Source organism: Anabrus simplex, chromosome 6 (assembly GCF_040414725.1).
Source record: "Anabrus simplex isolate iqAnaSimp1 chromosome 6, ASM4041472v1, whole genome shotgun sequence".
Taxonomy (NCBI): domain Eukaryota; kingdom Metazoa; phylum Arthropoda; class Insecta; order Orthoptera; family Tettigoniidae; genus Anabrus; species Anabrus simplex.
Genome location: NC_090270.1, coordinates 17,077,955 through 17,150,043, shown reverse-complemented (window position 1 = coordinate 17,150,043; position 72,089 = coordinate 17,077,955). Strand labels below are relative to the sequence as shown.

At 41.7% G+C, this 72,089-nt stretch overlaps 1 protein-coding gene across 1 annotated transcript; it reads right to left on the bottom strand.

Annotated features, from left to right (window-relative positions):
• Nucleotides 1-14,188: 14,188 nt before the first annotated feature.
• Nucleotides 14,189-60,836, bottom strand: LOC136875838 (uncharacterized). The gene is made up of 6 exons (XM_067149458.2): nt 60,771-60,836; nt 47,788-48,038; nt 26,965-27,573; nt 24,699-24,911; nt 19,374-19,626; nt 14,189-15,328 (listed from the first exon to the last, which is right to left on the bottom strand). The coding sequence occupies exons 1-6, from the start codon at nt 60,834-60,836 to the stop codon at nt 14,189-14,191; spliced, it is 2,532 nt and encodes an 843-aa protein (XP_067005559.2).
• Between the last annotated feature and the right edge of the window lie 11,253 nt (nt 60,837-72,089).

Here is a 72,089-nt window from a genome sequence, read left to right as displayed (position 1 = left end):
TTGAAGGCATGCACCAAGAAATGCGCAAGAAATGTCTGTTTGATGTGTAGCTGAGACAGATTTACACGTTCGAAATCTGGACACTATTTCTTTGTTAGCGTTGCGAGATTCCATTTCATTGCTAGGAAGTCATTCCTCTTGTAATTTAACGATATTATAATGCCTGTTGGTCACGGTAAAATTTTCCTTCAAATTTATTGTACAATAACTTTATAAAATTTCTGTTCCTCACGGTCAAATTCAAGTTTTATAAAACCTTTGATAAAATGTTTCTTAAAATAGGGCAAGTTCTATTCAGTAAAATTAATTCTGCGAAACGAACCAATTGGCGACGCTGACATGATGATGCTGGCGCTACAACGTGAGAAGATTGTGAAGCTCGTTTGTAAACATAAACAAACTCTTCTAAAAGGGCAGGATCCGCTGTTAGTGTTTGTATGAGGTTACAACGCCAATGTGTCGTAACGGAAATACAAGAAGGGAGGAGAGAACTCAAGTTCGGTTGAACACAAGCCAGGCTGATGTAAACGCAAAGATAACTAAGGTCTTTGTATATTTATTTCAGTTGGCTGCCTTGCTTCCCTACTGCGCTGAGAAGAACGATGTAGGATGTAGTTGCTCCTCCATCCAAGAGGAATATCTAAGTCATGATAATCAGATTTTTGTTTTCACAATTTGTTTTTACATCGCACCGACCCAGATAGGTCTTATGGCGACGATGGGACAGGAAAAGTCTAGGAGTGACAAAGAAGAGGCCGGGGCCTTAATTAATCTGCCTGGTGTGAAAATGGTAAAACCACAGAAAACCATCTACAGAGCTGCCGACAGTGGGGTTTGATCCCACTATCTTCCAGAATCAGTTTTAAAATCCATGAAATGTGATATCTGAATGACTATTTGTGAAGGAGATCGCAACTTTGCTCCAAACTACAATCCTTTCAGCAAAGGAAATGCAAAGACCTTACCGTACATCCTCTGAAGGCAAAGTGCGGTTACTGGTGGATGTATGGAAGATGAAGCTACCACTATCCGTAATCTCCCCATTAAGGGGATGAGGTGCTTAGCGCTTTGGCCCTAGGAATTAACATTTTAATTATTTATGGTTTAGGAGCAAGTGCTCCTGCATAGCCTAAGTGGAAGTATAGTTTCTAAATTTCTGGAGTTTCTATCGAGGAATCTAACACACGTCACTCGGGAAGAAACGAGCACGCCCCACACCAACAAAAATCCTACTTTTACCATGAAAAATGGGTAACGTCGAAATCTCGAATTTCGTTTTATTAAGAAAGCATTGTTGTCTAAATAAAATTGAAGACAGTCATATTTCATAAAACTTGACATTCCACGAGGAATGTTACAGTTTCATATCCAAAAATTAGGTGTTAAAATTTCCCCTTTTTTCTTTTCTGGCTGGGTGGCCATAGAAGCATTCGAGGTAATTAATTTTTCAATTGTGGTCAAATATCTTGGCAATCTGTGCCATCTTCGGTGGTTCACTAAGTGTCACATACAAAATTAACTGCTCAGACTTGCAAACTGACCAGAACATCGACATTGGCAAACAGCCACCACATTAGATCGTCTGCTATTCGGTAATGAAAATATCAGTTACGTAACAGTAAGTTGTAAAGTAGTGTGTAATTTCTTTCTATTTGAATTGCCTCCATATTTTTTCCACCATCTACTAAGGCTATCAACTATCTGATCTTGAATCTAAATGTAATTTAAACGTGAGCCTGGAATTTTTTGCAGAGGTTTAGGATGTGATTGTAAACTTACTTTATCTATATAAATAAAAGTTGTACGGGGTCCGCTGTCTGTAATTTCGTTTGTTTTTCCAATTTTTCAGATATTTATCCGTTTTAGTGTCGTTTTTTAGTTTTAGATTTCGTGTCTGTTTGTCTGTTTGTTCCACCATCACTGCAAAACGGTTGAATAAATCTCGACCAAACATCATATTTAGAGTATACTCATCACGGGGAAGGTTTTGATATGCATATGATTTTAAAATCTTTCAATAGACGGGGATTTATAGGGAAACCAGCACACTTTTCCTCCATTTTCTCTTTTAATATTGATTTTCTGTAAAATCCATGGACTGTATATGAAACGAGGCGGTAAATGCATGCTCGGTTCGCCCGGAAGGACGTGGGTTCGAATCCCCGTCAGGAAGTCGTATTCCACTTCCGGAGGTGCACATGGCCCTGAGGTTCACTTAGCCTACACCAGAAATGAGTACCATGTTAATTCCTGGGGGCAAAGGCGGCCGGGGGTAGAACTAACCACTCAACCCCATCGAATACCGAGGTTAAGGATAGTGAAAGCCTTTACCTTCCACCCCTCTAACGGCCTTCATGGCCTGTACGGAGATGACTTTGCTTTTTGTTTAATTATAAACAATGTTTGTTATGTTCATAATTTAGTTTACTCTTCAAATGACGGAGAAAATTACTATTTTATGCGGGTCTCATGCTCTGCATTGAGTGACCGATAGACCGTCAACCAACGTACAGGTTTCCATGGCAAAGTCTCTGACTGTTTGCCAGCAGGGATGTAACGTATTAGCATTTTCGTCATAATTCCTGTGAATTGTTCCTTGGGTAGAAAGCAAGAGAGACTTCAATCGGCAATTCTGCGCTATATTGGCGGAACATCGTTGGAGGTTAAAACCATCCTGGAATAGCTTAAAAAATAACACCATAAGTCATCTTCCTATCCGTTTACCTAAGAATCTCTGCGCCTAAATTTGTCCTCAGTTACGGCTTTCTTATATCCGTAACTTCATACCTTCGTAATTTATTGAGGGACATTTGATTTTCCAATACATTCACTTGGTATTTACACATTTGTCTTGTCCGGCTGTCCTCAGTTATAATCCTATTTTCTATTAATTCCATCTTTCTTAACTGTATCAATTTCTTCCTTAATTTCTTCGCATGTAGCGAATGCTAATCCCGATACCTGGACAATCTTTTCTTGGAGGAAAAGTTCCAAGTTATTCAAATGTATAACTTTTGGCCCCGGAAAATATCGAAATATGGATGCATTTTAATAACGGTGCAGACCTTCGTTTCGCGATAATTGGTGGCTAAACGGTAAGACGTATTACAAAAGAGCACAATCGCCGTTTTACTGTTGATAAGTTAGATAGCGCTGCATTTCTCCATTATAATCAAATCTTTCGAAATAAATTGTAACTTGCATCAGGAAAAGTGGCCTGCCTTATAATGAAAATTCTCCATGTCTATTGTGAATGGTTGTTGCCAAATGAGCCTGCTGTTATAGTAGAAACTCCCGGACACGATTGTGATTGGCAGTAGGAAACGTGGCCTGCCATTACTTTCAAAACTTCCTCAATGCCTACCTTACATCGGAAACAACGTATTTCGTCCTCGCTGTTTGTTTCCAGGACAGCTCTAAGAGCCACGCAGTCGTACTCACTGCTTTACAATGGTTCACGGAGAAATCCGAAGCATGAGTACATTTGCTAGTATACAATAAGTGAGGAATTTCAACTTCAGTCATATCAAACATATTTGTGGATTGTTCTATTTCTGCTGATAAAGAGAGGAGGGCGAAACTTGCTATACAAAAATCAATTGAAGTGTTCATATACTTTAATTATGGACTATTTGGTACTATTGACATTGACCTGAAGTTGAATTCATAGATTAAATTAAATAGGCATGGAAATAATATACAAACAGATCTTTAAGAATTTGAAATTTTAAGCAAAATGAATTTCTTTGTTAATGATTACAGGTTTCCTTCTCCTTGGGATAAAGTATTTTTATATTATTCGTATACAACAAGAATGTTATGCCATGTCTTGCACGGTATGCCTCAACATTAGTTATTTGTGCAATATGTTGTTAACGCGAAGGCGCTCTAGACATTATGAGAAGTGATAAAGGCGTTGACTAAATGAATTTTACATTAATCTATTATTTTGATGAGAGAATTATCTTCTACAGTAATACAGATGATCAAATTATAACTGGAGAGAACTTTCGGGGAAAAGATATTCAGAGAGATTGATCGGTCGTATGGTATCTTTGGATTTTTCTGACGTGAACTATGAAACGTAAGTATAGTTAAGCAACAACTGGCTTAATTTGTAACTGCGACTGGCTTAATATAATTCATGCTTTTTATATAGTATAAACCTACAATTATTTTGGATATAAATTTTTCTCGTCGAAGAGACTAATGGTTAAATAAAACGAGATATTTGTTACGGTTTTGCATACTTTTGTTAGTAAGATGTTTAAACCTTTCAATCAGTCCATCAGTAAAACTAAATAAGAATGATAAAAAAATGAGTGTATACTCTAGCGAAAACTGTTGAGAAATAAGAATATTGAAGGGAAAATACATCTTTTAGAATACGTATCGTTTATTAAATGTATTCTGCGGGAATCATGACTCATCTTCGAATGCAATGAGATACTGGATGTGGAATTTTTAGTATTGTTGTAGGATCTCCCAACAATAATTTGAGAAAATTTCCATAGCAAATTGCCGATACAACGAAATGCAGATGGGCACACGCCGTACGAACACACACACAACAGTAACTGCTGCCCATCTTCTGCTGAAAACAATTTGTGCAGTAGAGCTGTAAAAAAACTGGATAGTTATTTGATGCTACTTCATAATATTTTGGTTGCTTACAATCTACTGATTAATTATTATCATCATCTTCATCATATTCTCTGTAGTTATTAATAAAACAATATGAAAAATGGTTTACAACAAAGAGAACACTTTCAGTATGTCCAACATTTTTAAAAACTACTTTCTCTCTTGAAGGGAGTGTTCTTAAAGCATCGGTGTACGTGAAAATTCTATTCAGAAAAAACAAGAAAAACCTTTCTATATTTCCGAACTACGCTGTCAATAACTTGCAAATGAAATCCAATGAGATTTTCTCCGTTGTTCACAAGGCCATCACTGACATCACAACACACCACACACCACATCCCAAAAGCAATGTCGAGCTCCTGTAAGCGGAAGGTACAATCAACAGAAGGAATTTGTAACGTGATACAGCCACTCACATCAGCTGTAAAGATGTAATGTTTAGAACTAGAAATGTTTTCCTGAATAATAATAATAATAATAATAATAATAATAATAATAATAATAATAATAATAATAATAATAATAATAATAATAAAAGCAAAGATCTGCAGAAACTGGGAGGAACAGAAATAAACTTAAAAGACCGGACATCTCTCAGGAGGATGATTAGACGAAAGAGGTTCGAGAATCAACAGCAAAGAAGGGAGACGAGCCTCTGGACTGACGAGAGGAAGGAACTACACTGCCAGTGGATGCGCAATTACTGGACAAACATCAAAACCCACCCTTAACGCAATAGCTGAATGTCGTGGTCCTATACGATATAATAATAATAATAATAATAATAATAATAATAATAATAATAATAATAATAATAATAATAATAATAATAATAATAATAATAATAATAATAATAGGCATAAAGAAGATTAATCTGGGGAGGCTGGCTCACAAGACACTGACCCTGCAAGGACAACGAAAAATACAACCGCTTTGGGTAGAAAACGTAGAAAAAGTGGGTGGCGAAGAGGGAGAGGGATGTAGAAAGCATCGTTCTTTCGGAAGCAAATTGAAGGAATGAGGGATGAACGTGGGAAACAACTTGCCAAGTCACGAAACATCTCAGTAGAAGAACGAGATAAGAGAAGTCAAATACTTGAGCACTTTCGGTGGGAGTGCAAAGAAGGAGAAACAAGTCTCGAGGATACAAGGGCAGGCAGATTGTGTGAGCGTGTCCCACAGATGGGCATAACAATTTATAATAATAATAATAATAATAATAATAATAATAATAATAATAATAATAATAATAATAATAATAATAATAATATAATAATAATAATAATAATAATTCCTAAATAAAGGAAACTCTTAAAAGTGCACTGGGAGCGTTAAGACTTCGTACTTTACATTCATTGATTCCCTTTTAAGAAAACTACCTGAGCAGTTCGGAATCAAATATTCACTGGCGGTGAGGTATGTGATGGGCGTTCACAAATGAACATAAATAACGGACGAGGAAATCCTGAGATAGATGAACATTATCTGAAACCTATTAGGTGCAATATAAGGAAGAAAAACTGCACATGAGAGCCATAGAATGAGTAATTACAGTTGGTGATCATTGAAGGAAAAGTTAGGGCAAAAAGAGGCAAAGAACGAGAGAGAATGTCATAGCTAAGAATGGACCTCCTTTTTCACCATCAAAAGATCGACTCGGGATAACTTGGTCACAAACATCCATTAGTGAATACACAGTGGAAAAAGCTTAAATACTGAATTTTGCAGGAATTAAAGCAACATTACAAAAAGATCCATGTCTGTTCAGGGAATGGGAAATGCACTGGCCCAATAACGGACAGCGCTAGACAATTGCACACGAGCGATTTCAAAATGAATAAGAATACCAACGTCATGTGGGAAAAAGAGAGGATGAGAGACTACAAATGGAAACGAAGGGTTGATTCCAACAATACAAGTCCAAAACAGCGCAGCTTGTTGTGTGTCTAACATGACTCACGTGTGTCTGTCCATATGAAGTGTAACATTAAAACTTTTCAGCCTGTCGAAAGCACTATACACACTATGGCACTGTTAGGTTCTACAAGAACATCCTCAGATTGTATCAAATCACCTTAAATCATGTGTTATGCATTGGTGATGTTACGAACAAATGATGATTGTAGCAACATAAACAATATTGTACAAATACGTGCATGATTTAAGGTGATTTGATATGACCTGAGGATGTTTTTGTAGAACGAAACATCTTCTTTTTTGTTTAATATCCTGTATTTCTTACAGGTTTGTTATATTGTTACATGTGTTATCCACAGAGTGAAAAGTCTTTAACAAAGTCGGCACTGAAAATTATGCTTTCCTTCTTATGAAATTATTGATATGTAGAACAGAAACCTGTTTTGAAGCGGTACGAAGTAAATACAACACTTTTTTGTAGGATTAAAGAAATTACCTATTCCTCAAAGGTTTTATTATGAAAATACCTGAAGTAAAGGTAACAGTCTGAAAGTGTAATGTCCTAATCACGGTCATCATAAGAATCAGAATTGTCATCATTCTCCTCTTCCGGTGGATCCTGAGAAGTGGTTGTCAGTCTCCTGACTAGCAACTCATAGTAGGTGATATGTCGGATTTAAGATACTCTATAAGGTTTGTCAAGTCTTTTTTTCTGACAGGATGCAGTCCAGGAGGCTTCTCATAGAGTTTTGACCGCTAATGTCTCCTCGGTAGGTCTTGTTTCTCACAAAACGTCCTTGTCACGTATGTATAGTATGACGTGTTGATTTTTTGAAATAAATATGCATTTTGGCTGGAGGGCATCGGAAGTTTGTGTAACGTGACGTGACAAAATGCATGACGGAAGTGTAAAAACAGCAATCCTGCAGGCTGTGATGTAATGTGTTGATGGATGGCCAGACAATGTTAACTAGGAACCGTGCAGGCTGTGATGTAAGGTATGGATGGTCAGACAATGTTAACTAGGAACCGTGCAGGCTGTGATGTAATGTGTTGATGGATGGTCAGACAATGTTACCTAGCAACCGTGCAGGCTGTGATGTAAGGTATGGATGGTCAGACAATGTTAACTAGGAACCGTGCAGGCTGTGATGTAATGTGTTGATGGATGGTCAGACAATGTTAACTAGCAACCGTGCAGGCTGTGATGTAAGGTATGGATGGCCAGACAATGTTACCTAGCAACCGTACAGCCTGTGATGTAATGTGTTGATGGATGGTCAGACAATGTTACCTAGCAACCGTGCAGGCTGTGATGTAAGGTATGGATGGCCAGACAATGTTACCTAGCAACCGTACAGCCTGTGATGTAATGTGTTGATGGATGGTCAGACAATGTTAACTAGCAACCATGCAGGCTGTGATGTAATATGTGGATGGTCAGACAATGTTACCTAGCAACCATGCAGGCTGTGATGTAAGGTATGGATGGATGGCCAGACAATGTTACCTAGCAACCGTGCAGCCTGTGATGTAATGTGTTGATGGATGGTCAGACAATGTTAACTAGGAACCGTGCAGGCTGTGATGTAATGTGTGGATGGATGGCCAGACAATGTTACCTAGCAACCGTGCAGCCTGTGCTGTAATGTGTGGATGGATGGCCAGACAATGTTACCTAGCAACCGTGCAGGCTGTGATGTAATATGTGGATGGATGGTCAGACAATGTTACCTAGCAACCGTGCAGGCTGTGATGTAAGGTATGGATGGCCAGACAATGTTACCTAGCAACCGTACAGCCTGTGATGTAATGTGTTGATGGATGGTCAGACAATGTTAACTAGCAACCATGCAGGCTGTGATGTAATATGTGGATGGTCAGACAATGTTACCTAGCAACCATGCAGGCTGTGATGTAAGGTATGGATGGATGGCCAGACAATGTTACCTAGCAACCGTGCAGCCTGTGATGTAATGTGTTGATGGATGGTCAGACAATGTTAACTAGGAACCGTGCAGGCTGTGATGTAATGTGTTGATGGATGGCCAGACAATGTTACCTAGCAACCGTGCAGCCTGTGATGTAATGTGTTGATGGATGGTCAGACAATGTTAACTAGCAACCGTGCAGCCTGTGATGTAATGTGTTGATGGATGGCCAGACAATGTTAACTAGCAACCGTGCAGGCTGTGATGTAAGGTATGGATGGATGGCCAGACAATGTTACCTAGCAACCGTGCAGCCTGTGCTGTAATGTGTGGATGGATGGCCAGACAATGTTACCTAGCAACCGTGCAGCCTGTGCTGTAATGTGTGGATGGATGGCCAGACAATGTTAACTAGCAACCGTGCAGGCTGTGATGTAATATGTGGATGGATGGTCAGACAATGTTACCTAGCAACCGTGCAGCCTGTAATGTAAGGTATGGATGGATGGCCAGACAATGTTACCTAGCAACCGTGCAGGCTGTGATGTAAGGTATGGATGGCCAGACAATGTTACCTAGCAACCGTACAGCCTGTGATGTAATGTGTTGATGGATGGTCAGACAATGTTAACTAGCAACCATGCAGGCTGTGATGTAATATGTGGATGGTCAGACAATGTTACCTAGCAACCATGCAGGCTGTGATGTAAGGTATGGATGGATGGCCAGACAATGTTAACTAGCAACCGTGCAGCCTGTAATGTAATGTGTGGATGGATGGTCAGACAATGTTAACTAGCAACCATGCAGGCTGTGATGTAATATGTGGATGGTCAGACAATGTTACCTAGCAACCATGCAGGCTGTGATGTAAGGTATGGATGGATGGTCAGACAATGTTACCTAGCAACCGTGCAGCCTGTAATGTAAGGTATGGATGGATGGCCAGACAATGTTAACTAGCAACCGTGCAGGCTGTGATATAAACTATGGATGGTCAGACAATGTTAACTAGCAACCGTACAGCCTGTGATGTAATGTGTTGATGGATGGTCAGACAATGTTAACTAGCAACCATGCAGGCTGTGATGTAATATGTGGATGGTCAGACAATGTTACCTAGCAACCATGCAGGCTGTGATGTAAGGTATGGATGGATGGTCAGACAATGTTACCTAGCAACCATGCAGGCTGTGATGTAATATGTGGATGGATGGCCAGACAATGTTACCTAGCAACCGTGCAGCCTGTAATGTAATGTGTGGATGGATGACCAGACAATGTTAACTAGCAACCGTGCAGGCTGTGATATAAACTATGGATGGTAAGACAATGTTAACTAGCAACCATGCAGGCTGTGATGTAAGGTATGGATGGATGGTCAGACAATGTTACCTAGCAACCATGCAGGCTGTGATGTAATATGTGGATGGATGGCCAGACAATGTTACCTAGCAACCGTGCAGCCTGTAATGTAATGTGTGGATGGATGGCCAGACAATGTTAACTAGCAACCGTGCAGGCTGTGATATAAACTATGGATGGTAAGACAATGTTAACTAGCAACCATGCAGGCTGTGATATAAACTATGGATGGTCAGACAATGTTAACTAGCAACCGTGCAGGCTGTGATGTAAGGTATGGATGGTCAGACAATGTTAACTAGCAACCGTGCAGGCTGTGATGTAATATGTGGATGGATGGCCAGACAATGTTACCTAGCAACCGTGCAGCCTGTAATGTAATGTGTGGATGGATGGCCAGACAATGTTAACTAGCAACCGTGCAGGCTGTGATATAAACTATGGATGGTAAGACAATGTTAACTAGCAACCGTGCAGGCTGTGATGTAATATGTGGATGGTCAGACAATGTTACCTAGCAACCATGCAGGCTGTGATGTAAGGTATGGATGGATGGCCAGACAATGTTAACTAGCAACCGTGCAGGCTGTGATGTAAGGTATGGATGGATGGCCAGACAATGTTACCTAGCAACCGTGCAGGCTGTGATGTAAGGTATGGATGGCCAGACAATGTTAACTAGCAACCGTGCAGGCTGTGATGTAAGGTATGGATGGATGGCCAGACAATGTTACCTAGCAACCGTGCAGGCTGTGCTGTAAGGTATGGATGGATGGCCAGACAATGTTACCTAGCAACCGTGCAGGCTGTGATGTAAGGTATGGATGGATGGTCAGACAATGTTAACTAGCAACCGTGCAGGCTGTGATGTAATGTGTGGATGGATGGTCAGACAATGTTAACTAGCAACCGTGCAGGCTGTGATATAAACTATGGATGGTAAGACAATGTTAACTAGCAACCGTGCAGGCTATGATGTAAGGTATGGATGGATGGTCAGACAATGTTAACTAGCAACCGTGCAGGCTGTGATGTAATATGTGGATGGTCAGACAATGTTACCTAGCAACCATGCAGGCTGTGATGTAAGGTATGGATGGATGGCCAGACAATGTTAACTAGCAACCGTGCAGGCTGTGATGTAATATGTGGATGGTCAGACAATGTTACCTAGCAACCATGCAGGCTGTGATGTAAGGTATGGATGGATGGCCAGACAATGTTAACTAGCAACCGTGCAGGCTGTGATGTAATATGTGGATGGTCAGACAATGTTACCTAGCAACCATGCAGGCTGTGATGTAAGGTATGGATGGATGGCCAGACAATGTTACCTAGCAATCGTGCAGCCTGTAATGTAATGTGTGGATGGATGGCCAGACAATGTTACCTAGCAACCGTACAGCCTGTGCTGTAATGTGTGGATGGATGGCCAGACAATGTTACCTAGCAACCGTACAGCCTGTGATGTAATGTGTTGATGGATGGTCAGACAATGTTACCTAGCAACCGTGCAGGCTGTGCTGTAATGTGTGGATGGATGGCCAGACAATGTTACCTAGCAACCGTACAGCCTGTGCTGTAATGTGTGGATGGATGGCCAGACAATGTTACCTAGCAACCGTACAGCCTGTGATGTAATGTGTTGATGGATGGTCAGACAATGTTACCTAGCAACCGTGCAGGCTGTGATGTAAGGTATGGATGGCCAGACAATGTTACCTAGCAACCGTACAGCCTGTGCTGTAATGTGTGGATGGATGGCCAGACAATGTTACCTAGCAACCGTACAGCCTGTGATGTAATGTGTTGATGGATGGTCAGACAATGTTACCTAGCAACCGTGCAGGCTGTGATGTAAGGTATGGATGGCCAGACAATGTTACCTAGCAACCGTACAGCCTGTGATGTAATGTGTTGATGGATGGTCAGACAATGTTAACTAGCAACCATGCAGGCTGTGATGTAATATGTGGATGGTCAGACAATGTTACCTAGCAACCATGCAGGCTGTGATGTAAGGTATGGATGGATGGTCAGACAATGTTACCTAGCAACCATGCAGGCTGTGATGTAATATGTGGATGGATGGCCAGACAATGTTACCTAGCAACCGTGCAGCCTGTAATGTAATGTGTGGATGGATGGCCAGACAATGTTAACTAGCAACCGTGCAGGCTGTGATATAAACTATGGATGGTAAGACAATGTTAACTAGCAACCGTGCAGGCTGTGATATAAACTATGGATGGTCAGACAATATTACCTAGCAACCGTGCAGGCTGTGATGTAATATGTGGATGGTCAGACAATGTTACCTAGCAACCGTGCAGGCTGTGATGTAAGGTATGGATGGTCAGACAATGTTAACTAGCAACCGTGCAGGCTGTGATGTAAGGTATGGATGGATGGTAAGACAATGTTACCTAGCAACCGTGCAGGCTGTGATGTAAGGTATGGATGGATGGTAAGACAATGTTACCTAGCAACCGTGCAGGCTGTGATATAAACTATGGATGGTCAGACAATGTTAACTAGCAACCGTGCAGGCTGTGATGTAAGGTATGGATGGTCAGACAATGTTAACTAGCAACCGTGCAGGCTGTGATGTAAGGTATGGATGGTCAGACAATGTTAACTAGCAACCGTGCAGGCTATGTTTTATGGTTGGTTGCCATCTGAAATTAGCAGCCGCTGATGGATGGCCATTTAATTTTCACAAAGGGAAAAGTGGTTTATTTATTAAAAGCAAGCTTTCATTCTGTACCCTGAAGGGGTACGGCGGGCCTCTTAGAGGGTAACGTGCTCTCTCAGACCAAGAAAATTTGTAGAGGTGATTTGTGGTGTGGAGACGGGGAGAGTGTAGCGGTTTTGGCCTATAAAAGGATCTGTCCGCTGTCCCGGTATTTGCCTTAGTGTAAGTGAATGAAAAACCATTCTCAGGACAGCGGACAGTGAGGACATGCCCCTTTCTCCTCCCAATGGTAGAACTAGCCGCGTTTGACACGATCGGTCCGTGTGTTTCTCTTTACTGTGCATCATCATCCATATTTTTTACAGTCTGAGGAGAGGTGAGGTTTTTATGAAAGAAATGTTCAACGGCATTCGCCATGTCGAAGAAATCATCTTCAGGTGAGAAGGGGAAGAATGCTTCCTTGGTTTCTTGTTGTTAATGCAACAGCACACAATTTGTCTTGTTTTTACTGAACGATCCAACTTTGACTGCTATACCTGTCTGTTACTTGAAGTAGCGAGAACGACCACTGTGTGGTGATAGTTAAGGGGTATCTTCTTCTTCTTCTTCTAACGATTTTTCCACATCTGTGGGGTCGCGGGTGCGAAATGTGTCGCACACGTGGACTTGGCCATGTTTTACGACCTGGTTGCCCTAGCTGACGCCAACCCTATGTGGAGGGATGTAAGTACTATTCTTGTGGTGGTTGGTAGTGCAGTGTGTTGTCTGAATATGAGGAGGAAAGTGTTTGGACAAACACAAACACCCAGTGCTCAAGCCAGAAGAATTAATCAGACACAATTATAATCCCAACCCGGCCGGGAATTGAACCCGGGGCCCTCTGGAACGAAGGCTCAATGCTGACCATTCAGCCAAGGAGTCCGACAGATGAGGAGTACCTGCAGGCGCTATAAAAGTTATTCTTTGGAACTGTCGGGGTTTTGGAATCAACCTTTGAAATGGGGATTTGATAAAGGATAATTAACAAATCAGGAATTGATATCTATAAAAACATTAATAATAATAATAATAATAATAATAATAATAATAATAATAATAATAATAATAATAATAATAATAATAATAATAATAATAATAATGTACCTTCCAATAACAGGCTACGTAACAATCGTGGGCTACGTGATATTTATGAGAAATATGGCCCTCACTTCACACATTTCAGATGCTTCCTGCACTTTAGCAATCCACATGAAATTCAATGGTACACATCGAATATTGTTCCAGCGGTAGTCAAGCAGGATCGTTCATCTTCCACATTTGATTGAACATTCACAAAAACTAGGTAATTTCTGATTATTTGATTTCAAAAATTATTTCGCTGTGTTTCAATTGTTCAATATACAACGCCAAACGATACATTTAAACTTGCTTAACCAACATGATATAAAAACACTTGATTCAAAATTTGTGTCCATTTGTTTCAAAATTTATCATCTGCCTGTTTATTGAACCCACACAAATTTTTTACAATATATTCACTTCTATTTTGTTAGAAAGCACGTTTTACAAGGGTGTGTCATGAGGTTCACCAGTTGACTGCCACCTCAGTGGGGCAAGTCTTCTGGTCGGCGTGACATCAGTAAGGTACATCGATGTCATCATCCCCTGCCCGCTTGTGACAACACGCGCGACACAACACAACTAAACAGGACACGGCGAGGACAGCACCACCCGCTGCACCTAGTCCTATCGCCAGCCAATTCACAGCGTCAGTCTCCGTTCGCTCGCACAGTTCCTGAGATTCGTCACTGGCCCCCAGCAGAGCGCCAGGCACGGAGTCAGGAGCGTCTGTACGAGTGGCACTTCCCAACACTGTGCTTACATTGGGACAGTTAATGACACCGTTACACACAAGCCGCGCAGGGATGCACAGTCCTGAGTCTCCAGGGCAAAGAAATTCACATCCTTCAATTCCATCACTGGATGCTCCTGACCCATCAGTAGTTCCTCCTTCTGTTAGACGTGAAGTCATGAGAGTCCCATCAGGATTTCTTGGCAAGTGAAACAACTCCGTCCAGGCGATTTTAAAAGCAGCTCTCGCTGGCGATACTCCACTAGTGAACTGAATTTTGACCGCAGGAAACTCTGACGTTGGCTCCCCAGAACTTGCTACGGCAGCCGAAAGCTCGGCAGCGGAAAGTATAGGCATTTCTTTGAGAGCACTTACATTCTCTCCGCAAACTGATAGGTAAGGTTCTATCTTTCCGGGAAGATACAGTTCCAAAACACCGTCTTCACATGATCTTGAGGGAAATTTAATTTTGTCAAAATGAAGCCATAAATCTCTGTCCCGATTCACACGCAACTCCCAGATGCAGCGGATGGATTTTGGAGGCTCCACGTAGCCCAGAGCTTCATAATAAGGGAAGTGTAGCTCGCCGTCCGTTGTGGGGTGGATGAGAGGTGGACCACACAGGGGCCCGTGAACGAACTCGTAGCGGGCCTCGAACAGAGGTGTGGGATGCTTGAAGTAGCTTGAAGCAGCGTGGGCAGCATCTACAAGGAGCTGCATGTTGAGTTTCTCGCCTTTAGAGATGACAGTGATGGGCTTCGACAGGCGACTCACCGCTGGTCCAGCCGTCGCGTCCTTGCACAAGCAGACGCCACGCGACGTGACAGTGACATTGGCCCCTGGCGGCTGAGGTTCCCATATCAGTAGTTTGTCCACCCGGTCCTCCCAGCAGTCGCTGCAGGGCACAGTGTTGTAGGGGTGATCCTGAAACATGCAGAAACAGCACTCGTGGTTAAAATACGAACGACGGCTTAAAGAAAAAGGACAAAACAGTACATGATAAAACAAGTGGACATATTCATTAAGTTATTAATTGATTTCTTTGAAAATACATAGGCTATAGGTTCGATACGATTGCTTCTTAATGACACCATGCTGAAATCTATATTTTCTGTAATTGTAGTTTTATTTACACCAAATTTTAGAAGTGAATTGTTCTTCATGGCCTCGTTCTAAAATTGCTGGAGTCTGCTCATGTTAATGGATTTGGCTCAGTTTTACGGCCCTTCCTGACGCGACCCAATGTACAGGGATGCATTCACTAATGCGCGTTTCTGTGGTAATTTGTGTAAAAGAGAAAAGTGTTTTAAGACGAACACAACCACCTCGTCCCTGAGCTAAAGGAATTATCAATACACAATTAAACCTTCGTCCCGACCAGGAATCGAACCCGAAGGTCTCTGAACCGAAAACCAATACGCTGAACATTTAGCGAAGGAGCCGGACAAATTTTAGAAGTTAATTAAATGGTTTTTATTATGAAAACATAAAACATTATCTGAATAGAGTAAATGTTTATAGAATTATGTCATTTCTTTATTTTCATGTTCCATTTTCAAAACGAAGCAGGTTCAACAGTTTTTGGCTTATTACTTAGAAAATTATTTACCGAACGGAGTGGCCGTGCATGTTAATGTCCTACGGCAGTAGAGCCAAGCTCAGCATTCAGGAGACACGTGGGTTCGATCCCTACCGTCGGCTATTTTCACTTCCAGGCAAATGCCGGGACGGTTCCTATTCACAGGCTACAGTCGAGTCGATTCCATCCACCTCCTTACCCATCTGTAATTTCGTCTTCAGAAGCTCCTCAACTGAGGTTGACTTCAGGAAGGGCATCCGGACAAGTGACTTCATCTCACCTCATTTCCGACCGTGTATCAAGAAACGGGACTAAGGAGTAGATATGACGTACATTAGTAAGATAATTTAAAGGAATAGATTTACATTCTTTTAGCATCTATGTAATAGTTTTACTTTTAACAGCATTTGAACAATATAAGATATTGCGTTATTAAAATGACTAATTAACAAAAAACAAATTTCTTTAAGTTACTTACGACTATTAAAATGAATACTATGAATTATGAACACAATTTGAGTGCACATGCATGTAAGATTAGAAGGTAATCAGGTTCAAAGCGTTGCAAATAAATCATTTTGAATTCTAGACAAAAGATGCTTTCGAGAAATTTTCTCACTAATTCTAGTAGGGTCCATGTACAAAGTGAGCGTAGACATTAATGGTAATTTCGGCCGAAATATTTGCCGCCAGTGTCAATATAGGCATAACAAAGGAGACATGAGATGTTCAAATTCCCTCTTCAGCGAAATGAGCGAACCCCGGTCAAATGACATTTAAGTGTGATATAAGCGTCTCCACGAAAACTTCAAAAATAAGTTCGCATGAAAAACAAAGGTATCAGCACCTGTAGTAAGGTTTGGAGTATCTTCTAGCATCAAAACCTCAAGTTCATTTTTAGGACATTTCTACGTCAATATTCCACGCAGATACTTACAGTATATAAACTTGAAAAAAGAGACAAGGAAAAACAGAAACAAAGTAACTTTTTAGAAAACATACTTTGTAAATAAAGATATGGTATAAATTTATCTCATAAGTTATTTTGTTTTAAAAATCTTGGATAGTTATGTTAATGTCAATAGTAGATTGAGTTTAATGTTTGTCAGTTTATTATCTTGTTTTTTCATGGCACTACAGCCCTTGAAGAACCTTGGCCTATCAAGCGACCGCTGCTCAGCCCGAAGGCCTGCAGATGGCGAGGTGTCGTGTGGTCAGTACGACGAATTCTCTCGACCGTTATTTTTGGCTTTCTAGACCGGGGCCGCTATCTCACCGTCAGATCTACTCAATTCTAATCACGTAGGCTGAGTGGACCTCAAACCAGCCGTCAGGTCCGGGTAAAAATTCCTGACCTTGCCGGTAATCGAACCCGGGGCCTCCAGGTAAGAGGCAGAAACGCTACCCCTACACCACGGGGCCGGCACGCTTGTTTGTTCAGGGATAGCCGGGATGTAGCAATATAAAGGGGGCCTAAAGATGAAATGTCAATGCTCTATCGGCAAACTGTACTTAATAACATTTGTGGGCAATGTAATGTTCGATATTTTATGTATTGTGTGAATTAACCGTTCGAGGAAATTTCAGGGAGAAGTCTAGGATTATTACCTTTTTGCAAACTTTCTAGTTTACCGGTTGATGATGATCAACACAGGTGTTGTTAGTTGAGATGTTCTCTGTCCGATCTGCTGCAACTCTCTTCCACTAGATGCTGAAGGGGTGATAAGGATACGTTTTCTGCCGCTGTACTACTGGGGGTTTTAAAATTTCGTCTCCAACTAGAACATGAATTGGGCTCCACATCTGTTCCGGTGAAAAATTAGGTGGTGAACGATGTCAGCAGCATTAAGCTCTACTGGGTTTTAATTCATGTGATTTTATTCCTATATTTTTACAATAATGCACATTCTATTCATAGCATGTAAAGTTCCAGTTGAAGATGGCGTAACAAGGCCGAAACTCATACTGTGCTCCTTTCCTGATGTTTTTGCAACGGTAAGTTGTAAATACATCTAAATGTACTGACTAGGTGGATCACTTATAATTGTTTATTATATGACTAGATTCTTCCTGCAGTCTTCCCTCTCCGACCTCTCTTAAGTCACCTGTTGTTCCCACACGAACCCAGACGTGTTAGGTTTCAGGAGGCTTTCATCTTCAAAGCTCCGGTCCTGATCAGTTTAGAGCTGCTCGAGTTGTTTGCGGAGAGATGCCGAACAAGCTTCTACGGAGGTTTTAAAAGTAGTGAGGATAAAGTTGGAATTCAAGACAACGGATTCTGACAAATATTTGTTTATACGAAGAAGAATATTAGGGATTTACCGGGGGAGAAATTCAATAAATTTCCAAGTTGGTTGAAATTACTTAAGAAAAAAAAAAAAAAAGATGCGTAATCTGTTACCCAGGTGTTGGCCTTAAATACGGATTCTCATTAAAACAAAACCATCACCTTTAATTAGCTTTATTTTGGACCTCCTTATCTCTTGCTTGCCGGCCCCGCGGTGTAGGGGTAGCGTGCCTGCCTCTTACTCGGAGGCCTCGCGTTCCATTCCCAGCCAGGTCAGGGATTTTTACCTAAATCTGGGGGTTAGTTTGAGGTCCACTCAGCCTACGTGATTACAACTGAGGAGCTATATGACGGTGAGATAGCGGCCCTTGTCTAGAAAGCCAAGAAAGGGCTGCAAGGATTCGTCGTGTTAACCACACGACACCTCGGAATCTGTAGACCTTTGGGCTGAGCAGCGGTCGCGTGGTAGGCCATGGCCCTTAGGGGCTCTTGCGCGATGGGGTTTGGGTTTTATCTGTTACTCTATATTCAACACGAATTCTATATTGTCGTTGGTGAAACAACACATCAATAGAAGTAAGCTTTTGTGTTATTAGACAGTGCGCGTCTTGCTTGAGGTTCATCACTTGGACTGGTGCGCCTTTCCAAGAGGCAGACAATCTGACTGACTCGCCCTCTCTCTGGCCAAGAAATGCGGGTATATGAATCTATGAGTGAATTCACAATCCTTTTTAATGTACGTTGCTAACAGCTTACATTCGGGAGATAGTGAGTTCGAACCCCAATGTCGGCAGCCCTCAAGAGGGTTTTCCGTGGTTTCCCATTTTCACAGCAGGCAAATGCTGGGGCTATACCTTAATTAAGGCCACAGCCGCTTCCTTCCCACTCCTAGCCCTTTCCCATCCCATCGTCACCATGGTACTTATCTGTGTCAGCAAATTTAAAAAGAAAACTATCTATGGCTGAATTTGAATTATTTCGTTGTGTGAACACCAAATGTGTCACCACTGACCTCCTACAGCTGATATCGTACAACACTGGAGTTTCGAGGGGACTTCTATCCACTCTTCAAAAACCCGACCTGTGCTACAGATGAGACTCACCTTGAAGCTGATAGTGTCGATGGTGAGGATGACCCGCGCGAACAGCCTCTTGTCCGTCACAAAGCGGTAGAGACAGCGGACGTCCTCTGTGGGGTCGTTCCTCTTGTAGACGAGTGTGTTGAGAGGAGATCTGAACCAGCCCTGAGTGGAGCGCCAGCTCGGGAACACCTCATCGCAGGCCGTGTGTGGCACGCGCTCCCCGTACTGCGTGTTGTTGAAGAAGTCGTAGTGCGCCCAGTAGTACAGCGACGACCTGAAGCAACAAAGATACCCCATGGAGATCACTCCTCTATAATTACAATTTTAGGTTTTCCTTGTGTGTTATGGACATGATAATTTCATTTGAAAAAAAATCGTGTCGTACATCGATCTCACAGACTTCTGATTTATATCTAGTGGTTACTGTTCCTACTTAATCCACTGCGGGCAGAAACTATTCATAGAACGCGTAGCAAACTCGGTACGAAAAATCTGCAGATTTTAGGCTACAAGATTCGCACATTTCTCGGAAGAGAGGGAGAGAGGTATCAATACCCGTGCAGTACAGACTGCCCTGGACACCAGTAGCGTCTCGCGTATATGATCACAGGAAATTCAGCACTGATTTGCATTTACGGCAGTCTCCCGGGTGACAAGATTCCCTATCTGCTACTATTTTCTTAAATAATTGCAAAGAATTAGGAAATTTATTCAACTTCTCCCTTGGTAAATTATTCCTAAAGAGCCTTGTCAGAGGCAAGAAAATTAAAGTGGAAAACAGAAGTAGAAGAGAAGTACAGTAAAAATTATAGCAACCAATGGCGACGTGAAGATGTATGAAGATAGTGCTCCGATTAAAATGCATAACTTAGATGTAACATGTGCTGTTCATTAGCTGTGAATGGTGTCTTCTGCTGCTGTAAGTAGTACATAACAAATTAATATCATTGGCTCATGTGGTTAACTTCGATATAAAAAGTTATGAGATCAAAATTTACTTCCTGTAGTGACAAACTAATTTCTGGAGGTTATATGATCTCAATAATGAAAGGACATCGACAGTGATTATTCTGCCAACTTTGCGCATGCTACCACCTTTAAAACGTCATTTTTCTCGCAGGGTAGAGTTTTAGTTGTTGCCGACTGATGTCGATGTATAATCCGTGTTACTAAATTTACTCTACATCGCATGTGGCGTATTTCTTGCCGTTACAGCTCTGTTTTTCAATAAACATTTCAGTTAAATAATAAGAATGCACGTTAGGAATTACTTAGGAGTATCCCATAAATCTAAATTACAATGAGCGATTGCTGTGTGTGTAATTTGAAACTCGCAAACAAATCAGATAAATCTGATAAATTACAGTGTTCTGAATGCAAGAGAACATCGTATTCTAAATGTGTAAGGTTGAAGAAAGGGGAAATTGAGCACTTTAGAGCAGTCGGTGGCCAGTGGAAGTGTCCAGAATGTTTTTCTAGTAGAGATGAGAAAACCAAAAATGAAGACACAGAGACTTTGAAGGAAGTGTTAACAATTCTGAACGATGTTAGAAATGAAATGGTGGATTTAAGGAAATAAATTCAACAAATCAAGGACACGCAGAAAATTCAGGAAAGGGAAATGGGTAAATCTTTAGAACTGTATCATGAAAAGCTAGACAGTAACTCTGCTATGATTGCTGAGCATGGGAGAAAATTTGACTCGTTTCTACTCATGATCGATTCCCTGAAAATTGAAAATAATGAGTTGAAAAAAAGATTGAAAATTTAAGCGACAGGATTACTGACTGTAAACAATATTCCAGGGTGAACACCTTAGAAATCCATGGAGTTCCTCACCAATAGAACGAAAATGTGAGTGAAAAAGTGGTGGCTGTTAGTAGAGCACTCAATGTCAGTATTGAAGAAACTGACATTGATGCTTGCCATAGGCTCCCTAACAATAACAGTCCGAACTCCCCCACCATAACTGTTCGATATTGCCGTAGGTATTTCAAGGAAGAACTTCTCAGTCAAAGGAGAATAAAAATGAACTTCTCTGCACTGGATATTGGATACACATTCAGTAATCCTATCTATTTAAACGAGAGTCTTTGTCCTACTCTTAGGAAACTGTTTTCAAAAGCTAGGGAAGTCAAGATTTCCAAAAATGTGAAATACCTCTGGATCAGAAACGGATAATTTTTTATGAGGGAAGAAAATGGCTCACAAATAATTAGAATTCAAGGCGAAAGTGATTTAAATAAGCTTAAATGTTAACTTCACTCTGTGATATTTATTATCAGAATGCCAGAGGTCTCAGTTAAAATTGTCGTAAATTATGATTTCCGTTTTGCCACACACGACAATTTAAGATATCGTCATAGTCCACAATTACACGAAATTAGTAAAGTGTACCAGTCCGTAAAATATCAGTAACTTGAATTCTCACTCCGAATTATGGTCTTATTCAGTCAATAATTTCACAAATCTTATATTACGGAAACGTCTAGAATTTTACCGTCATCACGGCGTATTGGAACTTCACGTACGGAACTAGTTCAACGGCGTTCGATCATGGCCATAACCACGTCCTCGCGAATCGCGACGGAGCATACTTTCTTCACTGACGAGACTGCACTGACAGACTGTACTCGCCACACAAGTCAGACTGCTCTCTCTCTGGCCTTGGCCCAGTGGCATATATATACACGCCAGGTGGGCGGCGCTATGAATCAGCTGACGGAGGGGTGTTCATCCTTCCCTAACTTTAAATCGTTATATTTCGAAAACTACTGGATGGATTGACTTGAAATTTACAGGGCATTACTTCTATAATGTTAGCTATAGTTTAGTGTTGGTCTCATTTTAATCGGTCCAGGCGTTAAAAAGTTAATGAAAAACGTCTAGAAATATCTGTAGGGGAAGTAAGCAGTAAGCGGTGGTGACGTCACTTGACCTTGCTTGACTTGCTCGTGAAGTGTGGTAGGTACTAGAACATTCTTTCACACCACTGTTCACGTATCGGAATGGAATTGTATGCTGGAAATAAAGTTTTAAATTTATATGTGCCAGGACCTAGGCCTTCCTGGTACAGTATATTTACATCGAATATTATTATAATGGTCCGCCTCTGTGGTGTAGTGGTTAGCGTGATTAGCTGCCACCCCCGGAGGTCCGGGTTCGATTCCCGGCTCTGCCACGAAATTTGAAAAGTGGTACGAGGGCTGGAACGGGGTCCACTCAGCCTCGGGAGGTCAACTGAGTAGAGGTGGGTTCGATTCCCACCTCAGCCATCCTCGAAGTGGTTTTCCGTGGTTTCCCACTTCTCCTCCAGGCGAATGCCGGGATGGTACCTAACTTAAGGCCACGGCCGCTTCCTTCCCTCTTCCTTGCCTATCCCTTCCAATCTTCCCATCCCTCCACAAGGCCCCTGTTCAGCATAGCAGGTGAGGCCGCCTGGGCGAGGTACTGGTCATACTCCCCAGTTGTATCCCCGACCAAGAGTCTGAAGCTCCAGGACACTGCCCTTGAGGCGGTAGAGGTGGGATCCCTCGCTAAGTCCGAGGGAAAAACCGAACCTGGAGGGTAAACAGATGATGATGATGATTATTATAATGGGTGATTTTAATTTACCTGACATAACAGGCAGAAATGATATGAGCCAAGGTAGCAAGAAGGATAAAGAAGTCCTAAAGTATTTACACGTGTTTAATTTAAAATCAATTAATTATGTACTGAATAAAAATGGAATAACCCTTGACCTTGTGCTTTCAAATATGGACACAACTGATCTGAGCGAAGAACCAGAGATACTTATTCCCATCGATCAACACCATCCTCCTTTGTTAGTCTCTATCAACTATACAGAAACTAAAACAAGTAAAATTCACGAATATGAAAATAGATTTAACTTTAAACGAACAGATTTTTTACACCTTTATGTCCTGCTTAGGGAAGAAAAATGGAATGATATTCTGAGTCGTGATGATGTAAATTTAGCTGTAGATGTATTTTACGATAAGTTGTATTCAAGTTTTAGTAAATGCGTTCCAAAAACTAAGCACTATAAACGGAGGTATTCAGTCTGGTTCACTAAGGATTTGATACGTAAACTGAAGCTTAAAGAAAAAATAGGAAAAATAAAAGGAAAAAATAATTTTTATTTGGTTACGTATAAAGAATTAAGAGCAAATATTAAGAAGGAAATGAATATTGCGTTCAAACAATACATTAAAAGTATTGAGTAAAAAATACCAATGAACATACATTTATTCTGGAATTTTATTAAAAAACAAAAGAAAAACTGGAATAAAAGTAAAGTGATGAAATTAGATGGTAAAGTATTCAATAGTAATGAAAGTATTGGGAACTATTATGCAGAATATTTTTCTAAAGTGTACTAAGAAAATACTGCATCATACAATCAGTTCTATTCAAATGGTAACTCAATCGCACAGTTGGATTTGCTTCTGTTGGGTAGAATAACTATCTATGAGATAGAGAAAGCAATAACGGAACTCAAACCAACGAAATCGTCAGGACAAGATGGTACTCCTCTGTTTATTTTCAAGGAATGCAAACATTAATTACTATATCCATTGGCAATTCCAACTTTGTCCGCAAGAATTAATCTTGTAGGCCTACTCATTCCCACTGGAGGCTAAATGAACTCGAAGTGGAAATTCTATTTCTAATTTTTTATTTATCGAGGAATTGAACCCACATTATTCCGGGTGAAGCGGGTGGACCTATGCCGTCTCAGCTACGCACTCATCAAAGTGATGTTAAGCGCGCAGTAAACAAAAAAGGCCAACCAGACGCAATAGGTATTATTTGACAGTTCGGTGGTCTTCTCCACCTCACTGACTGTCATTCCCACTTTGGAGTCTAATAAAAACAAGGAAGGGCATCCGACTGTAAAACTGCAGGAATCGAAACAAGGAAGGGTATCGGACTGTAAAAGTGTCAAACATATTCGTGTAATTTTATGGCCGGATGCTCTTCGCAGTTTGGAGACATGCAGTTTTACAAACGGATGCCTTTCCCTGTTTCGATTCGACTCCAAAGTGGGAAGGGAAGCCAGTGAGGAGGAGGAGGCCTACGAACTGTCAAATAATATCTACTAGACACCTGTCCCTTCGGAATACCAGAACAAAAATTACTTAACGGTGTCCAGTCAGCCACTTTATTTGTGTACTTATCATCTCTTTTGCATACACTACAGGTACTAGGCACTACCAGTACACTGTACACGCTCTATAATCCTTCAGAGGTGCATGACTCACGAGGAAAATGAAGATCGGTTATCAAGAAGAGAAACTACGAGTAGTTATATTTTCAGTTCAGTTATGGATGAATACTTACCCTGAGTAACTTCCCGTCTTGCTCTCGAAGCGCACAAAGAGGGCGTTCCCCGTGGAAACGAAGTCGTGTTTCTCCATAGCCCGGGAGAAGGTGTCGCAGAACGTCTTGATGATCCGGGAGTCGTCGGGCCAAGAGGCGTCGTACAGCGTCAGGGACTCCCCACAGTCACCATCGAACAGCAGGATGGGAGACTCGATACGGTTGATGCGGAAACTGTAACAACCGTAAGAATATTGGTCTAGATTATTAGAATTGAATGCTATTTGTAATTGAGTATATTGATTTATTTACAATTTATTTAGCGTGTGGCTTCACAGATACAATACATTCGAACATGTTCATTGATTTACGAAAACAAGACGTCTCTGGAAATTAGTGGTGTTGCCACTGCACTCACACTTACTTTGAGTTCCTCGACAGCAGATATATGGCTAGTGTTTGGGGAGAACGCGTATACCGCCAAGAGTAGTTTCTTTGCTAGTGGCTTTACGTCGCACCGACACAGATAGGTCTTATCGCAACGATAGCATATGAAAGGCCTAGCAGTGGAAAAGGAAGTAGTCGTGGTCTTAATTAAGGTACAGCCCCAGCATTTGCCTGGTGCGAAAATGCGAAATCACGGAAAACTATCTTTAAGGCTGCCAACAGTGGGGTTCGAACCGACTACTGTATCTCCCGGACGTAAGCTCACAGCTTTGGGCCCCTAACCGCATGGTCAACTCGCTCGTTAGAAATGGGATAAGGGTTTGACATTTCTTCAAGCTCCAGTATGATCTTTTGAAGAGACGAACTACTGTCACGTTATCTGCAAATCCGATACAAGTTATCTTGCTTATCACCATACCCTAAAATTTTATTTATTAATTCATTTAGCGTATGGATTTACAGATACAATATACACAAACATGTTCACTGATTTAGCAAAACGGAAAAACTAGATTGTTCATGTAACTAATTGTCTCTGGTAACACATGAGAAAAATTAGTGGTATTGCCATTGTACTGTCTTTATGGACACTCGGTGATAATATGCTGGATGGTCTGCTTAGACGCACTTCAAGGAGTAAGAATTTTTTCCCATTTATAATGGAACTGAGCAGCTACCACGGCTGATCGTATCCTGTTGTGAATATGGAAGGTTTTCCGAGGAAAGTCAAATAGAGTTGTCAGCGACAAACCAATGCGTGGAATTGTTGACTCTTGCCTTCCCTGCCATTCCTTTGTTATACTGCAGGACTTCGAGACCGCAGACGATTAAATGGACAATATTTACTGCACTTTTCATCATCAGCATAAATCGCTCTGCTAATTTCTGACCGACGTTAGACCATTAACCACGGTCCTCCATCCTGGACGGTTTTCAGCTCTTCTGAAGGTTTGCTAAAGTGAGCTTCTTACTTTGTTCAATCCATCTGCAGCTGTCCATCCCCGTAATATTCTATCCTTCATCCTCCCTTAACGCATTTTTCATATTTTTCAAGGTTTTCTCCACCTCTTCTGGTTATATGCCGAAAGAACCGGTGGACTTCGTGACCGACATGGGAAAAGAATGACTGGAATTGCGAACTTGTTTGAAGATGGGCAGCTTGGACACAAAGAGTATTTTGTGGCAGCGCCACATCTGTACCGTAACAATAGTTTGTTTGTCTCTGTGCTTCACAGGTAACAAGAGCTTCAACAAAGAGGACCTTGTCTTATTTGCTGTTATTCTGTTGACCCAGATTCTGGGGAGTTTCTTCACACCAACTCACCTTAAGGCGATCTGTCTTATTTCAGCCTCACAACTTTCTGTGCCACAGACAGTTGATGGAAGGTGGACAAAATGGTGTAAAAACGCCAGCTCCCTTAATCCACCTGTGAGCTGGATCTGCGCTCCTCGGTCAATTGTCAATGCTTTGGACTTAGTAAGGCTTGATAATAATAATAATAATAATAATAATAATAATAATAATAATAATAATAATAATAATAATAATAATAATAATAATAATACCAAGCAAGTGGCCCACGGTTTGCGTCATGTAGCTATTAGCTTGCATTTGGAGATGGTGGGTTCGAACCTCACTGTCGACAGCCCACCAGGCAAATGTTGAGGCGTGGAAGATTTGACCCAGGCCTAAGGCCTGGCGTTTTGTCAAAATAAATGTGAAACTGCATTGGTGAAAGACTTCAGCGAGTCCAGAAATATTTGAAGTCAGGTGAAGAAAGATTTTTTATAGGTTAAATGAGGGATTCTTCACGGACAATGGCCGCAAGTTGATACTAACCTTGGGAAGTATAGTCGCACCACCTCGTCCTTCTGGCCCTGCATGAGGTAGGTGCAGGAGGTGTGAGGTGGATACCAGTGGGCCACGGACAGGAAGATCCCCTCGGAGTCCCCAGAGCTGGCGAGATCTTCGCTCGTCAGCACCCAGTCACAGGTGCCGTTCCTGCTGCCTGCTGTCTCCACGTGGCCCGGCCAGTTGCCCACGTTGAAGTGGAAGCCCGTGTTGAGGAGAGGACCTGCTAGCGAGCTCACGAACTCCACGAACAGGTCCTCGCTGGTGCCGATGATGGAGTAGGGGAACTTGCCCATGCCGCAGAAGATCCCGATCACTGGACTACCCTCGTCCTTGCCGTCGTAGATCTTGATGTAGTCGTAAGGACAGTGTTGAGCTCCTGACGAAATGGGCCGCATGGGGCACGTCATGATGTTCTCACAGCGCTGGCCGTCAATGTTGAACTCCTCGTTCTCGATGTACAGCTTGATGAAGGGTAGCCGCGTGTTCAGGTGGTACCGGCAGTGCAGGCCGCGGGGGTACACTCCGGGGTACGCTGGGGACTGAACGTAACAGGTCTGAAGTCTGCAGTCACGAAACACTCGCTCACAGTAGGACCTGCAACACAAAACATTGCAAATAGAACAGAACACAAGAAACAAGAATGTAACAGGTGCGAAGTCTGCAGTCACGAAACACTCGCTCACAGTAGGACCTGCAACACAAAACATTGCAAATAGAACAGAACACAAGAAACAAGAACGTAACAGGTCTGAAGTCTGCAGTCACGAAACACTCGCTCACAGTAGGACCTGCAACACAAAACATTGCAAATAGAACAGAACATAAGAAACAAGAATGTAACAGGTGCGAAGTCTGCAGTCACGAAACACTCGCCCACAGTAGGACCTGCAACACAAAACATTGCAAATAGAACAGAACATAAGAAACAAGAATGTAACAGGTGCGAAGTCTGCAGTCACGAAACACTCGCCCACAGTAGGACCTGCAACAAGATATACTGCGAATAGAAACAGAACACAAGAAACAAGAATGTAACAGGTGCGAAGTCTGCAGTCACGAAACACTCGCTCACAGTAGGACCTGCAACAAGATATACTGCGAATAGAAACAGAACAAAGGATGGTTCACGGATGCAGAGTCGGACTCGGCCCACAAGTGGCGACGGCTGGTCCGTGGTCCGACCAACCGAGGAGAGGAGGTGTGGCCACGGCTCTAATGTGGTTCTACGCCTTTACATTCGGGACACGGAAAAGGGCTAGTCCCCACCGTCGGTTCTCCTGAATATGTTTTATTTCCCGTAGTTTTCCATTCTGCTGCGATTGCTGAGACAGTTCCTAGCAGAGGCCATGGCCGCCAACCCTCCAACCTTCTCCGGTCTGAGAGATCTGCGTCACCGTCTAGGAGGGCCACTTGCTCCTTCTGGGAAAGAATAAAAACATATAAGCGTAGTAGTAATAGAACACAAGAAACAAGAATGTAACAGGTGTGAAGTCCACGGTCTTGGAACACCCGTTCACAGCAACCCATGGAAAATGAAACAACTACCAAACAGAAAGAAAACACAATAAAGATATCTTTAAGGGGAAGTAAAATTGGGCAACCGTCCTCTATTACCACTAATCATAGGGAAATATGGAAGAGGTCCGACACTACGAAAAAGTAAGGTGTCGGCAAAAGAATGACGAGGACCACGAAGGGCGTGAAAAAAAAATACTAGGCCTCATACACCTAACACATTCGGCGTCAGAAAAGTTGACCAAGGGATTTCCGATCGGATAAATGAAAGCGAGCAGGCGGGCACAAGTAAGTAAAAGTGCCAGGCTGAGTGGCTCAGACGGTTGAGGCGCTGGCCTCAACCTGCCATGAACTAGGCAGGTTCGATCCGGGCTCAGTCCGGTGGTATTTGAAGGTGCTCAAATACGTCAGCCTCGTGTCGGTAGATTTATTGGCGCGTAAAAGAACTCCTGATGGACAAAATTCCGGCACGTCGGCGTCTGTGAAAATCGAAAAAGTAGTTAGTGGGACGTAAAGCCGATAACATTATTATTGTAAGTTGAAAGCAATGTCCGACTGAGTGACGATCCCATGGTTCCTCATTTAGTCGCCTCTTACGACAGCTAGAAGATAGCTACTATCCCCACCCTCAGGGGGCTGGGTTTTTAAGGGATTGTTATTAGTTTGTAGAATAAACAACGAAGCAAGAATGGTTTTACTTAAGAAAATCATCTTGTTCTCAATAATAGATATGAATATAAGAAATATTTTGAAAACTTTGTGTGGGGCATGACCTTTATAAGTGAAACATCAACAATAGTGCAAAAGCCTGTAAAATGTGGTGCATAGCTTCCAATTGTACCAGACAACGCATTTAAATCTTTCCTATCCGACCTTTATGTGAAGAGAACATATCTCCAGTGCTTTCACGGAGACGTAGAAGAAATATCATGCTTTCAATCGATGATGCATCGACTGTTCGACTCCTGTATTCTCACTCAATGACGGAGCTTATTTCCATCGGGACGCAATTTATGGAGAAACTCGACGCAACTCAATCTATTGTTTATCTGAGGAGTTGTTTTGTTCTCCGCTGATACTGTCACGGTATGTCTTGTTCAGAGGAAACAAAACAGGCCCCACTAGCACTTATCTTACTATTGTGTAATGCTTCACCAAGAGAGGGACTTCTCTTTCGCTAGACAATGAAACTTTGAGGCCACTTCAAGGAAACCGCCCACACGAGAGAGCCAAGAGAAATAACAGCTCTTTCATTACGTGTTCTAGCAATAGAGCTTTTGGTGAAATTACACATTTTCTTTGCTTCCTAGTACTTTTCACAATCATCTGGGATTTCTATTAATGTGGATTTCACCTAGTTTTTCAGCCAGATGCCCTTCCTGACACCAATCCTAAGTGAAGGGGGTGTTTCTGTGCTAATCAGAATTATAATCTATCAGTGTGCTCTTTCGAACTGACGCCGTGTAGGCGACCTGCGCGTCTGTCGAGATCTATGAGGAATCCTGATGCTGAAGACAACCCCCGAACCATCGATGGGGGTTAAAATTTTCGACCCGTCCGGGAAAGGAACCCGGGACCCCCTGGACCGAAGACCGGTTAGCCATGAAGCCCGATCATTCTGTGGTGTGATGTGTTGTATGTTAATAAAGATGTGTATTAAGGCATTCACTAACATCCAATACCAAAACAAGAGGAATTAGCTATACATAGTTAAAATCCTCGACCCTCCCGGGAATCGAACCCAGAGCTCTTCGAATCGATGGCGTCTAGCAGACTATTCAGCAAACAAGTAGAATTTCAGGGAAAATTTCACTAACTTCTGTTATTTTAATTTATTGAATTTCTTTCTTAACTATCTGTACCAAGCTCGATAGCTGCAGTCGCTCAAGTTTGTCCAGATTCAGTATTCGGGAGATAGTGGCTTCGAACCCCACTGTCGGCAGCTCTAAAACTTGTTTTCCGTGGTTTCCCATTGTCACACCAGGCAAATGCTGGGGTTGTACCTCAATTGACACCACGGCCGTTTTCTTCCCATTCCTAGGCCTTTCCTATATCATCGTCGCCATAAGACCTATGTGTGTCGGTGTAACGTAAAGCGAATTAAACAAAGATACCTGTGTGCATGGGAGGCGCAGTTAATATACTTCATTAAAGGTTTATTTATACAATATAATTATAACGTAAAATATTATTCCCCGGTGGACCTTATTGCTCAAAAGGCACGTATAGACAGTGTTATCAACAGTCGTGTCTGAGCTACCACTGTTATGTAGAACTTCAGGGTGTGAATAATAGATCTGTTTATACGTATATTAGATGCATTTGTACACTGTGAGGTTCAATAATAATGGTCTCTTAGAATAACATAGTAATAAGATTTGTATTTATTTATTTATTTATTTATTTAATTTATTTATTTACACTTTCCCCAACTGGGGATTGGCCGTAAGACAAAGTAAAACAAGAAACAATTCACAGTTGCCCTTTAGGAAAACAACTCAATGTTGACAACATTCTAGGGATATGAGCTACGAACTTTAGGTAAATAAACCATCATAAAGTATGAGAATATATTCTTTATTTATTCCTACAAATTACAATTCTTTTCTAATAATCATGAGCTTGCATTAGTGAGATAGTGTGTTCGAACCCCACTGTCGGCAGCCCTGAAGGTACTTTTCCGGGGTTTCCCATTTTCATACCAGGTAAAAGCTGGGGCTATACCTCAATTAATGCTCACTTTCTTCTCATTCCTAACCATTTCCTATCCCATTGTCGCCATAAGACCTATCTGTGTCGATGCGATGTAAAGCAAATGAAAAGAAACAATAAGAGAAATCGTAGAAGTGATTGTGAGGAAATGATGGTTGGTGGTTAGTATATTTGACACATGTGGTTCCATTAAAAGGTCTGGGAAATACGGGAGATATACAGTGAAGGAGATAGCAACAACAAGAAGAATGCAATTTCGGCTAAGCAATCGTCCAGGTAATATATGTATTTGATTCAAGTTTCCAGGTCACAGGTACAACTACGCACGAAAAGACATGTGACATGTCAATACATTAATAACCACTGCAGTCAGCAGGATTTTAAATACAAATGTGCCAACGTGCATGCATTGTGTCATTTTGTGCGATGGAGTTCCACTCCTGTTGTACTTGGCGAGGTTAATACTGGCATTGGATGTCGCTGGATTTGTCGTTCCATAACATCCTCTACGTGCTCAATGCCGAAAGGTCTCGTGATCTCGCAGGCCAAGGCAACTGGTCTGCAGAGCACGTAAGGTGACAGTAGCTATATGGGTTGCCGGACATTTGCGGTCACTGCAGCACAGGGTGCAGCTAAATTTCGGGATATCCCCGCTAACCTGCCTGGGCTCCTACTCGTTTATTCTAGATAGACATTGTGGATAAAATGTGATGGAAATTAGCATTTTAAGACATATAATTTACTGTCGACCAAATTGAGTATGGAGGTTGCCCGCCTGGTGGTCTTCATCGTTAAGGTCTGACACCGTGGATAGACAGCTCGAGTCCCGTTGGTGGAAACAATTTTCATCATCAGGGTAGGAGAGGTGATAGTAAACAACTTCTAATCACTCGATTGAGTGCAGAAAGCCTGGATTAAATTCCAACCCTCCCCACAGTACTCATATGGAATGAGGGCATATGACGCTGTTCATAGTAATTCGTCCGTCGGATGAAGACGTTAAGCCTTGAGCAGACCCCTTGGTGCTATTCGGCAGGAGTAGGCTATGTGCCGGCATCGGGTTTCACCCGCTCCCTACTATCCTATATCACGTCATTCATTTCATCTCATTAACTCCTCTGATGAGGTTCACCTCAGGAAGGGCATCCGGTCATAAAACCCCGCCACGACAGATTCATCTCAGCTTATACCCGAGCCCGTAGAGAAATGGGACAAGGGTTGGACAAACAAACTCCAGTTTGGAAGTTTTCATTAAATGACCAATAGACCTACAGAAAACCCAGCGGCGTCATCGTTTTTCTCGCTTCATTTTAAGTTAGGTTTTGAATTTGTAATTATATTATTATTTTTTCGCGTGAGGAACGCAAAAGTATCCGTTTTTAAATGTGTTAATATACGTTGGGGTGTTTCATACTCTGATTATAAATTGCAGAGTTGTATGTTCCCAAAAACATGACATGACTTGTTCTTCTCCTTCAGACACACCCAGGTGACGATTCCATGTTGACTTTCCCTACACTTTCTGTACATATAATCATTGTAATGTGCACAATGATGACTGAAGGTCATGCGCGCGAGAGAATGTTTTCGAAGGTAGCCAGCAGGAGCCCAGGCAGGATAGCAGGGATACCCGGTGGACACCCATCGGAGAATGAAGACTATGTCTGTCAAAAACTACCGTTGTGGAATGGTGCACCAAGTTCCGTGCAGGCCCCGATCGATCTCCCGATACAATGATCACGCCTTCGGTCCCCTCAAAAACGCATTGAAGGGTGGACGCTTCCCGTCGGACAAGGACGTGCAGCAGGTCACGGGATCTTCAACTGGTGCGGCGGTGGGATGAGCGCCTCAATGTCACGGCGACTTTGCCTGATTGGCAACGGCCGTTGATCGGGAACTTTTTGACCGTCCCTTATAATAATGCATACTGATAAGTTCTTGCAAATGTTAACAATATATGAATGAATCGAAAACTCTTTTCACAAAGTCACGAAAGACCAGCAGCTGAAGAAAGAGTTTTCATTTCAAATCTTTCTTTGACTTATATTTTTGAGTTATCTCCTGGACTACAACTAAATCGCAGTGCTGGATCTTTCTTGCTACATGAATCTCCTCTGGTTTCACATTCCTTAGGCCTACATTTATTTTCCTCAATTATGTTATGATATTTCATCCTTCAGTTTTTCCTGTTCTCCTTTCTTCCGTTCTTTCTTTAATAACTCAACAAGATCGTCATCAATTTTACCCACCTCTTTCCCATGTAATATATATTTTCAAATGACATCAGTTCAAAAATCGGTAATGACCACAGGGATCCAATATTAACACAATTTAGTCGCTGATAACCGAAAATCTGAAAAACGATACTTGTTGTTTAAAGGGGCCTAACATCTAGGTCATCGGTCCGATAGTTAAAAGAAAGAAAACACAAAATAATTATCATGCAGGAGTATTATAGGTGATTTAAAATAGACAATGAATCTTTTAAAACGTCCTCTGTAATTTTTTCATTGTCGTGTGCTAGACCGGATCCCGTGAGATCTCCGAAGTTAAGCAACATTGGGCGTGGTCGAGATATGGATGGGTTGCCACGCGCTGTTGGGGGAGGGGGGTAAGGGAATGAAGGAGCGGAAAGGAACTGGCACCCTACCTACGTAAACTCCTGCTCAGGCACACCTCAGCGGAGTTTCGGACCTGCCTTTGGGCAGAATACACTGTTACCCCTTCCCCTCTTACTTACGTACACTGCCTCCGGGTTCGAATAGCAGACCCATTGCGGATCAGTTTTCTGGGAAAATATTATGTCTCACACTCAGATATAACATGCATGGTTCATAATCGCTTTTCTTTTCCTGGTCAACTCGTTGGCCTGGGATACGTCTCTTTCAAACCTGATGGTCGAATCAAGAATAACAGCTGTCTGAGTCTGCTGCCGGATGGAGCCCGTGGAAGAGATACAGTGTACTTCTCCAAACACTCTCCAATTTAAAGTTCTCATTGCAGATGCTAAGTTTACGCTCATTCTGTGATGAGAGCGGAAAAACAGTGCGGAAAAATTACAGTACGGTAAATTGTCATTTTCCTTACTCTTTTGAGTGCGTCATAGAGTAAAATAAAATCATTTTCTAGACATGGTAGTAGACGTTTGGGCTTTTTCCGTGTCGGAAAACAACGTGATACTCTTTACGTTTCGGAGAGAACTTTGATCCGTGTCTAAAATTACCGGCAGTGAAAACATCAGTCTAGAAATAATTTTCTGTTCATCTCTGTTCGTAGTTGTCATTAAAAGAGGATTTCAAGGCGAATTACTTTTGAATATTAGTTAGTTTGTGTTACACTGTCCGAGTTACCGCAATGAATAGTCTTGCCACTGACTCACATTAACGCTCGTAGCGGTAGAGAAAGGCAAACTGATAATCTAATCACGGCCGACTGGATCCCTCGCTGCGTTCCTTGAGCTAGCTACAGCGACGCATAAAGTCGGCCGTGATCTAATCGACGGGTAACGATGATTAGAAAAGGATTGTAATTTTTAGGAATAATTAAAGAATATATTATCATACTTTATTATATTTTATTTACCTAACATTTGCAGCTCATATCTCCAGGATGTTTTCAACATTGAGTTACTTGCCTTAAGGTCTACCATAGATTTCTGACGAAATTAACTCATTGACAAAAGTATGTCGGTGAACACAGTGATCTCAAAGCACCAGTGCAAGTGTTCAGTCATTTTGAAACAGATGCATTCCACAGACTGACGTGAAACCTCTGAGTGTTTTGTTTTTTGTTTTTTTGTCTTTGTGTGACGAATGCCTCTGGAGAACAAGCAACTGCTTTGAAAAACAACTTTTGAACTTCAAACAAGGCTCAGTTTTTCATTACCAAACAATGAGGACAATGCTATTTAAAACGAAATGTTGGTATAACCTGTGAAAAGTTTTATAAACAGATTAAATGGGACTCACGTATCTGACAGAGAAGCACAACAGTAATTATATTAAATGGAGCAACGCTAAATTTATTCCTGTTTGTGTTCTGTAGTGTGTAATATTTATATTGTATGAGTGACATGCCACAAATACATGAAAATAAGTCATTTAGTGAATAATTCGAACTTTTCTTGGAGTCCTGCAACATTTAACGTAATGTTTAATATTCATGTTTAGTCTATATCTACACTAATATATAAAGAGAGACTGGGAGTTTGTGTATATGTAACGGGTAATCTCAGGAACTACCGGACCGATTCTGAAATTTCTTTCACCATTTGAAAAACAACATCATACCGGATAACACAGGCTACGCATCATGGCGGAATATCAAAGGGTTCTCACGAGTACCGTGATTTAAGGAAAACATGGCAGCAATAATACATCTCAAAGTTTGTCTGTTTGCCTGTCTGTGTTTTTCACGTAAAATATTCTTAACTTGACTGATGGATCTCAAATTTGATAAGCTTATTAGCTGATGGCTTTGGTTAACACATAGGCTTCTTGCTATCAGGCTGTCTTTTAAGTGGACTATTGCAGTGAAAGAAAATGTGAAAAAATCAGGGGAAAACGTACGGCCCCTTAAAATTGAATACGCTGTTTAAACGGTTTGTCGTATTGAACAATGGAGCGCACCACGTGTACCTTAAAAAATTCGATTTCCCAGAAAAAAAATTTTTCTTCGTATCTCTAATAGTTTTACAGAAAAAAATTTTGCTGGCAAGCATGTAACTGGAGCCTTTGGTTATCATATCATATAGGCTGCTTACTATTACAGTATATTGTCGTTGCTGGGACAAAACCTTAGCTTAGAACTTTGGCCGGTAAGGTTCTGTCGTCTAAGGTGCCTATTGTATGAATATTGTAAAGGCATTCTCGATCTTCATAATGTATGTGCTGCGGGTCAGTATATAGGTTTAGTCCCGGCAACGATGATATCTAAGGGGACCCTGCAGGGAAATGAAACGTGAAGTTGTCAGAGGAAAACGTACGCCTGGGACCTTTAAATGTGAATACTCTGCCTAAACAGTTAGTCCTGTTAAACAGCGGAGCAAAGCTGGTGTATTTAAGCCAGACAAAAGTTTATACGAATTTTCCTCGTAATTCTAATAATTTCCGAGATAAGAATGTTTCTGTTTTGGCTCATGTGAGTGTGATGTCTTTACGTCGAACGTATAAAATAAGCCACATAGTGGCGGAAGCTGTACCATTTAATTCGAGAACTGGTACATACATTTGTGTGTGATTCACGGCGTCCACTCACCCTCTCGCCTTCTCTTTTCTTTTCGCAGTAAACAAGTAAAAACCATATACAACTGACTCCACGTCAATTTGAGGACAGTACAGTAGCACTGCTTGTGAGTCTATCTTATTTTGAATGCCTTCGATTGGCAAGAAACTTGAATACATTAAACAAATGAGGAAACAAAAACAGAAACACACTCGGTCAGGTGTCACGGCATGGAGGTTCATTGCAGGATACTGCAATAATATAATATAATATAATATAATATAATATAATATAATATAATATAATATAATATAATATAATATAATATAATATAATATAATATAATATAATATAATATAATATAATATAATATAATATAATATAATATAATATAATATAATATAACACAGATGTTTTAATTCTCGCTCATTCGCAGCCTTTTTGATTCTTAAAGTTCTCCAAGTTATGACAAATTTTAGTGATATGTGGTGGAAACATACTGTTGTTTAAAACACCGTTTTACATAATATCTATGCACTTGCATACCATCATCATCGTACGCAGCCATAGATGTCTACTGTATATTGAGTCAGGCTTTTCAACTCACAAGGGAACATTGGCAATGGGAAACTCGCCGATCGCGATGAAACTTGGACAACACATTCAGGTACAAGTAAAAACTATATCGGCATCAATTTTGGGTGCCAACATTCATTAGGGCGTTAACTACGGGGCCTAAAATTTGCGACATTTCAAATTCCGCGCGACCAGCGATGAATACCTGCTGGCCAATGCTGGGCCGGGACACTGCGTGCATGGAGACACGCCTCTGCACCCCCTCCCCTCCCAACCCAATTGGTTCACCACCGCACGTTTCCCTTCTGATAGAGTACGCAAAGTGTGGCACCGGTTCTCTTCGACAGCTAAGTAACCGGCAAGCGCGAGGAGAAGGGAAACGTTGGCCAGCAGGTATTCATCGCTGGTCGCGCGGAATTTGAAATGTCGCAAATTTTAGGCCCCGTAGTTAACGCCCTAATGAATGTTGGCACCCATTACTTGTACCTCACTGTGTTGTCCAAGTTTCATCGCGATCGGCGAGTTTCCCCTGTGAGTGCAGGCCTTGCAGCAGGTTCTTGAAATAAAACACTCTGGGTCGTCCTCTTCCTCTTTTCCCTGCAACGTTTCCTTCAATGACGTTACAAAGGAACTCTTCCTGCCGCAGAATGTGACCAATGCCGTTTTTCAATTTCAGTTACCAGGCTCTGTTTTTCTCCTATCTCTCTAAGGACTTCGGTATTGTTCTTCATTTCAGTTCAACTTATTTTCTGCATTCTCCTCCAGACTCACATTTCAATTGCCTCTAGTCTTAATTTTTCCTGCTCTCCTCATGTCCAGCTTTCGGAACCGTACAGAAACACGCTCCATACAAAGGTTTTTGCAATATCTACATGTTTGTTGGCCAGCAGATGCATTTTATCTTGGAAGGCTCTCCTTGCCATTGCTGTCCTTTTCATGACTTCTGATATGCTCCGATTCACTCGTGATTAGGGTTCCTACGCAGCAAAACTGTTTCACTTGTTGAATTTATTATATATTCCAATAACAAAACATTAATATTCATGATTAACTTTCTTTTGATTTTTTTCACTTACGCAGACACATATTAAAAACAGGTTTTCTGCTCTGATATCGATCTGAGACTGCAGAAGATCTCGAGAAGTTGATGAATGGTATGGATGAAGTCTTGGGTAAGGAGTACAAGATGAAAATAAAGAAGCCCAAAACAAAAGTAATGGAGTGCAGTCGAACGAAGGCAGGTGATGTAGGAAATATTAGATTAGGAAATGAAGTCTTAAAGGAAGTAGATGAATATTGTTACTTGGGTAGTAAGATAACTAACGATGGCAGAAGTAAGGAGGACATAAAATGCAGACTAGTACAAGCAAGGAAGAGCTTTCTTAAGAAAAGAAAATTGCTCACTTCAAACATTGATATCGGAATTAGAAAGATGTTTTTGAAGACTTTCGTGTGGAGCGTGGCATTGTATGGAAGTGAAACATGGACGATAACTAGCTCAGAAAGAAAGAGAATAGAATCTTTTGAAATGTGGTGTTACAGAAGAATGCTGAAGGTGAGATGGATAGATCGAATCACGAATGAAGAGATACTGAATCGAATTGGTGAGAGGAGATCGATTTGGCTAAATTTGACGGGAAGAAGAGATAGAATGATAGGACACATCTTAAGACACCCAGGACTTGTCCATTTGGTTTTTGAGGGAAGTGTAGGTGGTAAGAACGGTAGGGGTAGACCAAGGTATGAATATAACAAGCAGATTAGAGCAGATGTAGGATGCAATAGTTACGTAGAAATGAAAAGGTTAACACAGGATAGGGTGGCATGGAGAGCTGCATCAAACCAGTCTATGGACTGATGACTCAAACACATCGATGTCATGTTGGTTTTCTGTCCATTGGTGGATCCTTTAAGATTTTAGAAAAACCACAGAGACAGTCTTTCTGACGATATATAGAGGCAGGTGAGTGAGTGTCGGTCATTATAATGAAAACTACCCAACACAAAGGGGCCTGCCATTACAATGAAAATTGCCTAACCCGGTCTTCACATGAGAAACAGCGTATGGCGGCTTCCCCGTCGTGTTTCTGGGGTAATGCTATGAACTACACAATTTCATAAAATCTTACAACGTGTGAACTACTTCACCTAGAATTCTGTATACAATGTAGAATTCCGCAGCGAAGTACGGATATATCAGGTTTTTCGAATAATGATTGTTTAAAATCGAAGTAAACAATAAAAGCAAAGTAAACCGAAGTCTTCTCCGTACAGGCAATGAAGGCCCTTGGAGTGGTCGAAGGTAAAGGCTTCCACTATCCGTAACCTCGGCACTTGGTGGGGAAGAGTGCTTAGCTCTACGCCCAACCGCCTTTGCCCCCAGGATTTAACCTGGTACTCATTTCTGATGTAGGCTGAGTGAACCTCAGGGCCATATGCACCTTCGGAAGTGCAAATTTGGTTTCTTAAATCTTTCACCTTCTTGACGGGGAATCAAACCCTGAAGTAAACCTCGTGGCCCTCTTACCATTCTTAAATATCTGTTAGTACCGAGAATTGAACCCGGGCCATCGAGGACGGCAGCTAATAGTGCTAACAGTTACGCTATGGAGGCGGACGAAATAAATGTACCATATTATAAATCTCATATTTTAGAAAAATTATATTTCTGGGTGAAAGGGAAAGTAGTGTAGAACTGCACTGGTGTACGAGATAGCCACGTAGTTGTTGGGAAATGTTCAATGAACCTTGGTTGATGATGAACAATGTGCTCCTGAATACATTCCCAGTCACAACAGCTCGCATTGTCTCTGGCAGTGACAAGGATATCATGACGTATGCAATGAATAAATCTGTGTAATAACCGCAGTACAAGAATCATACCGGTATCAATTTATTCAGCCGCGAGTGGAACCCGGGCCTTCGGGGGTGGCAGCTACATCGCACTAACCACTACACCACAGAGGTGGACCGAGTTAATTTAGTGAAGAATGAAACTACTTGATATCTTTCATTATTGAATCACACTTAAAGTTATTATTTTGTCCACTCCTTGCCAAAATGTTCAGCGTACTTGCCTTCGGTTCAAAGGGCCTCGGGCTCGATTCCTGCCTGTCCGAAGATTTTCACTCCAGTATACGTACATGGTTAATTGCTACGGCTTGGGGACTGTGAAAATATGTTTGTCTCAACACTCTCCTCTTCATATTCTTACAACACATCGCACTGCATACCACACAGATACAGGCGATATTGAATACATCAGTAGGTTGCGTCAGGAAGGGCATCTGGCCGTAAAACTGGGCCAGAACTGCATGTGCGACACATTTCGCAACCGCGACCTCATCAATGTGGAAATAACCTGTATAATAATAATAATAATGATAATAATAATAATAATAATAATAATAATAATAATAATAATAATAATAATAATAATAATAATAATAATAATAATAATAATAATAATAATAATAATAATAATATTGGCTTTACGTCCCACTAACTACTTCACGGTTTTCGGAGACGCCGAGGTGTTCGAATTTAGTCCCGTAGGAGTTCTCTTTCGCGCAGTAAATTTACCATGGCTGTCGTATTTGAGCCTGGATGGGGTGAGAAGGCCAGCGCCTCTACTGTCTGAGCCACTCAGCCGGGCGGTATAAGTAGAAGACTGAATGTTACTATTTGGAGGCTGGATTTTACATTTTGTCTTTGAGACTACCTTTTGAGCAGTCGGTAAAAGTTCCCTCTCCTCGGTCGCTGTGTTCAACATGGCCACGGAGGTACAGCCTCATTAATCACCGCTCCAACTGTCACCTGGTTGCTGAGCTGTCATTATTATCAATTTGTCAGCACGGCCCTCTCTCCATTAGAAACCTGTCAGCATTAAACACGGCTAATGTCGCATGCTCCGGCGGCCTTTGAAACCCTGCTAGGGACACGCTCTCCGCTTCAAATCATATGGGATTGCTTGCGCACGGAGCAGAAATCGTGTAACGTAAACCTCTATGAATTACCAATGAAATAACGGAGATAACTTCGAAAGGTCATGTGTCAAATGTGAATTTTCTTCTGTCTCTTGTTTCCACCAAGGTGTCGTAGAAGAGAAGTAAAGGAATCCAATTTCCATTATTAATCTACTTGCTTTCACAAATTGAACTCGCTAATGAATTTATCTACTTCGGATTTTTTCCCTGTGGGTGGGGGCGGTAGAATATCACGCACGGCATCTCCTGTCTGTCCTGACTAAAAAGGCCCCACTGCTCTTAACTTGGGAGCGTGGGTTGGCGACCACGGGGCCCTTATCTGAGACCTGCCGTTGCTTCTACCAATACTACTACTACTACTACTACTACTACTACTACTACTACTAATAATAATGATAATGTTATTGGCTTTACATTCCACCAACTACTATTACGCTTTTCGGATAAGCCGAGGTGTCGGAATTTAGTCCTGCAGGAGTTATTTTACGCGCCAGTAAATCTACTGACACAAGGCGGTCTCATTTGAGCACTTTCAAATACCACCGGACTGAGCCAGGGTCGATCCTCACAAGTTGGGGCCAGAAGACCTGCGCCTCAACCGTCTGAGCCACTCAGCCCGGAGACAGTATTAGGTTCCGAGGGCTAGGGAGTCTTTCATTTCCACACCCTTTGTGGCTCTCCTCTTTATTTGGCCGATGCCGGGCTGAGTGGCTCAGACGGTTGAGGCGCTGGCCTTCTGACCCCAACTTGGCAGGTTCGATCCTGGCTCAGTCCGGTGGTATTTGAAGGTGCTCAAATACGACAGCCTCGTGTCGGTAGATTTACTGGCACGTAAAAGAACTCCTGCGGGACTAAATCCCGGCACCTCGGCGTCTCCGAAAGCCGTAAAAGAGTAGTTATTGGGAAGTAAAACAAATAACATTATTATTATTATTATTATTATTATTATTATTATTATTATTATTATTATTATTATTATTATTATTATTATTATTATTATTATTATTATTCGGCCGATACCTTCATTTTCGAATTGTCGGACCCCTTCAACGTTTTTTTGTGATTAGTGTTAATAGAGGATGGTTGCCCAATATTGTAGTTCCTCTTAAAACAGTAATCACCGAGCTCGATAGCTGCAATCGCTTAAGTGCGGCCAGTATCCAGTATTCGGGAGATAGTGGGTTCGAACCCCACTGTCGGTAGCCCTGAAGATGGTTTTCCGTGGTTTCCCATTTTCACACCAGACAAATGCTGGGGCTGTACCTTAATTAAGGCCACGACCGCTTCCTTCCCACTCCCAGCACTTTCCCGTCCCATTGTCGCATAAGACATATCTCTGTCGATGTGACGTAAAGCCAATAGAAAAAAAGCAGTAATCACCACCAGCACAGCCAACTCGGATCATTAGTTTCTAGTGAGGGTCACTATAGAGGCAGGGTGACGGTAGCGTCTGATAAGGAGATTGCACAATAAGTTACACAAAGAAACAACTTAGAGAAATGTTGATGTTCTGCGTGGTGTTGAATCATGGACGGTGGAGGCATCAACTATTAATCAAAGTGTGATGCTCACAGCGATTACTGCATGTTCATACCTGCCAAATCTTAGAAATCAAAATAGGGAGATTTTTTAATTCTTGGATTTCATCACGTATATTGCGCCACGGTGTCGGTAAGAAAAGGACGAGATAAAAGTCATTCATGTCTACACTAACAATGCGAAATGACGACAAAATTTCAACATGTTAAACCAAGAAAACATAAAAGTGGTTACATGAAAATGTACCTAATCATTCTCATATATGACATACGTACGAATGTATAACGCACCGACACACAGAATGAAATGTATAATAGTTTCCTTTATTAGACTGTAAAATGAACGGAATTTCATAGGTATCTCTCAACACTTGGAGATAACGTTTCTTATGTTTTTTAGCTATAACGTGAAAAAACTGTCGCCGACACAACTCTCTGAAATACATTAAAGTCAATAAAATTATGAAGTAAGAATGAACGCAAATGCACTGAAATACGCGAAAGTACCACATACAAAGGAAATCAATGTCTCATACACTGACTGACAGAGCAAATGCAACACCAAGAACGAGTGGTTCGAAAGGGATGAAAGTTAGGGAAAAAACAGAGATGGCACGGACGAATAATTGATGTTTATTTCAAACCGATATGCAGGTTACACAATGCGCACGGCATCGACTCAGTAGGATGTAGGACCACCGCGAGCGGCGATGCACGCAGAAACACGTCGAGGTACAGAGTCAATAAGAGTGCAGATGGTGTCCTGAGGGATGGTTCTCCATTCTCTGTCAACCATTTGCCACAGTTGGTCGTCCGTACGAGGCTGGGGCAGAGTTTGCAAACGGCGTCCAATGAGATCCCACACGTGTTCGATCGGTGAGAGATCCGGAGAGTACGCTGGCCACGGAAGCATCTGTACACCTCGTAGAGCCTGTTGGGAGATGCGAGCAGTGTGTGGGCGGGCATTATCCTGCTAAAACAGAGCATTGGGCAGCCCCTGAAGGTACGGGAGTGCCACCGGCAGCAGCACATGCTGCACGTAGCGGTGGGCATTTAACGTGCCTTGAATATGCACTAGAGGTGACGTGGAATCATACGCAATAGCGCCCCAAACCATGATGCCGCGTTGTCTAGTGGTAGGGCGCTCCACAGTTACTGCCGGATTTGACCTTTCTCCACGCCGACGCCTCACTCGTCTGCGGTGACTATCACTGACAGAACAGAAGCGTGACTCATCGGAGAACACGACGTTCTGCCATTCCCTCATCCAAGTTGCTCTAGCCCGGCACCATGCCAGGCGTGCACGTCTATGCTGTGGAGTCAATGGTAGTCTTCTGAGCGGACGCCGGGAGTGCAGGTCTCCTTCAACCAATCGACGGGAAATTGTTCTGGTCGATATTGGAACAGCCAGGGTGTCTTGCACATGCTGAAGAATGGCGGTTGACGTGGCGTGCGGGGCTGCCACCGCTTGGCGGCGGATGCACCGATCCTCGCGTGCTGACGTCACTCGGGCTGCGCCTGGACCCCTCGCACGTGCCACATGTCCCTGCGCCAACCATCTTCGCCACAGGCGCTGCACCGTGGACACATCCCTATGGGTATCGGCTGCGATTTGACGAAGCGACCAACCTGCCCTTCTCAGCCCGATCACCATACCCCTCGTAAAGTCGTCTGTCTGCTGGAAATGCCTCCGTTGACGGCGGCCTGGCATTCTTAGCTATACACGTGTCCTGTGGCACACGACAACACGTTCTACAATGACTGTCGGCTGAGAAATCACGGTACGAAGTGGGCCATTCGCCAACGCTGTGTCCCATTTATCGTTCGCTACGTGCGCAGCACAGCGGCGCATTTCACATCATGAGCATACCTCAGTGACGTTAGTCTACCCTGCAATTGGCATAAAGTTCTGACCACTCCTTCTTGGTGTTGCATTTGCTCTGTCAGTCAGTGTACATTACAAGTTGGACACTGCTGTGCTGAGCGCGGGGAACACTACACACAAAGACACAAATGAGGTTGCGAAAATTACACAAGCACACAAGAATTTATTCTAGGGATGGGTATTGATCGTACTAGAGGTTATATAAGTCAAAAACAGGAAGAAGTAAAAAATAAATCCCTAAAATCGGAAGACAAGTTAAAAAACGGAAAGCTTCCGGGTAAATCGGAAGGGTTGGCAGGGATTCATATTCCTTGCACAGCCATAGGAACTAACATCTCCATTTTAAATGAAAGAGATATTACGCCCAAGGTATCCACAATTTGCAGACGCCGCATTCAGCGTGATCGAACTAGGCATAGTGGGCTGGCGACCACTGGCCCTACCTGAGTCTGGCATTGCGTACTTCAATTTGCTTTACGTCACACCGACACGGACAGATCTTATGGCGAAGATCGAACGGGGAAGAAAGCGGCCGTGGCCTTAATTAACGTAAAGCCTGGGGTGAAAATAAGAAACCACGGTAAACCATCTTCGGGGCTACCGATAGTAGGGTTCGAACCCACTGTCCCCGGGATGTGAACTCACACCTGCGTGCCTCTAACTGCACGGCCAACTCGCCCGGTCCATTCTTACTCTTGTGCCAGACTCCTCACTTAGATCTTTTGTATGTGGTCTGACCTCCCTTTGTCATTCGAGTCTTATTCCTTCCCGACCTCTTAGCTTTACTCGGTCTAGGGAGACTTCTGTACTACGACCTTCGTTACCCTTCCCTTTGAGCTTTGTAGGGTCGAAGCTCTTCATTTTCTCCCCTGATTATTATTAGAAGGGGATGGCTATCTACTTTCACTTCACCTTACGACAATAATCATCTTTCTCCTTACCTCCTCCTCTCCGTTGATGGGCTCGTTAAAATACCTCCACGATATCCCCTGCCATTATAAGTTGTAACGTCACGAACTCTCAATTTTGAACGGTGGTTTGGCGACCATGCCAATCATTACTCAGCCTGGCATTACTTCCGGCAACCTTGTCTCTTTACTTCCTAGCCGTCCATGGAGCGAAACCACGCAACTCCATGACAGCTGGAGTCTACGAGATGCGCTGCGTTCCCATAGTTACCTACCTTGCGATCATTCTTTAATCCAGGCTGTGCGTTTAATAAAACATGTAGGCTAAATGGAATTCGGTAAACTTTGACTCATTCCTAAGCTTATCCTAATAATTTCAGCATTTAAGACAGGAAACGTTTTTGCGGATAAAAAGGAGATGTCATAATTAATAACAAAATTATCATCTATTGATTAGTACCTACAACAACTAGTGTATAACATATACATGTACGCAGTTAGGACATACGTTAAGGTATATTCATCGGCCAGTGGGGGATAGTGTATTTAGTGATTAGCCGCACATACCATATAAAACCGTTAAGGTAGACCCTAACTACTAAACGATCACAGGAATGGTGTCTGGGTATTGGCTCAAATTTTGATCGTTATTCTTTTCCGAGCCCGACGGTATTAGCTTTGTAAGGTGTACGAAGGCTTTCATTTTCACGTCCTTCGTGGCTCTTGGCTTTTGTTTGATCGATACCCTCATTTCCTTCCATTTTTTCTCTCTGATTATTGCCAATAGGGGATGGTTGTCCAGTTGTACTTCCTCTTAAAACTATATTCATCATCACCACCTGAGCTCGTCAAATGGAACTCCCTGTAAACAACAAAGAAGTCAAGGCAGAGCGATTGTTGATGTCTGCCACAATCCGCTTGAGCATTACTGGTGTTCGTACTGGCGAATATACACTGCTTGACAAAAAAGCATCCAGAAGGAGTGGTTGAAAGTGAATGAAACTACACATGTTAAAAGACCATGTGCCTTTATTGAACTGATTACTATATGGGATGAAAGTGACAACGCCGTTGGCAGTTACAGGTGGAATGTTGGCGCCAGGTCAATAGGGTGTCGCACCCTTCCTGGCTGCAATACATGCACTTATGCGGTTCGGAATGGTGTCAAACGGCCTTTGGATCCACTCCTAGGGCAAGTTCGTTCACAGTTGTTGCAGCTGTAGCTCCAGATCCCGCAGGTCGGTGCTGGAACGGAGTTCCCTTCCAATGTCATCCCACACGTGTTCAATGATGGACAGGTCCTGGAATCTTGCTGGTCACGAGAGGACGTCAACATGCTCTAGGCAGTCCATAGACACACGTGCTGCATTATCTTATTGAAACACACTCCCAGAGTGATGTCCCATAAAGGGCAGCGCATGCGGTCGCAGAATGTGTGTGACGCACCACTGTGCCGTCAAAGTCTGCCGAAGCAGTATTAGAAGTGATCTGAACGCATATCCTATGGATCCCCACTCAATAATGCCAGGGATTACACCTGTGTGCCCTTCCACAATATGGGCAGGATCTTCCCCCCGCCCTCGAAGCCGCCAAACCCCTTGACGACGCCAAACCCGTACACGATGGCCATTGGAGGTTTCAGAGAAGCGGGAGTCATCACTGAACATGATGCTACGCCAGTTGTCCTCTGTTCATGCATTCTGGGCAAGGAGCCACTCCAAACGCAGGCGTTGGTGTTTTGGTATCAATGGCAACCGACGCCGCCAAACCCGTACACGATGGTCATCAGAGATTTCAGAGAAGCGGGAGTCATCACTGAACATGATGCTACGCCAGTTGTCCTCTGTCCATGCCTCCCGGGCAAGGCACCACTCCAAACGCAGGCGTTGGTGTTCTGGTATCAATGGCAACAGACGCATGGGGCAGCAAGACACCAATCCGGCGGATGAGATTTGTCGAGACACTGCGGGAACTCACAGGATGTTGTAGAGTCTCCAGTACATGTTCGCGGATGTCGGGTGCACCATATGACGGTCCTCCCTCGGGGTGGTGTTTCTTGGTCGACCCGAACCTTTACGACGTGATTGGGTGCCATCATGTACCCACTGAGTGCAACATCGGGCCACTGTGACGTCTGAATGGGCCACATGCCTGGCAGTTGCACGATACGATGAAGTCCTACAATGCGGCCTCTTTCAGATGCTGTCAATTGGTGGATAGGCTCTCCAACGCGTTTGCAAGCCATCGTACTGTACGTAGTCCTCTCTGCCTCACAGCAGTTGACTGGTAACAACAGGACGGTGCCACTCTGGTGGGCGTTCTACACTTTACAGATCCTTGTAAATCTAACCATTTATTCACACATATATGATATTCATGCAGCCGAAATGGGATAATATTGGAATACTCCTTCTGGATGCAGTGTCAGTGTATTTTGTATTTTGGTGGGTTATCACTGGACTTACCCAGACACGACCTCCCCTCGCCTGTTGGGGTACAGCTCTGGGTGCTGGCCGTACCGCAGGTACACCTCGAACTGCTGCTCGGCGCGGGAGTCGAAGCTGAAGTACGTTTGGTCCGTGAAATTGTCCGTGTGGAACAGCACCTTGACGAAACTTGTTTCCGAGATGAAAGTCTGAGGCTGCTCCGTCTCCCCACAGAACAGGCCGGGTTCCTTGCGGTTGCTCACGTCCGTCTTGGCGTTGCCGTCCACGATCTGAAACACAACGAGCCAAATATTAGCCCTTCTCAGAGTTTTTAACTGAAACAAAAGTAAGCACCGTGGAATCTTTGAATTGTCATCACTATTGCTGCACATGCAGATGACCTGTAGTTAACTGAGTGTCACGTGTTTCGCTGCCTCTTTTAGGAGACTGACTGTGCAAAATATTTTGTGATATTTTGTGTTTTGATTCAGCTGTTAGCTTCTTCATTCTGCTGAAACAAATGTTGTGTATCCTCAGCATGTTTCCAGTCATTCGACCCGGTCAGGAATGGAATGAATGAAGCCCCATCTAGCGGCGAGGGTAGGAATTGTGCCGGCTGATGAGGGCCGGTCGCACTCCTCTGGGTCAATGATTAATGACTGGCAGATGAAATGAAATGATATTGGAGAGTGTTGCTGGAATGAAATATGACAGGTCAAACCGGAGTACCCGGAGAAAAAACCGCCCCGCCTCCGCTTTGTTCAGCACAAATCTCACATGGAGTTAGCGGGATTTGAACCACGGAAACCAGGGGTGAGCGGCCTGCGCACTGCCACCCCAGCCACGGAGGCTCTTTGTGGTGAAACTAATTTTGACTAATACATTTATAAACCAAACCAAACCTCATGGCTCAACAGCCCCGAAGGACCATGGCCTATCAAGCGACCGCTGCTCAGCCCGAAGGCCTGCATGTTACGAGGTGTCGTGTGATCGGCATGACGAATGCTCTCGGTCGTTATTCCTTGTTTCCTAGACCGGTGTCTCTATCTCACCGTCAGATGGCTCCTCAATTGTAATCACATACTGTAGATTGAGTGGACCTCAAACCACCCTCAGATGCAGGTAAAACCCCTGACCTCCTCCGGAATCAAACCGAGGGCCTTCGGGTAAGAGGCAGACACGCTACCCCTACACCGTGGGCCGGCATGAAACAAAACCTATGGTAACAGAATAGGATGACAAGTTTAGTCCTTGAAAGAACATCATCAGAATCTAAACAGACTTTGAACCTATTAGGTCGTGTTACGTACATTTAGTACGTGTTGAAGAGATGTTAAGTACAGAACAAAAATGGCCAACCAGACACCAGTGGGATCCGAACCCACAACCTCCCGATTTCGTGTCGGTTGCTCTACCAATTGAGCTCTGGTGGCGTAGGCCATCTTTGTTCTGTTGGGTAGCCGGTTGGTCATTTTTGTTCTGTACTTAACATCTCTTCAACACGTACTAAATGCACGTAACACGACCTAATAGGTTCAAAGTCTGTTTCGATTACAATGCGGTCATAATCTATCCAATCACAATCAAACTTATTTAGAAACGTATATTTATGTTTATTTCTGTTTGAATCCTTAAAAACTTGAAATGTTGGACTTTTCTCAATGCCGTCCTCAGTTCTCCCTGTTGAAGCATAGAATGTGAGTTGTTGCAATGTCGGTACTCTTCGAAAAATGAAGATCTCGATACAGGGAACGGACTTGAAGTGAAAATGAAAGACACCCCAGTAGCACAGGTCATAAAACAACAAGGGTTGATCAAGGAAGGCAAATGTGAGTGGAAGCATCGCCAGACTCAGCCATGGTCAAGAACACACCCTCCCAAATTGAGGGACCCTTTTTAGGTACATTTTACCGCAGCCAGGGCATGCTGTGGATGTATTCTAGTAGCCCCTCAATATAGGGAAGAATCACAGTTCTTAATCTGCAGAAATATGTGTCTTCTGTTTCTTATTTTAATACTGGCCAATGTCGAAATTCTCTATTCTCACAGGTACGTTGTCGGTAACTAAGTGCTTCTCGAGCATTCTAGTGCTTTGTGATGTATCGGCACTGCTCCCTGGCGTTTGAAATCCTTCTCTAAAATTAGTCGGATGTGCCACAAGGCGAAACGGGTTGCTATTAACCAGAAAACATGAGAGCACCTGGTTATGTTCCAAATGTCGTATTTTATCTCTCTACTCATAAGTCAAGAATGACGAATCTTCCTGGAACTAGAAGTTAATGATCTCCTTCATTTGCCCTTTAATGTATAGGGTGTATCAAAATTCAAAACTCAAAATTCTATGGATAGTAAAAAATAAAGTTTAAACACCCACAGGTCGGAAATGAATAGTTGAAGCAGATTTTGAGGCAGTTTATTTGTGATGTTTTACAAAAGATGTTCCAAAGTGCGTCCTCTTGCTTCAATAACGTTCTGTAAATACGTATCACTGCCTGTCACACATGAAGTGCAAGCAACCGAGTAACGAGCTCTTCCTCTGATTCAACTGGAGTCTCACTGTGCTCTAAACGTACTGTGTGTTGTCACAGCGCAGACGTCACGAGATCTGATTGTTTTTAAGAATAACCGTCAAAATTAATGTATATACTTAGAGTACATTTTCTGATTAAGTCAGTCCGCCTCTGTGCTGTAGTGTTTAGTATGATTACCTGCCATTCCCGGAGGCGCGGGTTCGATTTCGGGCTCTGCCACGAAACTTGAAAAGTGGCACGAGCGCTGGAACGGGGTCCACTCAGCCTCGGGAGGTCAACTGAGTAGGAAGTAGGCGGGGAGGCAGGGGTTCGATTCCCATCTCAGGCATCCTCGAAGTGGTTTTCTAAGGTTTCCCACTTCACCGTCCAGTCAAATGGTACCTAACTTAAGGCCGCGGCCGTTTCCTGCCCCCTTTCCTTGTCAATCGCTTCCTATCTCCCCGCCCCACACAAAAACCCTGTTCAGCATAGGCGTAGTAGTGGTCTTCCTCCTCAGTTTTATGTCTCATTCTCCAGGACACTGCCCTTGAGGCGGTAGAGGTGAGATCCCTCGCTGAGTCCGAGGAAAAAATAACCAACACTGGAGGGAAAACGGATTAAGAAAGAAGGAAAGAAAAACATAAATTTAAATTCGTTTCATATCCAGGATTATTTACAAGAAGAAAGAAATGTGTCTGTCTCTGATCTTCGTTAGAAGTTGGAGTAGTGAATTCCTATGCAGCCTGTATAACGCAGTCCGGCCCCTTAGCTGTTTGGTCATCATCATGGCACTCGTTCGTTCCTCGGGGAACTGGGTTCCCTTTCCCACCGAGTCGGGCGATTTGGGTCTTAAGGGATTAATTCCTATGGCTTGATGAATGAGTGTTTTTTTTCTTTCCCCGGCAAATACCAGACACAACACGCACTTTCCCCATACACGGCAGACGGTGCTCACCCCATCGCCTGCCTGTCGTGAGAGGGATCTTAACTTGGGAACATCGGTTTGCTACCACGGGGCCTCTAGCTGAGTCTGGCATTCTACTCCCTATGCGAGGTATCATACTTTCATCCATCCTATCCGGCCTTCCTTGGTTATTTCTTGTTATTTTTCAACTCCGACGGTATTAGGTTTTCAAGCCCTAGGGAGAGCATGGCACATGGCCCTTGCCTTTATTTCGCTGACACCTCCCTTCTTAATGGTGAAAGCATTTCTTAGCAGACAAAGCACGGATCCCTGTTCTACTAGAAACGTAAAATTAAGCAATTTCTTCAATTGTACCGAAAGTTGACGGGCTAAAGGGCGCGGAAAGGTTTCAAATTGTGAGTCTTGGGTAGCTCTATCAAATTTAAAAAACAAATTTCGAAAATCACTTCCGGTCTAAATACGGTTCCGGAAAACAACCTAACATCACTTGTTTCTGTGCTCGTTTTCTTTTTTATTCAAATTCTAACCAAATTAACTTATTGACATACACATTGGGTGTAACACCTGTGTACTTTCAGATAAATAAATAAATAAATAAATAAATAAATAAATAAATAAATAAATAAATAAATAAATAAATAAATAGATAAATAAATAAATAAATAAATAAATAAATAAATAAATAAATAAATAAATAAATAAATAAATACATAAATAATTGTTTCTGTAATGTATTCCTTGGTTCAATAACCTCATGATTGTTTTCATTTTTGAAAAAAAAAAGTCCACACCGAATGTAAAACTCTGCGTTGAGCGCTCGTATTGGTAGAAAAAGGCAAACTGCTGATCTAATCGACCGGGTAACGATGATTAAGAAAAGGATTGTCATGTTTAGGAATAAATACAGGGAGTTGCTTGCCTGAAGTGTGGAATGTCAATAGAGGATGATTGCCGAGTTCTACAGCAATTATCACCAGCACCCTAGTCACCCTGCTCCAGTCTAGCAATAGTGCTCTCCAATATCTGAACTGCTGATTACCTTCTCCTTTTGGAGATGTTAATGTTAACTTTGCTAGAATATTCACGGTGCTCAAACACATGAACGAGTCGTTTAGCCGTGAGAACATGTCTCACTCTGAAGAGCAATCAAGAAGTAAGGAGTACAAGGGAAATGTCTTTTGACCATTACATTGGAATGGAGATTGCGGACAGAGGCGGGATGGAAATGGAACGTTGGAGTTCTCGCCCTGTAATTACTCTGATTACATGTAATTGGTAATTGCATATAATTAAAAAGTGAGCCCTGGGCTAAGAGCAGATTAGCACCAACTGTACGGTGATGAGCTCGCGGCGTACCATTAAAATGATCGATGGGAACTCCACAACCGCGGACTTGGCCCGTCACTCGTCGAACAATCGCCAGAATACTTTGTTAGTTAAAACATATTATTATTATTATAATTAAGTATCATGAGTGTGGCCTCTTTGTGATTACATATCCCGGGGAAGTTAGTATGATATACAGGGCGTCTGAAAATAAGTTACGGAAACTGTAATAGTGTTCTGAAACAAAAATCGATCTGTGGAGTTTTTTATTTCCTCCTAGTGAAAGCTGACCGGAAAATCGACAAAGAAATGTAGATTCAGTCGTGAGCAATTCCTGTGTCAGCCTATTCAGCGTGTAGCCGGAACGTTGGGTGGTGCGCTACCGTAGTGTACTGACGTGTCGCTCGCTCACCTGCTAGTGCTGGGGGCGTATCACTGAGCAACATCTGATCATCATGTAGCGTCCTTATTCTCATTATTATGTGCTAAGGTATCTTGAACCAACTGGCACACAAAACTGGAATACTAGCAGTAAAACCCCTGCCGGATTCGGGTGAGGACATTACATTTGTTTTATAAAGCATGTCGGTAAACACAGTACACTCCGTGCACGTCAAAATTCGCCACACTAGAAAATAATTACTGAAATGACATACCCACGTAACGTAACTTGTGTAATAAAAGTAAACGTTGCAAGTACGTCCTGTGGCTGTCTAGAACAGAGTATCCCAGCATATAGGTTAACAAAACTAAGTCCAAAATAGATCCATTGGTTATTATTGTGTTTTGATAGGTGTTAATCACAAATGTACACCACTATTAATTAATCTTCTTTATATTATTTACATTTCCTTACGTAATAGACGGGGGCCTCCCCAGTTCGAAGAGAAATGTTTAGTGATAATTGAATTCTGTTAATTGTTTATGTATCGTACATAATGTGAACATTAATATTTTTATTTCATTTTTGTAGTGTGTTTCACACAGCGCAGGGAACAGCGGCGCGAAAACTTACAGGAAATGATGCTTTAAATTTATCTTCCTCGAAGTCCCGCTTGTCCACTCCCGTCCCCTATATGTGCTGGGTCACGCAATACACACTACTACATTGCTTGCCAACTGCACAGCAGAGGTAAACAGCTGATACCGTCAGTTCCTTATTCACGCGCTCATGATTGTACTCCCCCTGTGGGTGGGGGTGGTAGAATAACACCCACGGTAACCCCTGCCTGTCGTAAGAGGCGACTAAAAGGGGCCCCAGGGGATCTGAACTTTGGAGCGTGCGTTGGCAACCACGGGGTCCTCAGCTGAGTCCTGGCATTGCTTCCACTTACTTGTGTCAGGTTCCTCTCTTTCATCTATACTATCCGACCTCCCTTGGTCAACCCTTGTTCTTTTCCGACCCCAACGCTATTAGCTTTGCGAGGGCTAGGGAGTCTTTCATTTTCACGCCCTTCGTGGCCCTTGTCTTTCTTTGGCCGATATCTTCATTTTTCGAAGTGTCGGATCCCTTCTATTTTTCCCTCTGATTAGTGTTATATAGAGGATGGTTGCCTAGTTGTACTTCCTCTTAAAACAATAATCACCACCACCACCTCATGATTGTACTCCGTTCGCTAGAAGAGATTCTGATCTCTTCTACGTACCCCATGCATTGAATGCTGATATTAATATTCTTCACCGCTAACGTTCTATTGCGAATTTCAGTTTACTACGTCGCAGGACATAAGGGAGATAAATCGGTTGCCACTCGCGATTAAGTGAAGGGTTTAAGGAAAAGTGGATGATGGACCCTCTCTTATATTATTGGATTTATTATGCCCATACATTTTTCGTAACATTTTCAGACACCCTGCATATTCTTATGTTTTCAATACATGAACTTTCAAGAAAAATTGCTTCTGATGGCAAAGGAAGCATAATTACCCAATGAACTCCCGCAGGGGAGCGATGCGGCATGGCAGTGCATATATTCAAAAGCCATGGGGATCGAAAAATCTATATATATAAAATAAGAGTTTTGTATGTACATTGCTCAGAATTTGAAAAGAATGGTATTTCTGTATCGGCCATGTCCATAGTAACAAGGAAATTCACTTTTTACTTTTCCGTAATTTCTGTCTGTCTGTCTGTCTGTCTGTCTGTCTGTCTGTCTGTCTGTCTGTCTGTCTGTCTGTCTGCCTGCCTGCCTGTACAAGCATCACAAGAAAAAGGCTGAAGAGAATTTAATGAAAATCAGTATGTGAAGTCGGAGGATGAACCACTACAATCTAGGCTACAAATCATTTTACTCACGCTGAGTGAAATGGTAGTTTTGGGGAAGGACTAAAATTTAGTTCTCCAATATTTATATTGTTAGTGGTCCTAGCAATAAATACTACATAACTAAAGTTATATACAATAGAATAAAATTTCCGATCATTTATGTGATGCATTGTTACCGTACCGGCTTTGATAACACAGATTTTCATGAATTTGTATTTTGTTGCTAAGTCCGTATCAACGCCGAGCCACGAGAAAATGGGTCAACAGAATTTAATGAAAGTCGGTATATAGAGGCGGGGAATATGAAACTACATTCTAAGTTAGAAAATTTTTTATTCACACCCTCGATGAAATTCTGGTTTAGGGGAAGGCGCCTAAACTTAAGTTTTAAATACCCACGTTATTGGTCCTATCGAAAAATACTACATAACTAAAGTTGTAGAGAATACAATTTCCGACCATTTATGTTTTTTTCAGTTTTACCGTAGCGACTATGATAAGAGCGGTATTTCAGAGTTGGAAGAAAACTAAATGTGAAGGCCTGCAATACTGAAAGCGGATAACATTGATCAACAGTAACATTTTTTTTTTGCTACGGGCTTTACGTCGCACCGACACAGATAGGTCTTATGGCGACGATGGGATAGGAAAGGCCTAGGAGTTGGAAGGAAGCGGCCGTGGCCTTAATAAAGGAACAGCCCCAGCATTTGCCTGGTGTGAAAATGGGAAACCACGGAAAACCATCTTCAGGGCTGCCGACAGTGGGATTCGAACCCACGATCTCCCGGATGCAAGCTCAACCACAATAACATTACACTGGCCATTGTTTGTTGTGATGTTCTTTGTCGCTGCCGCTCAACTCCGATAGATGGGATTACTGCTGCATACCGAGTATAATAGCCTGACTGAATATTGGTGAGAAATAGTTTGAGAGTTAGGAAACTTTCTTCCTTAGCATGTCATTCCTCTGGTTCATACGTTTTCTGATACCGTACTGCTGGTTCGTAACTCACTGGTTCATCATAGTATTCCAGCTATTTGATCCCTACTCTGACTCACTGTTTTGAATGAGCAGTGTGCACACTTAAGGCAAAGGCTCACTTAGTAGTAATAATAATAATAGTAGTAGTAGTATTGGTATGACCTGGTCTAGAATTGAAATTTAGGCATATTCCAAATTATAGCAGCACAGTTCACTAAATTCACTAAATTCACTTAATTCACTAAATAACCCTGAAAAGAGCCGTTTCTTAAAAAGAGCTTCTTCCTCTTCACTGTTATTAAATTCTACATTCATTTTATTCAAAATTAGCAGTAATGATTGAGTTTCTCCTCTCACTCGGAGGAAAAATTTGCCTCAAAGTCGGATAGATTCTTCCGCCGCCAGTGTAGTGAATACCGGGCGAGTTGGCCGTGCGCGTAGAGGTGCGCGGCTGTGAGCTTGCATCCGGGAGATAGTAGGTTCGAATCCCACTATCGGCAGCCCTGAAGATGGTTTTCCGTGGTGTCCCATTTTCACACCAGGCAAATGCTGGGGCTGTACCTTAATGAAGGCCACGGCCGCTTCCTTCCAACTCCTAGGCCTTTCCTATCCCATCGTCGGCATAAGACCTATCTGTGTCGGTGCGACGTAAAGCCCCTAGCAAAAAAAAAGGTGTAGTGAATTGAGATTTTCCGACTCATCGGGTACTCCTAGGAAACAGATTAGTAAAAGGGCATAGTTTCTGCCCTGGGACTCTCCACTATTTGACCGCCCTCCCGAAGAAAAGGCTAACTGTGTTCATGGATCGCGGCTGTTTGCGGCCTGGTCATTTCAGCTCTGGAATGTTAGATCGGCAGCGTAGTACTGTTCGTTTAAAGTGAGAGAGTATTTCATGTGAAATCGTTGCTTTTACTCGCGCCATTCCTACTGACGTCATTGTAATGTCCTACGTTCATTTCAGTTGGGAAAACCACTAAGATAGTATTTCTGATGATGTAGAAAGGCAGGTTGAGAGTGAGTGTCTGCCATTATAATGCAATTCCACAACCTGATTGTGACTGATGGTAGGCAAGCGGGCCTACCATTACAATGAAAATTCCCTAACGCAGCCTGCATATCAGAAAAGATGTCTGGTGATTTCTCCGCCGCGTTTCTATGGTAACGTTAAGAGCTATGCAATTTGATACAGTCTTGCTCACAACGTGTACACTAGCTAACCTACAGTTCTGTATACAATGTAGAATTCCGTAGCGGAGCACGGGTACATCAGCTTAGTATCTGATAAAGTTGCAAGGAAGAGAGCCTTATTCCGAAATAAAGAAAAGATTTAACAAAGAAAAAACAGGGTAAGGATAAGCTAATAAGAGAATGAGTTCTAATCCAAACAAGAGAACTAACCCTTTAATTTATGTATCAATTCGCAATAACAAGGTAAGTCAAAAAATCATAGCTTTGTTTTTAAAACAATACGAAATCACCGATTCACCAAATGTTGACAAACCATTTCGTGTTCAGCTTTTAATGGTTTTAGTTGGATTTTGTTTAATTAAGAAATGAATGAAGTACGTGCATTGCATCTTGAATGAACCTGACTTGCTCTATAACAGCTAGGCATTATTTTCTGATGTGGACCAGTAAAAACCTAAGCGTGTAAGTCACATTTGTGTATTGTTAGATGTAAGATTCAACAGTTCTCTTCAACAAAGGCAGCTGTATAAACTCACTGCCAATAATGCATTTACAATACAATAGTGTCCACGTCAGCAATAACCGCTGAAAATGTAGGTTATTACACACAAGACAAACTGACTTATCTGGTTGAAGCCGCTTATATTGACAATATTCAGAATATTAATAAAATAACTCAACTTATCTAATTCTTAACGGGGAGTGTTTTTTACTCCTGAACAATCTAGAAGTAAAACTTGGTTATTTACTCAGTATTCTGACGCATTGACTTATCCTGTTACCGTCAAAGGATAGAGAACATTGACCTTACTAGGTTACTGCAAGAGTTAAGAAACAAACAAAAAAAAAAAAGACCTATCTTTTTTTCCCGAGATGAATAAATTCGAGTGACATCAACTGAGGTTAAACCAGTGTCCTGGAGCGTGAGACACTGGATCGCGGGGTACAATTGGGGAAGATGACCAGTACCTCGCCCAGGCGGCTTCACCTGCTATGCTGAACAGGGGCCTAGGTGGGGGATGGGAACATTGGAAGGGATAGACAAGGAAGTGGGAAGGAAGCGGCCGTGGTCACAAGTTACGTACGAGGGCTATAACGGGGTCCACTCGGGAGGTCAACTGAGTAGAAGTGGCTTCGATTCCCACCTCAGCCATCCTGGAAGTGGTTTTCCGTGGTTTTCCACTTCTCCTCGAGGTAAAATACCGGGATGGTACCTTACTTAAGGTCACGGCTGCTTCCTTCACTGTTCCTTGTCTATCCCTTCCAATCTTCCCATTACCCCGCAAGACCCTTTTCAGCATAGCAGGTGAGGCCGCCTGGGCGAGGTACTGGTCATCCTCCCCATTTATATCCCCGATCTAGAGTCTCACGCTCCAGGACACTGCCCTTGAGGCGGTAGAGGTGGGATCCCTCGCTGAGTCCGAGGGAGAAACCGACCCTTGCGGGTAGACAGATAAAGCAGGAGAAGAAGAAGTCTAAACTTCAATAAACGTAACTGAAATAAATACTGTATTTACAGTAGGGTATTAGTGGAGGGGAACCGGCCCCGCGGTGTAGGGGTAGCGTGCCTGGCTCAGGGTTCGAATTCTGGCCAGGTCAGGAATTTTTACCTGCATCTGAGGGCTGGTTCCAGGTCCACTCAACCTACGTGATTGCAATTGAGGAGCTATCTGACGGTGAGATAGCGACCCCGGTCTAGAAAGTCAAGAATAACGGCAGAGAGGATCCGTCTTTCTGGCCACACGACACCTCGTAATCTGCAGGCCTTCGGGCTGAGCAGCGCTCGCTTGGTAGGCCAAGGCCCTTCGGTGCTGTTGCGCCATGGAGTTGAGTGGGACTGCCAAGTATTTCATTAGCTTTCACTTGAAGAGTCGGTCCGTTGATCGGCACATTACTTGCTGCTTAAAATATTTCAGTAAACATTCTTCAATATCTTTGTGCTCACATGATATGGCCCGAATGATTTTTAAATAATTTTCTTCGAAAAGAATATTTTTTTTCTATGTCCTTCCAAACTGCACAAATAGTTCAGTGTGGTACACCGAATTCCTGCCCCAATTTCTTATCACCATTTTATGTGTGACTTTTCTTCATTATTAAATACTTTCCCTTTCTTTTGTGACATCTTCTATCCATGCTTTCCCTGACTCTTTAACAGACTGATTTGAAATTTACAACAATAAGCGTCACATTGTTGTCAGCATTCCCCAGATATGCAGCAAACAAAAATCCATATTGGACGTTAGGGCCGATATATTTCTCTGAAAATGTGATCAAAATATTTCGTTTTATCCGATATGTCGTACTAAGCGAGTTTTTAAATACAGTGTTTATATAGGACTTAGACGGGAACGTTATATCCAATACATCGTTAAAAGCGATGCCACTATAAACACTTTCGACTGTATTTAGAATTGAGCAAGTCTACCCTTTTTCTTGAACATGTCTTAAACATTTTTTTTAACAGAAATACTTTGCATAATAATGTTCTGCCATTATAATGAAGTCCGGCTCCATGGCTAAATAGTAGTGTGCTGGCCTTTGGTCAGAGGCGTCCCTGGTTCGATCTCCGGTAGGGTCCGGAATTTTAACCATAATTGGTTAATTCCGTTGACACGGGGGCTGGTGTAATTGACGCCTTCATCATCAATTCACGTTCATCACGACGTGCAGGTCGCCTACGGGAGTCAAATCGAAAGACCTGCATCTGGCGAGACTCCTAGCACTAAAACCCATACACCATTTCATTTCATTATACCGGAAGTTCTAAAATGATTTTTCATTTGATATTTTACACTCTGAGCATTTTTGCTCTCTCCTTTAAAAGATTAATTTTTCGGATTCGGTGCCTTTTGGAAATAAGTTAAGTGTCTCATGTTACTTAGGAGATCAATGGCCTCGATAATGGAGGTTAAGAGAAGGAGAAGGAAATGAAAGTCAAGATCGTTAGACCTATTTTTTTAATGTTGCCATAGAGTTAGTCATACATTCTGGAGGCACTTAGTTAAATCACAGAGGCTTGCAGACTGACCGCTGAAAGACACAACATAATGAAGATGTACATGGTGACCCGAACGTCCGTTAACATTTGACAAGGCAATACTTCATGGAATATTAGAATATTGAAACACATGATTGGCATGACATGGGGTTTTATTGACACCAAAATAAACTACAAAAAATGACCAACAGATGGCGCTAGACAGCAACAAGTCGAGTACAAATGGCCACACATGCTTGGCAAGACATGGGGTATTATTGACGCAAACGAGTGGAAAAACAGGCGAACAGATGGCTCTGGAAAGCAACACGTCAGTGATGTCGCATGAGACCCGTGTACGGTATAAAAGGAGCTGTCCTGAGAGACAGCTTCAGATGCGACTGTAATCGCGGCATGTTATGCTTGGCCTCCCCGGTTCCTCGACCTCAATCTGTGTGATTATTGGTTGTCGGGTTACTTGAAGCCGCAAGTCTACCAGCGGTTGCAGAGTGGGTCTCGGCCCACAAGTGGTCACGCTAGGTCCGTGGTCCGACAGCTTTGCACTCCGACCGGCCAACCGAGCAGAGGACGGGTGGCCGCGGCTCTGCCGTGGTGAGGGACTGGTCCCCACCGTCGGCTGTCCTGAGAATGGTTTTCCGTGATTTTCCATTCTCCTCCACTAAGGCGAATACCGGGACAGTTCTTAATACAGGCCACGGTCGCCAAACCCCTCACCCTTTCTGAACATCTCCCTGGTATGAGAGACGACTTCACCGTCTAAGCAGGCCGCCTGCCCCTTCAGGGGAGGAATGAAAACACTGACAGTAGTAGCAGGCAGTTTCTCACCACACCTCGGATATGCTGTACATTGTCCCTCGACTGCAGGTGTTGTTGATGAATGACGGCTGACATGTTGAACATGTGTTATATAGAACATCTTCTTTGCTAAACCTCCATTCTTATGATAATTATTGCCTTGTAACGTATGAAGCGCCATCTGTTGGTCATTTTGTGTACATTTTGGTGACAATAAAACCCCATGTCATGCCAAGGATGTGTGTCAGTTATTACTTCTCTATCTCCAATATTCCGTCAAGTGTTGTTACCTCTCTACCTCCAATATTCCGTCAAGTATTGTTACCTCTCTTTCTCCAATATTCCGTCAAGTATTGTTACCTCTCTACCTCTAATATTCCGTCAAGTATTGTTACCTCTCTTTCTCCAATATTCCGTCAAGTATTGTTACCTCTCTACCTCCAATATTCCGTCAAGTATTGTTACCTCTTTATCTCCAATATTTCGTCAAGTATTGTTACCTCTCTACCTCCAATATTCCGTCAAGTATTGTTACCCCTCTATCTCCAATATTCCGTCAAGTATTGTTACCTCTCTACCTCCAATATTCCGTCAAGTATTGTTACCTCTCTACCTCCAATATTCCGTCAAGTATTGTTACCCCTCTATCTCCAATATTCCGTCAAGTATTGTTACCTCTCTACCTCCAATATTCCGTCAAGTATTGTTACCTCTCTATCTCCAATATTCCGTCAAGTATTGTCTCATCAAATGTTAATCGACGTTTGGGTTACCAGTATATTATACGTTATTTCCTTAACTTGTACTATTGGTTGACCTCGCCAAAGATGAATATTGTTGAAGTTTTTAATTCCATGGTATTGCAGATGCTACTTATATTCTAATCAATTTCATTTCTACTCTTACGACTGACTGAATCCCAGATTTTAGACTTAGGGACTGTTCAAACTTCTTTGTCTCCGAACTACAGCGTTAAGACAAAATTCCTTTCAACTGGGAATGTTTTCTTTTTTCTGACTCTCCGAAGAGGCAAGCGGGCTCTCGGGGGAATTTCTACTTTATTATAACGGAAGGCGACAGAATGCAGCCCGCTGAACAATAGAGTTTGAAGGGTTGCCTCAGAGAGTTACGGAAGGGTTTGAGAAAACGCACGTAACAGATGGCTCAGCTTGTGATGGTCGCTAATGGGAGGCTAGGGAATAACTGATCTAATCACTGATGTAGTTAATCACGCGCTGTTCTCGAGATCAATAGCAGCACTCTCTCGCAGAGAAGCTATTTCTGACACGTTACATATTCCATCAGCGTTTAGCAATGTAGAGTGCGACAGTCTCGTACATACATACATACATACATACATACATACATACATACATACATACATACATACATACATACATACATACATACATACATACATACATACATACATACATACATACATACATACATACATACATACATACATACATACATACATACATACATACATACATACATACATACGTACGTACGTACGTACATACATACATACATACATACATACATACATACATACATACATACATACATACATACATACATACATACATACATACATTACATCAAGAGTCATGCTTTATTCTCATTAGCGATAACCACGCGAAAATATTTTCAAGTGATTTCGAGTCATCTCAACGAATCATATGATTCGGGGCTCCACTAAAAGCCTGCAATGACACAAATAAACACCAGAAACGTCTGTATATTTAAAAAAGATACATAAAACTGAAAAAATACGAACTTTACACTCTTCTTAGGTTATTAAACGGAGAATGGAAGAACCCAGTGAAAAAAGATGTATATTTTCAATGGAATTTGGGAAAATATATGTAAACAAAGATAAACTGAAGAAAATGCTTGTCGATAGTAGTAAGGATATTCATGATGAGGTATTAGACTCTGTAACGTAGTTAAAGTCTTCAAAATACTTCAAGTGGCTGAGTTTCTCTAATTTTGAAACATACGCCCAAGAAAGTTTCATGGTATCTAAATGTAAACAAATTATATAGCAATTATTTTTATAACATTTTGTTAAATGGAGTTTCTTCAGTATTGTATATAGCTAACTACATTTATAATAGTAATGATAACAATAAATGAATACTGATGGTCCTCTGAGATTGGGAGAGAAGAGTATTCTGTTCATTCATCCACATGAATCTAGTTAGACAATAGTGATATTACTTTTGCAAATTACAGTGAAGATGTCAATTTTAAGGGTACAGCGAACTTCAATGAGAATATCGACAGTTAAATTTTGTTACAAGAACATGTGTGTTAAAAGAAAAGAAGTGTGAATATGGATGTGTTAACTAAATAGAGATGCGTAATAGGTTTTGTTTTGTTTTGTTTTACTGTACTATTTGGCCAGCCTATATTTGTATCATACTTAAGTATGTTCCTACTAATTGTCATTAAACACGCACATATGAATTAAACACAAAGAACACACAGGCCCAGTCCCCAATTAACCAATTGAGGTTGAAATCCCCGACCCAGCTTCCCTTGAACAAAAGGCCAGTACGCTAACCATTTAGTCATGGAGCCGGATCTTAACACTCTCGGGAATATCTCTATAGCGTGACCACTTAGGAGGAGTCTTGGCACTGTGCAATTCTGCTCATCAGTTAGGCAATATTTTGAACCTGCTGCAGCCATTTCCAAATATCCCCACAAATATTAATAATTAATTAATTAAATCGAAACATGTACATAACAACAATAATAGAAAACCAATTTTTGAATATATTATATATGATGTATGCTACCTGCGAGCCGCAGTAATAATAATAATAATAATAATAATAATAATAATAATAATAATAATAATAATAATAATAATAATAATAATAATAATAATACAAAGAGAGTGTCTTTTTAAGGTCAGTCAGAGGGGAACTCACACAGAGAGAAGACACAAATTAAATATAGTAGCATATTTGTGTATCATGAATAGTTTAGTCCTTAGATTAATTCAGATTAACAATGCATATTTCAGGAGACATTAAAATATTAAATTGTAACACACACTTATCACTGTGCATAGTTCGTTAGTATAGTATTAGTTTTCATATTTAATTTTTATTGTAAATTATTTATAACATTAGAAATAAGAAATGTAAATAAATAAATAAATAAATAAATAAATAAATAAATAAATAAATAAATAAATAAATAAATAAATAAATAAATAAATAAATAAATAAATAAATAAATAAATAAATAAATAAATAAATAAATAAATAGATAAATAAATAAATAAATAAATCAATCAATAAATAAATAAATAAATAAATAAATAAATAAATAAATAAATAAATAAATAAATCAATCAATCAATCAATAAATAAATAAATAAATAAATAATAATTCAGCACGAGCAAGTGTGGTTTGGGTCATGTAGCTATCAGCTTCTATTCGGAAGAGAGTGGATTTGAACCCTACTGTCGGCAGCTATGAAGATGAATTTCCGTGGCTCCTCATTTTCACACCAGGTAAATGCTGGGGCTGTACCTTAATTAAGGCCTTGATCGATTCCTTTCCCCTCCTAGCCCTATCATACTCTTCGTCGCCATAAGACATATCTGTGTCGGTGCGACGTAAAGCAAATTGTGAAAAAAGTAAAAAGTTCCGTCTGAAGCAATTCTCATTTAGGCTGTCTGTACGTCCATTTTGAAAATTCCATTTTACTCTGTTAGATGGCAGTAAAACGGATCTCTGTGTGGGGGTTCTATAGCTGAGTTTTAATTAATTTCGTCGGGTAAACACTAAATGTGTCACAAGAGATATTTTACTTGCCAACATCGTACGATATGTAGTGTTGCATGGACGTTTCTCGCGTCATTCAAATATTGGACTACCTCTACCGGGTTTCAACCCAGGATATATTATTCTCGAGTATTATTATTATTATTATTATTATTATTATTATGTAATAATAGAAAATAATCTTACATTTAAACAAATCAAAACAAAAAAAGGATAACGAATCACAAACTAAACAACAATTATCTTATTTCACAGGAAGAGAATGAAATAGTTTTTCTCTGAATATATTACTAAGGTCCAACTAGAAACTATAAGAAATAATTGGTCAAATAGGACTAACATGTAGTTTGCTTGCATGAGATCCTTCTTAATGACAGCAATTCAACATTCATAACGTAAACACACTGATTTTAGAGATATCCGTTTCAGTGTCTTCCGTACTTTATTCCGGAGGTGGTCTAGGAATTCTGTGAGATTAGTGTCCATAAACTTTTTCCATCAAAGGAGAAGGTGTATCGCTCCAGCAGTGAGCTGCAGCATACAGTTTAGCTATTTAACTTAGGCTCCTTTTAACTCAGAGTGTTGAAGTGTTCTCTATCCGACCTACTTCCAGTTATGATACTGCACTTATTTTGGACCAAACTACATATCACTTCCACATTAAACATAGGATATTTTATTGCGTCAAGCTCTTCATGCACTATTGTTTTTAATTTGTTGATAGATCCCGTGGTTACATTATCGCTCGAGTGCATTGCTTAATAAATAACTTTTTAACTCCATGTTGAAACAATCCGTTGTTTTTCTGAATTTTTAGACTGGTATACAGTATATTTTATACCTAAAGGATACTTCAACACACGGAAGTGATTATGTATCATAGTGTAGATAAACTGTGCTCAAAAATACTAAAAAATTGTAATAGGTTTGCATTAGATTGCTTTAAAATATCAGACAATATAATTTGCAGGAAATAAGGAATAAACTTTTGGATACAGAAAGCCACATGTTATAAATAGGTTGCAGCATCTTGCATTAATTAAAATATATTGCAAGTATCAAAATAATTATTTTTGGAATATATTCTGGAACAATGCGAGGATAAAACCAAAACAAATTTGAAAAATTATCTCTTAAATTTCCTAAGTTGTATCTACCTCGTTGAAGTCAGTTAACACGTGCTTTCACTATTCATTCAAAAAATAGACCGGCCACTCTGAACCGAAAGCGATTGCTCGCTGTGACGGACGTGGAAACTCTCGTCGTACGTTTGTGTATACAACTCCACCGTACTCTCCTCATTTTAGGCGGTACTGTAATACTTAGGATGCAAACTCATTTGGTTAGTGTCGACTAGCCTGCCCTTCCGTAATGTTGTGAGTGTAACATATATTCTAGGGGTTCTGATGGACCCTACCCCTAATGTTCATGCAAACCTCATAGCACGCCCGTTATGCAGGAAGGGGTAAGTTTATTATTAATGAATAATGTGTTTGTCATATTATTTTTCCAGTCAGTATGCATTTCCATTGCTGCGGAAAAATATTTAATACACCCCATTTTTCTATGTTCAAAGGTGTAGGTCCCCCCTTAAGTTAAACTAAATAAACACCTATTCCTGCCTAAAAATCCAGTCTCTGCTTATAAAATTTCTCCCCCTATTTTCGTGTCGTTGAACTTTTCAAACCGCCATCTCAGTTTATAAGACTTATTCACGTAGAAAAGAAAACTAACCAAAAGTCTGCCACGTCCTTTGTAAATTCTCCTAGTCACAAAAAGGTGTCTGAGCTAATCTTATTGCGATGATGTGTGTGCCAGTTCTGTGTGGGATGCCTTCACGCACCCTATCAAGCTGACCTAACGTTAATGAAATGTTGGCCAGCCGCAAATTGAACTAAATGGAGTAATTGATTTGATTGGGAGACCAGTTAATTTAGCTTCTTGAGCAACGGAGCAGAAAATGATCTCTTAGTTTCCCAGCCCAGTTTAATGGGCTCATAATGGGAATGTCGATTTCCAGAGATGAATGGATTATTATGACATCCCACAGAACAGTCTTCAATATATTGCCGTGTCTATTTCAAGAGCATATTATCTGATGAAATGGTACAAAAGTAGATCTGTCAAAATGTTATTCTATTGGATATTCAAATGATTGAATACCATTATCGGCAAAATCTAATAATAATTTATCTTTTACGAACGTTTCCTCGGTCTGCAGTTCACTGTTCCACTTCCAGTCTTGTTCGCCTAACATCACATCCTGTTGCACACAAGACAGTCCTCTGTTGAACTCCGTGTTTTATTACGAAACTAAAACTTCTCACCTGATAAAATCATTCTGTCTATACAAATAAAATAGTTATGTCTGTAGATTCCAAATTTTCTCCTCATAATTCGTATTTATCAGGGATTGGGTAGAATATACAAAAGGACGAAAATAGGTTGTTCAGTTCTTGTCAGTTTGCGTGTCTGCACATCCCGGAAACACGGCTCAACCGAATTGGTTCAAAATCTGTATTTAAGTTCATAGATATCCGGAGAGTAGGAGAGTGGTCTAGGCTGTGTATTATTTGCTTAGCGTACAGTGGCGTAGCAATATTAATGGGGAAAACAGGAAATATCAAATTTCTCTGTTGATATTAGGTGTATCAAAATATAGTAAATTGAAATTCGTTGACGAATGATGATTCAGAATGGTCGCACTTGTTTATTGCTCGTCCCCGCACTGCCCTTGTAACAAGTCCTGTATTTTGAGTGTTTTGCACGAAGGGCTGCGCAGATAACCAAAGGGTTAATGGAGTGAAATTACCTCTCGATGAACACTGTAAGTAGTTAGGTGCTAATCTAGTTTAACTTAATTTATTGCTTGCTGCAGGATGTTCATCCCGATTGCATCCATATTCATTGTGATACAATGTAAAATTACAAATAATTTTTACTTAATAATATCTAGCCTAACATAATTAAATATAATCTAATCTAATCCGATAAATCTATTTGGTCTTGGGCATACAAGTCATTAAACAATAAACTGTACATACAGTTTAATCTTAATTCTCTCCTCTCAATGCTAGCCGTGAATTCTTTTAAATATACTGTATTGTCATGTTTGTACTCAAGTCAAGAGCATTATTTCTCCGACATACACTGCTAAAGATACTGCAAATTATGTAAAGAGGTGAACATTGATGGGCAGATGTTTTAATATTTTTATGTAAAAATGTTAAGTGAAAAATTGAATTTCGATGCTGCATATGGAAATTCAAGAGGGGAAGGAACTTAGGATTATAAATTTAAGAATTTATTATTTTACTAGCATATGTACCCGTTCTTCGCACGAGAGTTGGTAATCGATTCCACGATTTCTTCATGAATTGATGCGAAGTTAGGTGCCTGTATTCAAGCGGGATGTTAAACTGAAAGCACGTGGCAGTAACGTGAAGCACGATAAAGCTAAACAAAGTGGAGACAGAATGGGGCAGATCACAGAGTTATTGAACGGTTCAGTTCCTGGTCCGAAGTTGTATTTTTCGGTTACATATTTTTGTTCATCTGAAATCGGGAGTGGCACATGAAACCAGTCATTGACGATCACCTCTCTTATTGTCTGTCCTATCGAAGAGAGTCGAATGGCTCTTTAGTTAAAACATTTAACCCAATTTAAAATGACATGACAGCCGGTGAAACAGTCCCTTGTTATCCTCCTACCGAAAAGGTGAACATGAGAAAAAATGTTTCTTGAAATTGATTTCCATTAAGGCTGTTACATTCCCATTAAGGTTGGATATGTATATTTTGTGGAAGGGTAAAATCACCATTTTGACTTCCTATAAACTTCCTATAAGCATGAAACCAATCAGGAATTTGGAAAATATATTGGTCCTGAAACATTCCCAAAGATATGTGGATCCTAAATATAAAGTTTGGAAGAAATACATCCAGTAGTTTGCAACAAACAGGCTAAAGGTCATTATTAAACCTCAAACGGGTAACTGAACGAAAATTTCACCAAAATAGTAGATGTACGGAAACACAGTCGTTTCGATTTTACTTATATATAGATAAATTAAATTTAACGCACCTTTCTCCCCCCCCCCATCTTCTAAATTAAAAAATATAACGAAAGATCTTCATTCGGTTAATGTTACAGATCTCTTCCCATGATTAGGTCGGTATTTAGGGGTTGTAGTAACGATGTAAAGGAAACGGTGTATAAATCCCTGGTAAGAGCCTAATTAGTGTATGGTTCTAGTTCTGAGTGATTTTGTTACAAAACAGTTATGTTACCTTGGGCTTGGAATACTTAAGGGTACGGAGACGAACACCTCGACTAACCGATATGTTCCGAGCTGTCAGTAGAGAGATGGCATTAGTAGACGAATAAGTACAAGTGGCTTTAGGTCGCACCAATACAGATATATTTTATTGCGAAATTCGGAAAGGAAAGGGCTGGGAGGGGAAAGAATGCAGTCGTGACCTTGATTAAATTATAGCCCTAGCATTTGCCTGGTGTGAAAATGGGAAACCACAGAAAACTATCTTCAGGGCTGCCAACAGTAGGGCTCGAGTACTGGATACCGGCAACACTTAAACGCCTGCAGCTATCGAGGTCGGTGAGGAGAAATTGCTGTATAACTGGCCAACCATCCTCTGTTAACACCAAACAGAAGAAAAACTGGAAGTGGTCTGATACTTGTGCGAATAAAGATACCGGCACAGCCACGAGAGGTGTGATGATAAAAGACACCTACAGGATCAGAAAAGAACAACACTTGACCAAGGGAGGTCGTATATGACAGACGAAAGTGAGGAGCTTGACACAAGTAAGTGGAAGCAAGTAACAGACTCAGCTACGGAAACTGTAGTCACCAACTCAAACTTTCAAACTGAGAGTCACTGGTGCCCTTTCTGTTAACTTTTACGACAGATAAGGGATACTGCGGATGTATACTACCACCCAAAACCGTTAGGGGATTTTTCTTTCTTTTGATGATACCGTCCCGTGCTGACCACACGACACCTCACGACACCTCGTAATCTGCAGGCCTACGGGCTGAGCAGCGGTCGCTTGGTAGGCCAAGGCCCTTCAAGGGCTGTAGAGCCATGGGGTTTGGTTTGGTTTTGTTATACTAGGAATTGCAGTACCGCTTCAATCTTCGTCTGATTAGTGTTAGAGGATGGTGAAATCGTGAAAAATCGTATATATACCCCGTTATGGCAATCCACATCACATACGAGTGTTAAGCTATTAGCCCCAGTTAAGAATTGCTGGTAAATCTAAAACACTGAACGTAAGTTGAACATTGAATCATGAAATTTTCTTCACCAAACGAAAACGAAAAATAATGCATGCAATAAAGGGTTAAGAGTTGCTCCTAAGATAGATCTCAAAACGTTTGGCAGCCCGTGTACACACGTATTGATCACTTGGTTGGTGTTATGGGCTTCCAGTGATGAGGAAGCCAATGAAATGCATGTTCGAGCTATTTTACTACCCACGTGACGATAAAACATAGGTTATAGCAACAATATTATCGTGACATGGGTAGCCGCTGTACTCATCACACAGCTGTCTGCCGTTCAACTTAAAGCCGCGCTGCTCGTCTCCCATCTCCGGAAACGATCTGGCCAGTGTCTGCGGACAGTAGTAATGAAAATGTTACGACTACATATGACAGGCAATATCCTCTTTCTTGTACTTCTATTGTTGTTTCTTCTCGGACAATCGTGGAGTAATTTCTCCTATTCTATTCGTTTCGTGGATGTTGAAGCGCTATCGGAGGTTCCACGGCCTCGTCTCCCAATTGTTTATAGGCTGCTTTCCTGAGTTGTTTCACACGTCACACACCAGCAACCATGGGAAATTGAGATGTGTTTTTAACTTACACGTATGCCATTCACCGAGCAGAGCGGGCGTTACCACGTTCTGCGGGCGAGTGGGTTCGAACCCCACCGTCGACTGTCATGAGAATGGCTTTGGTCTGGCTTCCCCATTTTCACTTCCAGGCAAATTCTGAGACAGTTACTATTCATAGCACACAGCCGATTTCTTCCACCCCCTTACACTATTTCATACAGCACCATTCATTTCATCTTCAGTAGCTCCTCAACTTGTAACATCTTATCCCCGACTCCGCACCAAGAAAAGGTACTATCGGTTAGACACGAGTCTAGGTCCCCCGTAACGACCCCTGCGTCCCAAAATAAATAAAAGAAACATATTTTCCCGCTGAGAAAATCCAGTGATCATAAATATATGTCTTGATCATGGCTAACCACCAACGGTCGCTAATTACAAATGACCGCCAGCCACTGTTGCCATACAGCCATACCTTACACCACAGCCTGCACGGTTGCTAGGTAACATTGTCTGGCCATACCTTACACCACAGCCTGCACGGTTGCTATGCAACATTGTCTGTCGAGAAATTTCTGTCTGATTCTGCTCTTGAATGGATGCAAGCTTTTTGCTCGTACGAGGAGTTTAAAGTTGCCTTTCTTCGAAAATTCTAGGACATCTCTATTCAACAATCTATACGGATGTACTTGTATTCCAGAAACTATCCAGAAACGATCCCGACTCGGTTCTCTATTATTTCGTATCCCAATTTATAGACCTTGATACACCACCTTCCGAGCCCGAATGATTGCAACAATTTCGGGACAACTACCTCTCGAAGCACAGAGGTCCCTCATCACGGCTAATGTTAAATAAACAACAGAGTTCGAAATTACGTTGCGACAACTTGACTTGACCTCAAGTCAGTCTGAACCCAGGGTCAGGCACAATGAAGCAATCCATACGGTAGGCATATCAGATGAAAACAGCTCGCCATATAAAGTTAGGATGGCAAGAGACGTCCAGAACTCAGGGACGCAGACTACGTCACGTGAGTCTCGAGGCAGCAAAGATGGACAACCACGGAGGGCCGATTGGAATTCTACGAATAATCAGGAAGACAGGAGAGGACTAGGATACAAATGGAACAGGAATGGAGACAGAAACATAGATTTTTCATATGGACGTACATTCAGCTACCGGTCTAGAAGATATGCAGGGCAGAGACGACCATACAACAGAGTGGACAACAGAAATGATCAAAACAGTCCTAATGAATACAGTCAACGGCCAGATTTTCGTCAGAGGAATGCAGAGTCGCAACGTTACCAATCTGAGCTCAGAGAAAGGTAACAACAGCCTGAGTACATGAACAAGCGAGTAATCAAGGACACGGGGCCGAGAGTATCGCTTACCGTAACACTCTAAATCCACGCGCACCAGACTTTAACGTAAGGGAGAATGGAGCTAAAAAAGCTCAACAGTAGTGTGTGAAGATATACTGAAAACGACATGTGATACGGAAGGTGACAGGTGGGTCACAGTTTCGGTGGGTAGTTGGGTGATCCAGCCTGAGGATTTATTGGAGGAAAATGAGAAATTAAATCAAAATTGTTTAAGAAAATTACCAGTAATTTATATCGGAGTGGAAGGACTTCGAATTCGAGTTTTGGTTGATTATAAGTGTGTCACTCAGA

Bases quoted from the DNA above. Each gene is read 5' to 3' on its own strand.
- LOC136875838 (XM_067149458.2), bottom strand. From the start codon at position 60,836: ATGTCAGCCGTCATTCATCAACAACACCTGCAGTCGAGGGACAATGTA. The intron at 27,574-47,787 runs GTAAGTCCAGTG...TTTGTGTTGCAG, and splicing joins CGAGGGGAGGTCGTGTCTGG to GTCCTACTGTGAGCGAGTGT. The intron at 15,329-19,373 runs GTGAGTCTCATC...TGCATGTTTCAG, and splicing joins TCGACACTATCAGCTTCAAG to GATCACCCCTACAACACTGT.